The following is a 70429-nucleotide window of genomic DNA, read 5'->3' on the forward strand; positions in this document are numbered from 1 at the left end:
CGCCCTTCAGGACAACTTAACACCCACTAACAGCGATTTACAAAGTATGTTATTATTATCCCCACAACAATCACCCTGTGAGGTGGGTGGGGCTGAGAGAGCTCTGAGAGAGCTGTGACTGACCCAAGGTCACCCAGCTGGCTTCAAGCAGAGGAGTGAGGAATCAAACCCGGTTCTTCAGATTAAAGTCCTGCTGCTCTTAGTCGCTACACCAAACTGGCTCTCAGTGATAATATGTTATCACTGTTTAAAAGAGATCTCAGCAATTGATATGTCAGGCTGAACACTGCACAGGGCCTTAGATAGAGGCCATGCACTGGCATTTATATGCATGCACCCTGGGGGACAAGATTTACCCAGCACATTTCTATCCCGCCATTCTGCTAAGGAACAAATAGTTCCTCGCAGGCTGCGAGGTAGGGTTAGGCTGAGAGAAAGGCAATGGCCTGAAGTTTCTCAGTAAGCGTCATGGCTCTCCCAGAATTTAGTCTGACACCACTACACCAGAATGGGTCTCAGTGTGGTAGAAGCGTCTTACTTCCCAATGCGAAAATGCAGCTTCTAAAGACAGGTTATCTGCGAACATGGTGGTAGACAGTACCGTTGAGCCATAGCTGATTTATGGCAACCCCTAGTGGGGTTTTCAAGGCAGGAGATTAACAGAGGTGGTTTGCCATTGCCTCTGCAACCCTGATATTCATTGGAGGTCTCCCATCCAATTACTAACCAAGGCCAACCCTGCTTAGCTTCCGAGTTCTGATGAGATTGGGCTTGCCTGGGCTATCCAGATCAGGGCAGCTGGGGACATATGAGAGGGTTATTATGAAACGGAAACCAGTGAAGAATGCTGGAACTCTGCACATTTCACACATGCCATGAAAATGAGGCATAATATTTATTTAGTTCTTCATGACGTCCATCGCCCACCTTTCTTCCACAGAACTCCAAATTATGTAACAAAGGGCTCTTGGGAACTAAACTGGCCTGGATTTGCTTATCTGCTTCAGTTCAGTTGCTGAAGCAGAACCACAAAAGCTGAGACACAAACACACTCCAAAGGAAGTTGAGTTCTCCTTGGATCATTCAACAGGAATTTAAGTTGCCAACTAGCCAGGGGAGAAATGGCCAGGCTCCGCCCTGAGTCTTTCATGTTGTGTTTTGCTGGGATTAGGATCACTGGACCAGAATCTCCCTGCTTAAACAAGCAAGGGGGCAAAAAGCTTCCTTTGGTCCCCCTGCCCTTTCCAGAGACAGGCCACTGGATACAACCAACAAGCTCAAGTAAGAAAGCTATTTCTAAAGTCTGTCAATCTAGGCTCGGAGAAGACAGTCTACATGTCTGGTTCCCTGTCTATAACTTTTTAAAAAAATCTAGCATACCATTCCCCTGCCATGCTAGCTTTCTACCAGCAACAGAGAGAAACACGGTAATACAAGGCTACGAACAAAATGTTACCCGCGTAAACTTACTAACATATTCAAAATTTTATTAACAATAATGTATAGGCACGTAACAGTATATTGAAATTGGTTATTGAACCGTATAACTACTTGACATCAACCCTGTTCACAGTCAGAAACTGTGAACTTCACTTGCTGGTTCTACGAGGTCAGTTGAGGCCGGTTCCTGACGGATTGTTTTCCTCTTTGGATACAGAGAATCGTTTTCGCAAGAGGACGTTTGCCAATTTCTCCAGCGTCTCAGTGAAATTCATTCAGAACTTAGAGACTCTGTTCTTGAGGACGCTGTAGAACGAACTGTATGTCTTTCAGTAAGGTGTATTGAAAACCGAGATATTGTAAATTGAGATGTTTATATGCTCGCATTTGTTTATTATTCACATCAGATAAATATTTTTGCATTAATTTATGTATTGATACATTCTGAAGGTAATTGACTTTCTTTCCCTTGTGTATTTTGTGGTTGTTTTGTCATTGATACTGGGGATAGCCTCTGTCTTGTACTACCCAGTTCTTTGGCATCCTTCCATCTCCAACAATCCCAGCCTACATTAAACTCTTAACAGGTCTTCGCTACAGCAGAGCATTTATGCTTGCACGTCTGAATGCCACCCCTTTAGCAGTTTTATATGGGAGATACCATAATATACCTTACTCGGATAGACTTTGTCAATGGGACTTGGAAAAGGTTGACACTTTGTCCCATATGATATTGGAATGCTGTCATTACAATTCTTATCATAACCTGTGAATTGTTCCTATTTTAACTGAACTATCTCCTACTGTATCAAAAGACAATATAGTTCCTTATTTGCTGGTGGATAGAAACTAGAGGTGGCCACGAACCAAAATATGAACCAAAATTTGTCAGGAACCTGGCCAGTTTGTGGTTCACAAATGGGCACTTTGTCAGAGCCCATTTCTGACGAACCGCTATGAACTTTAGGCTGGTTCGTTTGGTTCGTTTTTTGGTTTGTCACTGCAGACAGCCTAACACGAATCAGTTTCCTAGGCAATGGCGGGGGGGGGCTTTCTGCAGCCCCGGAAGTGACCTTCTGCTGCCCCGGAAGTGACGTTTTCACAAACCGAACGAACTGGTTTGTGGACCGGGGCAAGTTCGTGAATGTTTGTGGTTCATGAAACATGACGAACCACGAACTGCACGGTTCGATATTTTCCCGGTTCATGCCCTAATAGAGACCCGACTCAATAAAAGAAGCCTTGTCCTCCAGTTTGCGGGATCTGAGCAAGTCTGATAATGATATGAGATTTTGGAGGTCTTCCATTCAAAGGGTCGCCATAGGCTGGAGGCAACTTGACAGCCCGTAACACACAGAGAGACCCAAGGATCACGTTGGCTTTGGCCAAGCATCACTCCATCATATTTTCCTTAAAGAAATAAAGACTCCTTATCCACTGCTCAAGATCATTGGATCAAAGGTGCTTGAAAGAAAGGAAAGGAATATATAGCAAGCATGCTATTTACCCACAGACATTCTGCCATCTGCCTTTGCATTCAGACCTACAAGAAACAATACCGGGAATATACAGTCAAAATTTTTATAACAATATATTGGATTTTTATAACAATATATTGGTGCAAAAATTCTTTGCATTCAGACCAGCAGGAGAACAGCTGGGGAGGGGGGGGGGGCGGAAATGATATCACACAACATGTTGATGTCACGTCTGGGCAAAAACCTGGACATGATGTGAGCACATCAGCAGATGCTCCGTGGGGGTCTCTCCCAATACCTGCCACCCTTCAACTGGGATCTTGTGGGTTCACCTGCTTCATTTTGGCTCGCCATGCCACAACTAAAGGCACAGGAGCAGAGCCAGTCAGAACGCAGGGAGCTCTATAAGTCAGGATACCTGGGTTAAACTGGGGCTCTGGGTTCGATTCCTGGTTCCGTTGCCAATTTGCCGGATGAGCCGTCAGTGAATCACTCCGTGGGTTTCCGCAGTCGCGCTGCAGAGAGATACGAGTCCCTGAGTCATCCGTGGCTCCTGTTTGCATGCACAGCATCTCCATAGGAACTATGTGGGCAAAGCCCGATGGAACTGGACTTCAGACACAAACCCACTCCAAAGGAAGAAGAGAATTGCCGCGTGTATCAGTGACCAGGTGTCAGAATTACATTTATCTCTATTATTGTAATCTTCTAATTATGAATTGTATATTAACACCAAATGGTTGCTGTATATTGAAGATTTTTTTTCTTTTATAACAGTTGTTTCATATGTTTATTGTTGTAAAATTAAATAATAATAATAATGATTTTAAAAGTTTAAAAAGAGAGAGAACTGCAGCCTGGGCAAGAGCCATCTTTCTTCAGAGTGCAAACAGCCGTTACAAGGGCAACTGGACTTCTTCATCCATAGCAAACGGAGAATGACCAGATGGTAATGAAGGCGTGGCAGCACCAAGGAAACACCGGGTGGTTTGTGGGAGGAACCTAGCAGAATCTGGTGGCGCCTGATTTTGCAGTTACAGCCATAGTAGGCACAACCTTTGGTCCAAGCCTCACATCTCCGCCCACTTTGGGAGGCTGTGAACTGACATCCAGCACAATGCCTTTGAAGGCAGTTAAAGACCTAGACGCGCCGGTGGATCATCGCCAGACCCCGGGGCTCTTTGGGGGAAAGACGGAACACAAATTTTTAAGTAATGAAATCAATCTCCTGGCTAGAAGGGTAAAAGAATGGAGTTCTCCAGATATTTCACTGCAATCTGTCCCGTATGGTATGGTTTAGAGAATGTCCCAGCCATTGACAGTATTTGACTTACAGTATGTAAACCTCCTTGAATCTCAGTAAGGGAGGCAGCCTATAGAGAACACCAGGGCTTTTTTTCTGGGAAAAGAGGTGGTGGAACTCAAGACCACACAATGACATCACTTTGGGTCAGCTGGAACAAAGGGGCAGTTTTTCAAAGTTTAAATTGCCCTCAGGGAAAATGGTCACCTGGCTGGTAGCCCCACCCCCTCTTCTTCAGACAGAGGGGAGTTGAGATTGCCGCTCCAGTGCGGAGGGCAATCTAAACTCCCCTCTGTCCGGAGATCAGGGGGCGGGGCCACCAGCCATGTGACCATTTTTAAGAGGTGCCGGAACTCCGTTCCACCGCTTTCCCGCTGAAAAAAAGCCCTGGAGAACACAAATAAAAATTAAAAAAAAATAACTGGATGGTATGCAATTCTGCACAAGAGTGCTGTTTCTTTATCAGAAACTGATAGTCATCCCAGATGAATCATTCTGCCAACGTGATTCAGCACATCCGCCTAAGAGTTGTATAGCAGCAGTCTCCAGCACCCCAAGTACTGCTAGCAAAATAAATACAAATGACAACAAAAGGATCCTGTGAACCTGAAGCTCCCATCGACAGGGAGTCTCTCTGCCATGTCTCTGCACGAATACATGTTCTGTTGTTGCTCTCCCTGCCCACAATACACCTTGGCCAGAGCAGATTAATTGCTTTTCGGTGGGACCAGAGGAGACTGAACCATGCTTGCTACTGATGCAAAGAAGGCACAGGCCTGCTTGCTGTTAACAGAGGTTGCCTTTTGAGTCTGTGGCCACACTAGATCAGGAGGTGTGTGCAGATTGGTGAGCCAGACAGAAGGAGGGTGGGTTGAACCTGCAATCCTTATTTCCCTCAACACTCAGGTTTCCATGATGCAAAAACCTATGAGAAGCTTGGAAACACTGGGGAAGAAGAAGGGCTCCCAATCTTGTTGAGAATGTGGGAACTTTGAGAAAAGAACAGCAGGCACCATAACAAAATGGCTGCCATGGGAGGCAGGACCAATCACAAAATGGCCATCACGGGAGGGGGGGGGGGTTGCCAGCTCTGAGTTGGGAAATTCCTGGAGATCTGGGAGGTGAAACCTGGAGAAAGTGGGGTTTGGGGAAGGAACAGACCTTGGCATGGCATAATTTCATAGAGTCCACCCCCAAAAGTAGCCATTTTCTCCAGGTGAACTGACCTTTGTGGCCTGGAGACCAGTTGTAATTCCAGGAGATCTCCAGCCACTATCTGGAGGCTGGCAACCCTAGAGGGAGGAGACATTTACACAACGTTGAGCCGTTCCCGAATTATTCAAAAAGGCTTTTTACTCAGAAAGGAGAGCTCTACTATAGGGTAGGGGGTCTCAGATGCTTCGCTTATGAATTAGGAACCACAGACTTCACCACTATGTTGTATTGGATTCCTAGTAATGCTATGGCCGAATCCACACTCACTCACCATCCGCTTATCTTGCGCAGTCGTGGCAATCGGGTTCATTCCGCTACCATGCTGTGCATCATCACATTCACCCTTCCAGTGCGTCTTAATGGTGCAATCATTTCTCCACACGCCACTGAGTAAAGCGTTACAGTAAAGCGTTGTTTTTTTTTAAGGTAAATTTTCCGGTATACCGATATTCCAACTTTTAAGAAATGGCAATGTATCCTCCCCCTCATCTTTGATTGGCTCATTTTTTGCTCGTCACAGACCACTTTCTAACAATTGGCTGGTTGGTATGGCGGGCAAATTTGAAATTAGATTGTCACATTAAAGGCATTGTCCAGAAATTCTGCTGCTCAGAGTGGTTTTCTGCTTTTAGTAATTAACAACATGGATGCTCAGAGTGTGATATTTGTGATGATGGCTCAGATTGTGGTTGGCATGCTTCGCAGCACAGCCACGCGACACCACGAGATGATGCATTCTGTCTTTCGCACATGGCAGAATCTCCCACCTGCGTCCTACGCTTTCAGGAATATATTTGTTTTCCACACCTGCCGTTTACTGGAGACGATCGTTGTGGGAAATACAGGATTGCTCGTCTTCTTGACTCCTTGTGCTCTTAAAAATGGCGAGACACAGTAGGGAAACGGTCCCCGTGTAACATGCGCATGCTCCGGTGACCGTTTCTTTTCCCACGCAAACCACTGCTCACTACAGTTGGTTTACCGATATACTGACCTTTCTGGCTGCGCAAAAAAAAAAAAGGCGGGGAGAAAACGGATTTCCGCCACTATCAGGTGGTTTGGAAGGAAGGCGCAATTGTGGCGTGGTGATGGCGGGGAACAAGCAGAATGGGAAAGCGTGTGAGTATCTGCATGAACAGCGCACCGCTTGCGAAAAAGGCACGGAAACAAAAGGAAGTGTGGATTCGGCCTATGTCTTTGTAAATTTGTATCTATGTACCCTATGGCGTTGCTTATGGAAATGTTCCTAATATTGGCTGTACTAATCTCACACTGTGTAATCTGCCTTGAGTCTCAGTGAGAAAGGCGGACTATAAATGACATAAAAAAAAAATTCTAAGCCAAACAGCCTTCTACGACAGTAGCAGCTGTATCTAAATAGGCAAATGCGGCCTTCTGAAAGATTTCCTGCTTCAGCGATGTGAGGGACAACCAGGACTGGCTCTTTGCTTCGGACAAGAAACAAGCCAGCAGGAGTCAACGCATCAGTGGGCCTCGGGGTGCCCAGCTAGAATTTGGGGGACCCTTTCGGAGGCTACTTGAACCTCAGTTATGCACATGTGTGCACACCCCACGCTGAGCTCCCGAGAAGACCTGCCTTCTCCGGCACCGCCTCTTCCAAGATGGATTCCAAAAGGGCCCCTGTGCCTCATTCGGCACACATCCTTCTGAGCAATCCGGCCAGCCCCCCCCCAGCCCCAGACATGTCCGCAAGGGACTTGGCTCAGGGGCAGAGCATCACCCTGGCGTGCAGAAGGTCCTGGTTTTTGAAAAAGAAGGAAAAGGATCCAGTCGTGGGCAGGTGGGGGAAACACCCTGGAGAGCCGCTGCCAGCCAGAGCAGGCAATGCAGGCCTTGAGAGTCCCTTGAGATAAGGCAGCCGCTGCTCTTCGCTTAGCCATGCCTCCTCTGACCGGCAGGGGGCCCCGTTGCGCACCGCCGCTATTCCCAGCCTGCTCTTTAGTCCACTTACGGGGAATCCCGTTTTGTTCCCCCCGCGCGTAAAGCAAACGTCACCATGCTGGTCCCTTCACGCAGCCCGGAGGCACCCGGTGCCCCCCCGCCTTCGCCACCGCTAGAGGAGAACAGGCTAGTCTGGCTTTGTTTCTGCCGCTCAAGGCGCTTCCGATCTAAAGATCCGGTCCACGCAACTTGTTTTTTGCAGAGTCTAGACTTCTAGAGAAAAGTTGTCCTCCGTCCTCCTCGGGTGACTCGAATAGCAACCTGACAGGCTGGGGTCTAACAGGTGAAGCTTCTGTTAGAAAACTAGCAGAGGAAAACTTCCGTTAGAGATGGGAGCGTAACCTCTTGGGCTGTTCTGGCCCAAGAGGAGGGGTTGCCAGCTCCAGGTTAGGAAATTCCTGGAAATTTCGGGGGTGGAGCCCGGAGCGGGCTGGCTTTGTGGAGGGGGACTTCAGCAGGGTCTAATGCAATAGAGTCCACCATTTTCTCCAGTGGAACTGATCCCTGTGGCCTGGAGATCAGTTGTAATTCCGGGAGATCTCCAGCCGCCACCTGGAGGCTGGCAAACAATAAAAAACAACGGACCTCTTTGCTCATCTGCAATCGTCTTACTTACTGCAATCGCCTTATCAAACACAGTTCGGCTGACTTCGGATGAAACAAGCATAGGGCCGCGCTAGCAAGCCACCGTCCAAACTCGTTTCCCCGGGAACAACTGGACACTGTGGCCCACACGCCCAAGCAAGCTCCAGCCTCACTTTATCCAGCGGGGCTACAATACCTTTAATAGTTTGTTGACAGGCAGAATTCCAACTGGTATAGCTGGCTCCGCTCTAGGAAAGGAGCTTGCTTGCGGCGGAGGCGCAGAGATTTGCGGTGGAAAATCTCCACGCCGGAGCGTTTCTGGATTTCTCCAAGATTCGAGCCTGGTTGCACCTTAGAGACCAACTAGATTTCCAGGGATCAGTCTCTAAGGTGCACCTGGACTCGAATCTGGCTCTTCTCCTGCAGACCAACCCAGCTACCCACCTGAAAGGATCTTCACGGATTTCTCCAGGCGCCCCGTCGACCGCCACTGACAGCGGGGAAAGAGTTAATCGCCTCCAGGCTGCGCCCTGTGGCCTCGGCCCGGGGAGGGGCCGTCGCACTCCGTGCCCTTCCCCTGCGGGGCGTTTTCCGCCTGGGAGGGGAGAATCCGGGAAAAGGGCAGCGCAAGCCAAGCGCCTCCCTCCCCCTGGCTGGAAGTTGGCCGTGCGCCCAGGGCGCACCCGGCGCGCCTGGCGATGCGCCCAGGGCGCACGGAACGGGGCTCCCCTGCTGCTTGCGGTTGCCGCGGCCGGGAGGAGGCGGAGCAGGAGGCGGAACTCCCCCGGGGAGGGGAGGCGAGGCGAGGCCGGTAAGAGGCGTCTGAGAAAGTCCCTAGCGTTCAGCTGAGAGCACGGGGAAGTCCCGGCTTCCTTCCTCTCCCGGGGAGGGTGGGCGAGAGGGTGCCACCGCTGCCGCGCGGGGTTCACTCCTGGGCGCCCACGGGCCGCTGAGGGCGCAGCCGACCCAGCCGGGGGGTGTTACCTGCGCTTGGCAAGGGAGAGGATGACTTGGCACGGGCAGGAGCTTGGCGATCGGGTGGGGTTGGGCTGGTGACCGCTCCCGAGCCGTAAAGGGACTTTGGAGGCCCTTCCTGCCCACCGCCGCCTGCAAATCCCAGGAAAGACGGGCTCTTGGCTTCCGTGGAAGAGGATGCCACCCCACCCACTGGCCACACCCTGTGAAGAAAGAAGCTAGGTGCGATTGCATGGCGTTCATAGGGTGACAACCGGAAGATCTGGAGCCTTTAGAAGGGCTTGGGACAGGAGCCAGCTAAAGATCCCTGGGGGGGACTGGACGGCGACACCTGTCCCCTTGTTCCCAGCGGCTGAAGTGTGTGTGCGCAGGGGTCTTTGGTGACCTACCTGACCGGAAGGGAAATAAGGAGATCGAACCTGCGAAGATGATAGACTGGTGACCTTCCGACCTTGGAGACCTGATACAGTTGGGCAAGCCGGTTCTGGAAGGGCGCTGGAGACGTTCTTCCTGGTGGCCTGCCAGATCGGGCAACACCTAGGATTCGGCACCCATGGCAGGGGAATTACCTGTGGACCTGAGAACCTGGCGGAAGGGAGATGGCCGAGGCAGTGGGGCCCCCTCGGACAGAGCCGCTTCACCTGATAGCAGCAGAAAGCCACCGGAGGCAGAGATCTCTTTGAGCAGCGGGGCCCCACGGACTCCGGGGTGTAAGCCTTCTGGGGAGCCCGAGGGAGCACAGACTTCCCCTTGTCCCTTTACTTCTGGATCTGTCCTGTCAGGAGTGCGAAGTGCGGCTTCCCCCCAGGCAGGGCTCGAAGGGGAGAAGAAGGCAGAGACCTGTCTGCCCCTGCGGAAGCGCCGCTATGCCGTGCAGGGGGGCAATGGGGAGACTCAGGGGCCGCTGGCTGGCAAGGTGCCCAAGACTGAGAACAGTGAGGGGGAGTTGGAAGCCTGGGGGCCTCCCTGCAATGGCTATTGTCCCCCTTACATCTCCATTGGCTATCCCAGATTGCCAGCTGCATATTACTCAGGTAAGAACCCCATGGCTGGTATCTTTCCCTACACGGCACCCATCCTTGCCCGAAAGGAGGGAGAAACCCCTTCGATTTTACTGCCAGCTTCCTGCTCTGCAAATGCCTGGCAGGTCCCCAGCACCCCTGCCCAAAGACAGAGTATCGCTTCGGAAGACAGGGGGCCCTGCTTACCATCTAAGGTGACGAGGAGACCTTTGGCTTCCTAAGGGTGCTCTTTGTGCCCAGCTGCAGGAGATAAGAAGGGGGAATGGTTTGGCCCATGGAATATTACAGTAAGGTTGAGAAGATGCCTGTAAAATGGGTAGCTCCGAGTATTGGACCCACAAAAAGAGAGAAAAGCACAATGTCAGTGGCTAAGAGCATGAGCTGTGAGCCAGTGGCTAAGAGCATGAGCTGTGAGCCAGTGGCTAAGAGCATGAGCTGTGAGCTAGGAAGTCCCCCTTTTTTAGTCTAGAAATGTTCAAGGTCGACTTGGATGAGCTGTGGTTTTCTGCAGTGGGGGTGTAACATGGGCCTACCTACCAAGGCTGTTGCAAGCAGGACTAAAAGTAGTGACTGTGGCCACTCAAAATATACTCACCTGTTATTCTTTTTATGGACCAACCGGTAGTTCGAAAGATGATGCAGAACTCCTGAGCCCTACAGAACTCTTTGTCAGACCTGAGGCCAGTTTGTTCATCTGGCCTTGGGGTGGAGGAATTGGACTGCCCTATAGGAAAAGGTCAGCCTTGGACAAATATCGTCAAAATTTGACACCCAGGCTGCTATAATTCTCTGGACATGCCACTTTTAGAAGGGTGTACATAATCCCTGCTTCTCCGCTACCATTGGAAGAAACTAGCACATATTGGGGGGGGGGGCTCTTGTAATCCTTTCATCTGAGCCAAGCAGTTGGGTAAGGCCACCCTGATCCTCTGACGGAGTGGCCTGGACTCCAGCCAAAGTCCGAGGCACCAGTTTTCGAACATTCTGTGAGCATTTTTACCACCGCCATCACAGCCACTTTAGCCAATATGAGCAATATGAGCTTAATAAAAGATTTCATCGGGGGGGGGGGGGATATCAAGGAAAAACAGTTGCACCCCCCTTCCCCTGTTTTTCAGGCTCTGTGGCTATGCCATGAGACAGAACCTGTATCTTAAGGCTTATTAGGAGCCATTTGAAATAACCACTGCAAATGTTCATAAAATATGCCGTTTTTCCGGTAGTTTCATCTTGCTGTATCCAGGAGCCAGCCTTGGAAACTTCCCCATATCTCTCTACCCCCTAAACCCAGAACTGGACTTTTTAGATCACCGAGAGAGGGGCAGGTGCATTCGAAGGGTCTCTCTGAGGCCTCTCTTCTGGGTAGTGTTGCCAGCTCCAAGTTGGGAAATTCCTGGAGATTTGGGGGGTGAAGCCTGGAGAAAGCAGGTTTTGGGGAGGGGAAAGATCTTAGCATGGTGTAATTCCATAGAGTCCCCCCTCTATGGCATTTTCTCCAGGTGAACTGATCTCTGTAGCCCGGAGATCAGTTTTAATTCTGGAAGATCTCCAGTTACCACCTGGAGGCTGGCAACCCGACTTTTGGGGGAAGTCCCCTCTAAGCACTTGGAATCTCCTTATTGCTGGCACCCTTAACTCCTACGCTGCAGTTGGGAGGGTATGGGAGGCTGGACCTCTTTGCATTGCCTTAACAAATCCACTTTTTTTCTCCCCTTCAGGTCTTTCTGCCCCTTTCCTCAGCCCCGAACTGACACCTGTCTTGCACCCCATGGCTCCACACCATGTACTGGGGGTCCCCAGTCCCTACTCACTGCTGTGCCCACAACAGACCCAGCTTGCGCTGGACATTGCCATGGCAACGAAGCAAGATGAAGATGGAGACACGTAAGGGGGGGCTTCTTTGGGTGGGTGTCATTGAGAGAGGGGTGGGCTAGCATCTCGAGTCTGTGGTCCTGAAAAAGTGTGATTTGACCAGAACAGGGAATGTGTTAGGGAGAGTACATTGTCCTTTCTGGTCAAAAGGCTATCTTTGCAAGCTCCAAGGTGCTCATTCTTATATTCTAGGGCCACATCCCTTGACATTATTGTTTTTGTTGTTGTTATTTATTAATAGTCTGCCTTTCTCACTGAGATCCAAAGAGGATTACATACTGCAAGTGAATACAATAAAATCATTAGCTAGGACATTCACAGCAAAAATACAATATGATCGACAGTTGGGACATTCAGTGAAAACAGATACAAGAGGGTATGGCAGATTTGAAAAATAGCATAAAGCTGAACACATAGAGTCTCTCTACACAAGACATCTTACACAGTGACACTCAAGTGTAGGGAGATGCAATGTTAGTCAGGAAGTGTAGTTTAAAAAGACAGAGCCAGCGGAAATTGCTCCTCGGAAGGTTTGTTAATTTCATCGTCTCCTCTGGGAAAGAGGTGAAATTGACAGAGCCTTCCAGGAGGCAATGATGAAATTAACAAACCCTCAGAGGAGCGCTCTCCGCTGGCTCTGTCTTTTTCAATTACACTTCCTGGCTAACATTGCATCTCCCTACACTTGAGCGTCCCCATGTAAGATGTCTTGTGTAGAAAGCGTCGTAGATGAAACCTTTCTGAATCAAAGCGTAAGTAATTAACACGACATCTTTAGCAACATCAAACTACCTAGTAGGAACATATCTACATCAGTAGACAGTACCCAATAGCCTACACTCCCTGTCCCTTACCAAGGTATCTCTTTGAGCTATTTCTTATGGCACAGCGTTAAAATCTGAGTAGAAAAATTTAGTCTTGCATAGTTTGCCAAAAGGCAGGATTGTGGGAGCTTTCCTGGCCTTCTCATGCAAGCCATTCCGCAATGTGGGGGCTACCACAGAGATAACACATGTACAAGCAGTTTTTGATTTAGCCCAACTAGAATGTGGTATCCTGGGGTTGTCTGGAGATTGTATCTTAGGCTAGATTGTACTTGGCACAATGTTGTGGGTAGAAGAAGATGTTTCAGGGGCAGAAAATATTCTATTGTTTGTCAAATAGTAAAGAGTCCAGTAGCACCTTTAAAACAAACCAACTTTATAGTAGCTTAAGCTTTCAAGAACCACAGCTCTCTTCATCAGATGCATCATCAGCTTTTGAGGACCACAGCTCTCTTCGTCAGATGACAATGCATCTGATGAAGAGAGCTGTGGTTCTCAAAAGCTGATGATGCATCTGACGAAGAGAGCCGTGGTTCTCAAAAGCTGACAATGCATCTGACAAAGAGAGCCGTGGTTCTCAAAAGCTGACAATGCATCTGACAAAGAGAGCTGTGGTTCTCGAAAGCTTATACTACTATAAAGTTAGTCTTAAAGGTGCTACTGGACTCTTTACTATTTTGCAACTATAGACTAACATGGCTAACTGCTCTGGATCTATTGTTTGTCTAGTAAGCTTGAGATTGACTTACAGTGCAATCCTAAGGAGAGTTCAATGGGCTTACTCTGGAGTAACTCTCCTTAGGATTGCACTGTTAGTTATTTACTCCATTACCTTTCGCCCCAATGGGGATCCAAAACAGCTTGCATCTTCCTCCATTTTATCCTCCCAACAAGCCACTTAGATAGATTAGGCTGAAAGTGTGTGCCTGGCCCAAGCTCTCCTAGCAAGCTTCCATGGCGCAGTGGGGATTCGAACCTGGGTAACCCTGATCCTAATCCAGCACTGTAACCACTACACCATACTGGTTCCAGAACATATAGACTTACTTTATACCATGCCAGACTATGGGTCTATCTGTTTTGTTTAGTACATTTTGATCTTCCAAGAAGTTCAGGGCTGTGTACATAGTTCAATTTATCCTCACAACAGCACTGTGAGGGTAGGATTAGGCTAAGAGGCTAGCCCAAGGCGCACAGACATGCACCCCGTGACTTTCATGGCAAGTGGGGATTCAAACCTGGGTCTCTGCAGGACCTCTGCAACACACTGGCTCTCAGGGCCAAACTACAAGTGACGAATGACACTTGAACGGCAAGTGGATTGAGTGGAGAGCAAGTGGAGGGCAAGTGAACAGGGCGGAATACACTTGCTGTTTGAGTCATGTGTAGTTTGGCCCTCTTGTAGCTCAATAAGGCATACTCTTACTGGCTCGCTGGAGTCCCAAGCAGATATAGGTCTCTCTCAACACCCCTTTTTCAGAGAGTCTTTTAGTTGGAGATGTCAGGAATTGAACTTGGGACCTTATAAGTGATCTCCCACTGAGCCATGGCCTCTTCCCAGTGAGCCATGGACCTTGAGGTCTCTGTGAGTCAAATCACACGAGACAAAATCCACTTGAATTTCACTCGAATTACACTCAAATACACTCGAATTACACTTTAATTCGAGTGTATTTTGTCTCATGGGGTGAGGCTCTTTGTTCCCTGGATTCGAACCTAGGTCCTCCCATATTTGGGCAAAGTACTGCATCTGACCCCTGTACGGTTTTCTTCTTAGTATTGCCAGAAAGGGAGTGAGAATTTGGGGTTTTCCAATGAAATGGATTGCTACTACATCAAGACCAGAGGAAGTGCTTCCTTGGAGAAAATTCACACCTGGAATTAATTCTGTGATTGTCGCTAAGATAAGGCTGTTCCCCCCCCCCCTTAACTGTGGAAGATCAATGGGAGCTGCATGTGCAGAAGCAATATACCTTTGCCTATCAAACGCTCGGGGCAAATGAGGGAAAGACATTGCTTTTGTGTCCAGTTTCTCAATTTCCAGAGGCCTGGTAGCAAGGAAGTACGTTGGGCTCAATAAATCTTTGGACCCACGCGATCCAGTTTTTATTACCTGGGGGGAAATAAATCAGTGTATATTTTCTGGTGCACTTCTAAAACTGAAAAGAGCTTGCTTTCTCCGCTGTTTTTGCCCTGAGAGCACTTCCTGCTGCTCTTTCAGCTGAGCCAATTGAGGCTATGGGGGGAATCCCCTGTCCACTGGCTGCCCCCTCCAACACCCCCCCCACTGCTCCTCCCCATCTGCTGACGTTTCCCCCAGACGTAATTGTTAGCAGCTCTTCCCTGTTTACTGGAATGGAGTACAGGGAAGAGGTGAGCAATTGCTAGTCTTTTGGGGGGGGCACAGACTTCCTGGCCTCCCTCTTTCCACTTCCTCCTGTACTACAGGGTCCCAATTTGGGAACTTCTCTTCGAGCATGCAGCCTGCAGAGAAAGAAGCTACAGGGGAGAATGAACTGGCCTTTGGGAAGCTGTGTCTCCCGGGGCCCTGGTTGCAATGCTGCTGTGAGGACGTTTGCAGCGCCGAGAGCTCCTGCCGTGAGAGTGCTGCCCGGTTAGAGAGACAGGAAGCGACACTCACGGCGGAGCAGTGTGTGAGCTTACTGGAAGCTTGTGCCTTGGGACTCCTTCCTTTGGGCTGTGGGTTTGGCCCAGAGACGATAAGGCAGTTTCGTTTTATTGTAAACGAAGAAATTGTTTCTGTGAAATCACAGGGAGCTGTATAGCTTCTTTCGAACAGGGTGGGGGGAGAAGGAGACAGGTGTGTGAGGTGCTGGAGGTAGGCAGAGGTGAGACTAGAAAAGAAACGAAGTGGCATGCCCAAGACTGAATTAGCTGACCTCTTAACATACTTCAGTCCTTTTCCTTAACACACAATGCACCTACAGTATGGGCCGGAAATAGTTGTGACCTACTTTACAAGGCTGTTGTAAGGATCGCTGGAATATTATGAAGCTTATTTCAGGTGGGTAGCCATGTTGGTCTGCAGTAGAAGAGCAAGATATGAGTCCAGTAGTACCTCAAAGATTTTCAAGGAACAGCTTTCAAGAGGCAAAACTCTCTTCTGGGAATCTAAAACACCAACTAGATTTCCAGGATAAGAGCTTTCGAGAGTCAGAGCTTCCTTCATCAGATGACAAAGCTCTGACTCTTGAAACCTCATACCCTGGAAATCTAGTTGGTCTTTAAAGTCAGGGCTTTTTTTCTGGGAAAAGAGGTGGTGGAACTCAGGACCGCACAATGACGTCACTTTGGGTCAGCTGGAACAAGGCAGGAGTTTTTTAAAGTTTAAATCACCCTCGGCGAAAATGGTCGCATGGCTGGTGGCCCTGCCCCCTGATCTCCAGAGGGGAGTTTAGATTGCCCTCCGTGCCACTGGCGCAGAGGGCGATCTCAACTCCCCTCTGTCTGGAGATCAGGGGGCGGGGCCACCAGCCATGTGACCATTTTCAAGAGGTTCCGGAACTCCATTCCACCGCATTCTAGCTGAAAAAAAGCCCTGTTTAAGGTACTGCTGGACCCAAAACTTGCTCTCCTACTACAGACCAGCACAGCTACTCTGCTCAACAAGAGCCACACTAGAGAGATTACACTGTAACAGAAAAAGGAAGTTCTCCCTATAAACTATCAGTCTTGAACCCAATGATTGTAAACCATTTTAATAATTTTAATAAAGTGCTAACTGTGAGTAAAGTGCAAAGTGCTACTAATAAATATATTCAATACAATCAATACAGAATATACAAATGATTCAAATCAATATATACAATTCAATCCGTCAATAAATATTCATCAATAAATAACAGCCGAAATACCAGTCATCAACATTCTGAGACCCCAGGCGTGACCACTCTGAAAATCCCAGAGAACTGGGCAAAGACATCATTTACCGATTACAAATCCCTTTATTTGTGGGATAAGGACTGATTTCTGTTGTCATCTTACACGGAATGCACGTTTGATTATGTATGGACCATCGATACGTTAAAGATTTGTATTCTGGCTTTGTTCTATTTATGATGATATTTATTGAATGATGATGATTGTTGATTATTGGTATTTCGGCTGTTATTTACTGATGAATATTTATTGACGGATTGAATTGTATATATTGATTTGAATCATTTGTACGTTCTGTATTGATTGTATTGAATATATTTATAAGTAGCACTTTGCACTTTACTCACGGTTAGCACTTTATTAAAATTGTTTACAATCGTTGGGTTCAAGATTGATAGTTTATAGGGAGAACTTCCTTTTTCTTCTCCAACACTGCTACTCACTTGAAACTGCTTGGAAATCTAGTTGTTCTTTAAGGTGCAACTGGACTTGAGTCTTGCTCTAGAATATTATTATTTCTGCAGTATGGTCAATGCACGTGATATTTTTCAGCACCCTGAATATAAATTTTGGCAAGGGGGGAAGATGGAGGGAGCACTAAGCACCCTGTGGGTAGGACAGAATGAGACATGTTGCCTGCATGACCTCCCCTTATTCTCCTCTAGCAACCAGACTTATCTTGGTGTGCCCAGCCCCAAAGGATCCTTATCTTTCTGCCAGTCCGTCATCAGCAGCAAAGATTTCAGTGCAAGAGTAGGCCTCCATGTCAGATCTTTGCAGCCCGCCCGGACCATTATTCTTCCTTCTTTAAAAGCCCAAAGCAGAGAACGCACCTCTTGGTTTGTCCCTCCCAGTCCTCTGCATGTGCCATTGGGCGCAGGGTGACAGCGGGTGGCAAATATAGAAGAACAGATGGCTATAAATCCTAGCCAAAATGTAAACCTCTGGGGAGGGGCTGGGGCAGCGAGGTGCAAATTGCAGTTGGCACCACAACTGATGGGGAATGCGGAGGGCAGTTGCCTTGCTGTGGAGGCTTTAGCTTATACATTTGAGATTTGGAGGAGGCGCATGCGACGTGCAAAAGGATTTTGTTTTTCCTACCCCTGACGGCCCCTTTCTCTGTCCCCCTCTAGGCCCCTCCACATTGCTGTGGTGAAGGAGAACTTGCTGATGGCCCGGCGTCTGGTGGGTCTCTTTCGCCAGGGACATCAGGACTTGGACGCCTTCAATAACCTGCGGCAGGTCAGCGTGGGGGCGCTCGTGGTGGGCTGTTGCTGGATCTTCCTAGCAGGGTGTGAGTTGGGCTGCTAGAGGTAGCAGAGGGGTTCTCAGTGCCCCCTCTGCAGGAGGCGGCAATGGGTTCTTCTAACTCAGCACCCTGCTTCCGACAGGGGTCAGCCCTGATGCCACAGGGAAGCTCCTAAACAGGGCAGAGAAAGCAAAGACAGTTTGTCCCCAGCAACTGGTATTTGGAGGTACACTCCCTCCGAGCATGGAAGTTCCATTTCACTGTCATGGTTAACAGCCCTTGCATGGCCTGTCCTGGAAAATGGGTATTCCTCCATCTGAATAATCTGAATAATGGAAGTGGTCATTTCTCTTGTGCTGCAGCGACAGTCTCCCAAGAAATGTGCCCTTTTCTTTCTGAATTCTAAGAGTTGTGAGGTGATAATTATTGGAAGGCAGGCCTTAGCCCGGAGAGAAGGAAGGAACGAGAAAGCTAGATAGACAGAGGAGGAGATGGGTTTAAGATGCATAGTTTTAAAACACCCTGGAAAATGGAGAGATCTAGAAAAGTTGGTTGAGGAGGGTCCCAGAAAGATTGAGAGCTCTAGGTCACTGGTTTGCAAAACCAGTTTAGGGGATATTTGAGGCTCTGGGAAACTTACTAGGAATTCCCAGCTAAGATGATCTGGAATAGGAATCCGGCTGATCACCCCTTCTGACCTGCAGTCACTAGGGAGCATTGTTAAGGTTGCCAAACTCCAGGTGGGCCCGGGAGATTTCCCAGAATTACAACAGATCTCCAGGTGACGGAGATAAGTCTCCCTGGAGAAAATGGCTGCTTAGGAGGGTGGACTCTATGGAATTTTATCTGGCTGAGTTCCCTTCTTAAACTCCACCCTCCCCAAGGCTTCACCCCCAAATTTCTGGGTATTTCCCAAATAGGAGTTGGCAATCATATTGTCTCGAGCAGTCGGTTCACATGAGGCAATTTCCAGACTCCCTTGTGACGCAAATGTTCTTGGACACGCCAGGCGATTTGCAAAGAGGTTCTGTGAAGGGCAAAAGTTTGCAAACTGCCACTCCTCGCTGACACCTGCCAGGTCCCACTTGCTCACTCTAGTAACTGAGTATTCTACACCTTGATGCAAGGATAGGATTTAGAGCCGGCTGCAGCACGCAGCATTTGAAGAACCCTGGCTTTGCATTTTCACTTTCACACGGTTGGGGAAAGAAATGCTTGAAAGTGTGTGCATAATGCAATCTCTGATGCACGGAGGATGGCTAAAAAGATCTCGGGGGTCAGGGAGAAGGGAAAGATTTCAGAGGAGGATTGCTTTGCCCACAGCTGAAGTCAAATAAAACCTGGTGGGTAAGCAAACATGCTTTGTTCTGTAGTTTGGAGGTTCCAGGATTCAGCTTCCTTTGCCACATTTCAATTTAAAAGAAAGACCGAACAGCGGTGGGACTTGGAAAGTGCGGTGAATTCAAGAACACTTCCTTGTCTTGTGAAGAAGCAGGTTCTTGCAGACGCAGTGGCAGGACTGCCGCGGCAGTGTGTTCTCCTGACGCTGCAAGGGGCTGGGATCGTAAGAACGGAGCACCACTACAGAGTAAAAGAAGATCTCGCATCCAGATAGCAGAATCCACATACTTGCCAGGGAATGAGGTTGCTGCCTTTGGCAGGCAGGCAGCAGCAAACAGACAAAGCCGGATTCCTGGCAGCCGTTTTGTACCTCGCCCGCCCAGGGATTTTCCCTACCCCCAGCTGGCTCTCAGCCTCGGGCAACTTCCTCAAAGTCTTGCTGAAGCAAGATTGCTCTCTATGGTCAACGGGGACTGAGTCAGAACAGCAGGGACAACTGGAGGGAGGAGCAGCGAGGAGGCAGAGCTGCACCTTGGCCTGGAGAGCGTCGGGCTTGGTAGCCGGCGAGGTGCAGTTGGACCAGAGAGCCAGGTTCCAACCCCCACTGAGCCATGACGTGTGTCGGGTGACTTTGTCCAGGCATGACTTCACAGGGTCGTTGGGAGGATAAAATGGAGCAAAGGAGTACAATTTGTTCCTTGGAGGAAGGGTGGGGAAATGATACGATAGGCCAGCAAGGCAAGGAGGGAGATGCTACCCGTTTGCTGTGATTGTGTGTGTGTGTGTGTGTGTGTGTGTAAGTAAGAGAGAGAGAAAGAATGTGATGCTTGGGTCTCTTGCTGGCAGGGAGGAGAGGTATCAAAATGATTCAGGTGTTTGCATAGAGAGAGGCAGCTGGCATTGGGCACTGAAGAGGCAGCGCAGGAAACTGATCTCACACCCCTTGCCCCGAACTTACCCTTTGAGAGTCTTACTTTCTACTGCTACAGACAGACGACCCATCTTGATCGATCCTCCCGCTTCCAGTCTTAGGAAAATAAGTCCGAACAGCTGCCTCGCCAAACCCCCAATCTGTCCCGATCCTTCACATTTATCTAGCACATTTTTTTATCCCGCTGATTCCTCCGAGGAGCTCAGAGCAGGATACTTGGGTCGCTCTTCTTCACAACAACCCTGCGGGGTAGATTAGGCTGAGTGTGTGTGTGTTGCCCAGTCTTTTATTATTATTATTATTATTATTATTTATTACATGACATTTCTAGACTGCCCTCCCCGTCAGACAGGCTCAGGGCAGTGTAACAACATACAATTTATAACATGCAGTTTAAAACAATAAAAACATTATAAATAAACATTTAAAACATTATTCCATGTGCAATAACATTTCTGAAAAGGTGGGTATAAATATTAAAATTCAGCATTTTAGACGCAGGGCTTGGCTCTTGCATCATGCCCTGCGTCACACTTATGAGCTCCTGCATGGGTGGTGGACGGTCTTCAGCGGTATGGCCAACGAGAGGACAGCCTAGCCCCCACCAAATGCCCGGCAGAAGATCTCCGTCTTGCAGGCCCAGCAGAAAGATAACAAATCCCGCCAGGCCCTTCTTTCTTTTGGAAAGAAAATAGATTGATTTAAGTCATGTAGAGACATTTACAGAAAAGAAATCATATTCATAGAAGAGTCAATGCAGGAGAATGCGGTGGACGGGTCTCCCTCTGGCACAATATCTCTGTCCCCGACTCACTCTCTGAGAGCCAAGCTACAAGTCGCCTGGCACAGGTTGGACACTTGTCAGCTTCCCTCAAGTTTTGATGGGAAATGTAGGCACCCTGGTCTTGCAGCTGTAATGGAGAGCCAAGGTGTAAAACCAGGATGCCTACATTTCCCATCAAAACTTGAGGTAAGCTGACAAGTGTCCAACCTGTGTCAGGCGTCACTTGTAGCTTGGCTCTGAGAGGCTCATGTCTCCACTCTTAGGACAGCACAGCACTGCGCTCCAGCAGCAGTTTGGGCTGAGATTCAGCAACTGGGGCGGTCCACCCGCTGCCATTCTTCAAGCAGCTGAAGGGACGTGTGAGCGTGTATTATCTTCCTGTAGCAACTCTTCTGTGAATATGATTTTCTGTAAGCTTCTCTGTATTACTTAAATCTATTTCCTTTCCAAAAGCGTGTTCATGGTTCTCCATATCATAGAGAACCATTGCCCCTTGGTAATACAAGGTGACCGGCTCGAGGTCGCCCAACACGCTTGAGCTTGGGTCTCCTTGGCTGCAGGCCAGAACTTTAATCACCACAGTTCACTGGCTTCGCCTAGGATTTTGCCCTCTTCTGTGTTTGATCAAGCACAAACGAATGTGCCTGGGTTTTAGCATTGGCCTGAATATTTAATGTTTTTAAAAATGTATTGACTGATTTTCTTTAGCCCAACTGGGACAGAGGGATGCTTTAAGATGAAAACTTTCCAAAGACTTCTAACCAAATCTCCCAGTTGCTTTTGGTACCAACCCAGTTTGCCTCTTCCCATCAGCCCAAGAGCCACCCCCAACTTTCCAAAGATCGCTCTTAGTGAGTTGTTATCCTATGCAGGGCTTTTTTTCAGCTGGAGCGCAGTGGACCGGAGTTCTGGCACCTCTTGAAAATGGTCACATGGCTGGTGGCCCCGCCCCCTGATCTCCAGACAGAGGGGAGTTTACATTGCCCTCCGCGCTGCAGCTGCAGCGTGGAGGGCAATCTAAACTCCCCTCTGTCTGGAGATCAGGGGGCGGGGCCCCAGGCCATGTGACCATTTTCGCCGAGGGCAATTTAAACTTTAAAAAACTTCCCCCTTGATCCAGCTGACCCAAAGAGATGTCATTGTGCGGTCTTGAGTTCTACCACTGAGTTCCACCACCTCTTTTCCCAGAAAAAGACGCCCTGATCCTATGCATCTTTCTCCAAGAAGTTGAGGGCCGCATGCATAATTCCTTCTTCCCCGTTTTATCCTTACAACAATCCTGTGAGGTAGGTTAGGCTTAGTGTGTGCGACTGACCCAAAGCCATTCAGCAGGCTTCCGTGGCAAAGTGGAAATTTGAATCTGGAGCCTCCGAGATTCTAGTCTGACACTCTAACCACTATGCCACACTGGTTCCAGTAAAACGTTTGTGCTGTGACTATGGACAGCCTTCTGACTTTGGAGAAACAATCTCTCCTCTTACACCTCTGCTCTGGTGGCCTTCTAGGGACAAAGCCTCCTTCTCGCGGCCTTTTGCTAATTCGCCTGCCTATACGGCACTTCTGAAGCGTGTGTGCATAAGTTCAGCCGGGAGAGGAGCGTAGAGCCCCTGCTTCCCCCTTTGCTGGTTTGCAACCTGTCTGTGACCCGGCGTCATTTCCCTATCTGTTTCTCATAAACCCTCCTCTGGCACCAGACCCATCCCTTTCTGAGAAGCGTCGGGTTGCGTCACTACAGGCAGGTGCTGGGGGGATGCGGTTAGTTCTGTGGGAACCAGATGGCTTTCCTCTGGTTAGCTGGGTGCGTAAGAGAGGCTTTCAAAGCCTGGCGCTCGTGAGCTTCTCTGCAGTTTTCCGGTGAGATGGGGGGTGGGGGGCTAAATTTTCCCTGCAGCTGTTTGCCTGCCGGTACCCAGAAATGACCTGCTGTGTTGCAGGAGATCTCCCTCCCCAAGCAGAACCCGTGTGCGATGATGCTTTCTGCCATCCCCCTTCACTAATAGTCTCTGAATATTGATTTAAGCACTATGGGGAACAAGGTGTTTGAATGGGCTGCGCTGCTTTGGTCTGCAGGTGAAGGGCTACATTTTTGGAACTCACTGCAAGTAGAAAGTGAGCACAACAGACAGAAGCGACGCCTTTCCTGCCGAGCTAGCTGTCTGTGTGCAAAGAGCATCAACCAGGCCTGAGTGTGCCAGATTAGAAGATCTAGTATAGGCAGCTGTGTGTGAGTGACAAACAAATACACATGGTCAGTGGGGTGTTTGTACAGAGTCACTGCGTGTCCTGAAAGGAGAGAAAGATCGCCTTGTATAAAATCCCTTTCACGCCACCCTCTGGGAAGTGGGGCAGTTTTTCCCCCTCCGTCCTTGGTGTGACAGTCCCTGTTATTTTAAGACAAAGAGGGAGAAAATGTTGGTTCTCTCTGTACGTAACAAAGCTCTTTTTCCCTTCTTCTGAGCATTCAACATCTTTTGCTATAATCTCTCTGCATATCCTTACTGCAACCCTTGTAAGGTAGGCCAGTTTATCACGTTTAGATTAAGATATTTACACCAAGCCTTTCCAAATGCAAGGCTCAGTATGGCTCATAATATACAATTAAAAACTATATGTCATAAAGTCACCTATTAAAAAAATAATTGCAAGAAGCAAAAACACAGCAACACATGAACCCAATTTTATCCGTGTTTCTGAGGACAGGCGGAATATGGCCTGGTGAATTCAGATCTCCTAAACTTCTGCCAACCAGCTACAGATTAACAAGGAAATCCAAAACAGAGTTACGCCAATCTAAGCCCATTGATTTCAGTGCGCTTTGACTGGAGGAACTCTGTTTAGGATTTCACTGTAAATTACAGAAATAAAGCGTAACATAACAATTATTTAACTGTGGAAATAGACTTTAGAGGTTGGAAGGAGGTGCGGGGTACTAGTTTCAGATTAGAATCCGGGAGACCCGGTTTCAAACCCTGGTTAGGCGATAAAAGTTGGAGGGTGACCCTGGGCCATTTGAAGAGACTTGGCCTAACTTCCCTCACAGGGTTGTTGTAAGTATAAAATGGGGGAAGGGGAAAAGAGGTATACCACCCCGAGCTCTTTGAAGGAAAGGCAAGATCAAAATGTACAAAAGAGGCAGACATGGAGTGATTCCGCACACGTTGGATAATGCACTTCCAATCCTCTTTATAGATCATTTGGAACGGATTTTTTCTTGTGCGGAACAAAAAATCCACCTCAAACGATTGATAAAGTGCATTGAAAGTGCATTATCCAACGTGTGCGGAATCAGCCATTATTCAGCACTGACAAATGGAATTGTGACTCTATCCACATTGGGTTAGATCCTCCGTTGTTGTGGCAGGAACTTGGCTGAATACGTAATGCCTTTTGTAAAAACAAGAGAACATAAATCAGTTTGTTATGCCAACTAAAAGCTAGATTCAATGACAGGACAGCTGAAACAGTTTAATGCTCATCTTTGTTTCCGTTGCATAATTTTTCTAGCTAATTGAGGGTGTGTAGGGGGGAAACTGGGGAGAGAGCAGTGCTGGGCTTTGGCTGCTGAGGTGTCACCAGGCATACACCTTTCCAAACCTTTCTTAAAAAATTACTTGTGATTGGATTGGAAGAAGGCAGTAGGTCTTCTCAGAATGCCACCTAGTTTTGTGTAGTGGTTAAGTGCACCAGGATTCTAATTTGGAGAGCCAGGTTTGATTCCCCACTCCTCCACTTGAAGCCAGCTGGGTGACCTTGGGTCAGTCACGTAAGAGCGGCAGGACTCTAATCTGGAGAGCTGGGTTTGATTCACCACTCCTCCACTTGAAGCCAGCTGGGTGACCTTGAGTCAGTCACGTAAGAGCAGCAGGACTCTAATCTGGAGAGCCAGGTTTGATTCCCCACTCCTCCACTTGAAGCCAGCTGGGTGACCTTGGGTCAGTCACTTAAGAGCGGCAGGACTCTAATCTGGAGAGCCGGGTTTGATTCCCCACTTTTCCACTAGAAGCCAGCTGGGTGACCTTGCCTCAGTCACAGCTCTTTCAACGCTCTCAGCCGCACCCACCTCACAGGGTGATTGCCATGAGGATAATAACAATGCACTTTGTAAACTGCTCTGAGTGGGTGTTAAGTTGTCCTGAAGGGCGGTATATAAATCGAATGTTGTTATTTTTATTAATTGTTTCTACTTGTGCAGCTAACACAATTGTGAAATGGGAGATTCCACACAGTGCTGTGGAAAGAATAAAAGTTAGAGAGACAACAAGGAACCAGTCTTGGGGGAATGTATTGATGGGGTTGAGTGATACGGGTTGCCACCTGAATTATATGTTGTTTGAATTTTATGTTGTTAATTTTATTGTTGAATATATTTATTTGATCTGCTCTGAGCCTGCATGCGGGGAGAGTGGACTATAAATCAAAGAAAGGAAGAGGGAAGGGAAGGGAAAGAAAAAGAGAGAGAGAGAGAGAAACTAGGGCCTCTGAGCAAGAGTAGAGGGGATTCCAGAATGAAGCTTTTCTTCCTCCTGTAACTCCTTATCCTCGCAGCCACTAAGCTCCTCTCTCCCAGCCATGAGATCTAGACACTTAAAAACAAAAACTATTATTTGAACGGAAAGCAATAATACTGATTAGTGTGGTATCGACTATAACAAAAACGCAGGCAAACCCATCAAGGATACTGAGACTGGTCCAACCCCTATGTCACCATATCACTGAGCAATGTTTGCTTATGTACTTATTTATTAAAATATTTATAGCTTACCTTTCCTTTGACTCAAGTTTGAAGCCTTCCTCCAGTGTAAGTGGCTCTTCCATGAGCAGAAGAGACACATCAGTTGGAGGAAGGTTACTTGGAGGAGCAAGGTTGGATCCAACCCGGTACTTGATAATGTATCGGGTTGGATGTATACTGCCTTGGTCAGGCTACACCTGGAGTACTGTATGTGTAGTTCTGAAGGCCTCACTTCAAAAAGGATGTGGACAAAGTCAAGAGAGTGCAGAGGAGAGCGACGAGGATGACCAGGGGTCTGGAGACTGAGCCCTACGAGGAAAGGCTGAGGGCCTTGGGAATGTTTAGTTTGGAGAAGAGGAGGTTGAGGGGGGACATGATTGCTCTCTTTAAATATTTGAAAGGCTGTCATTTGGAGGAGGGCAGGGAACTGTTCCAGTTGGCAGCAGAGGATAGGACTCGAAGCAACGGGCTTAAATTACATGCAGAAAGGTACTGGCTGGATATGAGGAAAAACTTTTTCATGGTCAGAGTATTTCAAGGGTGGAATCAGCTGCCTAGGGAGGTGGTGGTGAGCTCCCCTTCACTGGCAGTTTTCAAGAAGAGGCTGGATGAATCTTTGTCAGGGATGCTTTAGGCTCATCCTGCATTGGGCAGGGGGTTGGACTAGAAGGTCTATATGGCCCTTTCCAACTCTGTGATTCTGTGATAATGTAAATGGTTCTTCGGTGTTTATTCTAAACAGAAATTGCCTCTTAAAAATGGAAAGCAGATGACATTGCTAAAAAAGAGATCCTTTTTTAGGGTGAAAGGACTCCACGGGGTATGCTGAATTTAATGCTGAAAGTGCAGGAATAATATCCTTGAAATGTTTGTTTGAGTTCTAAGGAATTTATTCGGTGTGTGGGGAGTTGTAGCCTGTCGTAGAGTAACCACGATCTTTGGCTGTGACTTCTGCTAGGCCTCAGCCCTGCATGGTCAATATTCACACTTTCTTCCCTCCATTTTCCCAGACTCCCTTGCACTTGGCAGTCATCACAGCCCAGCCAGCCCTAGTGAAACTGCTGCTATCTCACGGGGCATCGCCGATGGTCCTTGACCGCAATGGGCAGACCGCGTTGCATCTCGCCTGCGAGCACGGCAGCCTCCAATGCCTGCAGGAGATGCTAGAAGGACATCCCTCCCCACTGGATCTGGAGGCGCGGAATTTCGAGGGTGAGCATGCATGGCGCATGAGGAAAAATGGACTAGCATCTTTCTCTCCCTGCGTGAGATTTTCTTCAATTTTGAATATTGTGCTTCTCTGCTTGATCAAGATAGGCAGAGGGACAGGTCTCTGCCCACAAGGAGCTTGCAGTATAAAGCTTGATGGTTGTAGTGGTTAGAGTGTCAGGCTTGAATCTGGGAGACCCAGGTTCGAATCCCCACTTGCCATGAAAACTTGCTAGCTGACCTTGAGCCAGTCATATTTGCAGCCTAACCTATCTCATAGGGTGGTTTTACAAGGATAAAATGGAGGAGGGTAGACAATGTTGTAGGATGCTGTGGGTCCCTGCTGGAGAGAAAAGCGGGATATAAATATATAAATAAGGAATAGGTGCAGGTAAATAGGAGTCTGGAACCCATCCTAGGATCCAGATCTAAGGCAATAGAATGAATCTTATAACCTCAGGGCTTTACCATTTGATTCTATTGTCTGTAAAGATCCAACCAATAGGGCTTTGGGAGAGGTCCAGATTCACACATGCCACTGAACAAGTTCTGACCAATAAAAATAAATCTCCCTGCAAGTAAAAAACTAACCCATCAGGATGAAAAGTTCTAGTCCAACCATCCCTGCTGTCCTGGGACTTTTTCATAGAGGTGAACCTTCAAAATTTGGAACTATACCTTTAACTATGCATTGGGTGGCGTTTTCTGTGTGCTTCATAATCAACTTCTGCAAGTCAGTTCCATCGGGTGGCCTGCAGCTCTCCTATTACGGGAGAGGAACAAAAATTATTTTCCATGTCATTCCTAATTGTATTCCTTCCCATCATGTTTCTCCTTGCCCTTCGACTTTTCACCCCTAAATTCCCAAAAAAGTCTTTCCACCCAAGAAATGTGCACCAGTTCCCTTTTCAGCTCGGCTTCCAACTCTGTGGCATCCTTTGCCAGACAGGGCGCCCAGAAAGGCATGCAGCATTCCAAAAGCCACTACACTGTGGACATGGAGAAAAACGTTATCCCTTTCGGCTCTTTTGGTTTTCTACCCAGAGAGCCAGTTTGGTGTAGTGGTTAAGAGTGCGGGACTCTAATCTGGAGAACTAGGTTTGATTCCCCACTCCTCCACTTGCAGCCAGCTGGGTGGTCTTGGGTGAGTCACCGCTTCTAGGAGCTCTCTCAGCCCCACCCATCTCACAGGATGTTTGTTGTTGTGGGGATAATAATAACATAATTTGTAAACTGCTCTGAGTGGGTGTTAAGTTGTCCTAAAGGGCGGTATATAAATCTATCATCATCATCATCATCATCATCATCATCAATGCTTTTTTCTGGGGGGACGCAGGGGTATGCGTACCCCTAAACATTTTGTGAATCTAACGGGAAAAAGTAAAAATTTTAAAAGGTTGGAATTCTCGCTAAACCAACTCCAAACGTATTATGGATATTTATGTGATTTGTTAAGTTTTATGTAGCATATGTTGGCAACAAAGATGTTTAGTTATATTTAAACTCACTACAAACGCTGCATGTTCTTGGTAATTTTGTCCATTGATTGCATTTTTTTCTAATTTGAACTATAAAATAGTGATTTTCTTGAGTCAAACTGAGAGTACCCCTAAACATTTTTTTTAGAAAAAAACACTTATCATCATCATCATCATCATCAACATCCTGTTGCTCATAGCTTGTGTTGGGATGGGGAGGAAAGGGCTGGAGCCATGACTTCCCTCATTCCAAATATTATTTCCCCATTCTCTTTCTATCCAGGATTTACCCCCCTCCATGTAGCTGTGGCCGCCTCTAACCACGATATGATTCTCACTCTGTTGGAGCATGGAGCAGATGTGGATGCTGTGGTACGTGCCGGATTCGATCGATCGATCGAGAGAGCTGACTTTAAAAGTTCTGGGTTATTTTCTGTTGTGATGCAGGGAGGAGGGGATAGTCAGAATCCTGCACCCAATGGAATTCTCTTACTTGTTCACTTAGAGCGGAACTACAAGTGACAAAAGGCACAGGTTGGACACTTGCCAGCTTCCCTCAAGTTTTGATGGGAAATGTAGGCGTCCTGGTCTTGCAGCTTGGCTCTCTGACTGCTGTCCAATGGACTTTTCAACTGTCACTTGTCCAACATTCCGCCAAGCTGCCTACATTTCCCATCAGAACTTGAGGGAAGCTGACAAGTGTCCAACCTGTGCCTTTTGTCACTTGTGGTTCCGCTCTTAGAGCCAAGCTACAAGAGACGGATTACACGAGGAGGAGCACGTGAAGGGAGTCGCAGTGTTAGCCGGGAAGCTGAGTTTTAAAAGAGATCGGAAGGCTTTGTTAATTTCCCCTCTCTATAGAGCCCAGGAGATCTCAGCTCAGAGGCTTTGTTAATTTCTCCCGAAGGTGCCCTCAGTTTCACCTCCCCTTCTAGGAGGCAAAGAGGAAATTAACAAACCCTCTGAGCAGCCATCTCCCCAGCTCTGTAGAGAGGGGAAATTGACAAAGCCTTCCGATCTCTTTTAAAACCCAGCTTCCCGTCTAACATTGTAACTCCCTTCACGTGCTCCTCCTCGTGTATTTCGTCTCTTGTTGCTTAGCTCTTAATTTGCACAACGTTTAACTTGTTTTTGCCTCTGCTGGCTGTGGAGAGAGGTAATTAGCTGTGTAGGGCCCTGAAGCCACGTTTGCCATTCGCTGAAAATTGGGGACCTTGCTTGGCTTATGAGATTTTTCCCGTTGTTTAAATCCTTGCAGGCAAGTGAAAGAAGAAATAGGGCTGGATCCCCTAACAAAAAGCCGTAAGAAGAAGGGAGATAAAAACACCCCAGGAGAGTAAAAAGCCACATTTATTCCATTTCTTTCAAAACCCAACTTATGAGTGTTTCAGTTATAAGCTTTTCCTGGCAGGCTTTAACAAATCAATATCTAGATAGCAGGCAATGATATCTTCAGATCTGATCTTCTAATAGGGTCAAACTAAGATGCCATTTTAAAAAAATATTCTCATTCTCCTCTGTTTGCCTGATAGTAGTTCATGGAGTTTGGGTGGGGGTGGGGCATGATATTTCAAGCAGAGAGGAGTTCTAATTATTATCATTAGGTTTACCCAGGGCTTTTTTTTCTGGAAAAAGAGGGTGGAACTCAGTGGGTTGCCCTCGGAGAAAATGGTCACATGGCTGGTGGCCCCACCCCCTGATCTCCAGACAGAGGGGAGTTTAGATTGCCGTCCGCGCCACAGCGGAGGGCAATCTCAACTCCCCTCTGTCTGGAGATCAGGGGGCGGGGCCACCAGCCATGTGACCATTTAAAAGAGGTTCTGGAACTCCGTTCCACCGCGTTCCAGCTGAAAAAAAGCCCTGGGTTTACCATTAGCAATAATATTGCCTTATTTAAGAAACAATTTCATAGACAAAGCTTAAGCCTGAAATGTGTGTTGATTGGATTTTTTTCTTTTAATTTTGGCTTTCCCGTACTCTCAGATTATATCGTTCCACATTCTTTGAGGAGGGGTCTTTTCCTGTATTCAGCTGCCAGGCCTTATAAAGGCTTGAATATTCAAATAAAACCCCAAATCAGCCCTTTCCTTAAATGTTGGAGATAATAGTTTTGCACTTGAAAAACTACCACTTGTGGTGGCTTGTAAGCAAATAAGAAAGGTACAGATCAGTCGATCCTCAGGACTTAGTGCCAGATTTCTCCTTTAAAACAAAAACAAAAAACTGAACGTTCTCAGGATTCTTAATTCTGCGTCCATTTCTACGTTCTAATTCTTGCAGGATTACAGAATTCCCAGGCTTGCTAAAATAGCAGACATTTTCTCAGGCTGTTGATGGTCTCTTCTGGAGCCAATGGCATGAGCACCTTTTCTTTACACTTCACGGCACACTTTCTTTAAATACCTTCCCCACTCTTATGTACAGGCAGGCAGTATATAACTGGTGAATTTGTGCAAGCTGTAAAGCAGTATTGGTTGAGAGGTACCCAAATGAGTGTTTTCCCTCCCCTCTAGAAACTAAAGGTGTTCCTTCATCGGGGAATCTAATTTCTGAGCCATCGGTCTACAGACCAGGGCCCAGTTCTGGCAGAAAGAGGCAGGAATTGTCTCTGCGTTATCAGATCAAGCCTCAATGGTATCTTCTCATTTCAGGATATTAAGAGTGGACGGTCCCCCCTTTTGCACGCTGTGGAGAACAATAATTTGGAGATGGTGGAGCTGTTGTTACAGGTAAAGTTTGCTCTTCCTCTCTGTTTCCAGCTTGAACTGCTAGCTAGGGCCGTTTTCACACTGCTTGCGGGCCACGGAACATCGCGCCAAGCTCCCGGAACGACAGCGTCTTCCTGGCATGATTTTGCGCGAGAATGTTCTTGTGCGAAATCACACCAGGAAGATGCTGTCATTCCGGGAGCTTGGCATGATGTTCCGTGGCCCGCAAGCAGTGTGAAAACAGCCCAGGTCTTAGAAGGGGGTTGTTCTCTCTCCAGAAAACCCAAATTCTGGACAGAGGAGATACAAGGCCAACCTCCATCATACAAACTATGAGGGATAGAAACTTTTCTTTGAAAAATGAAAAACTGTATTTTTGGGGTATCTGCATTCTGCACCAGAAGACTAAATTCTGCACAAACAATGAATAACAAACCGGTCTTTCTTCAAATAGGATCCTTTGCAAGTTCCCCAGTCCAGTTTTCCCTTCTTTAATTTATACAGGGTGCCTGTGATTCTTAAGATTAAGAACATGCGTTTATAAATGTGGGTTTGTGTTCCCCACTTCACAGCACGGGGCGAACGTGAATGCTCAGTCGTACGGGGGGAACACAGCCCTCCACGCAGCCAGCGGGCGGGGCTTCCTGGATGTACTGCGGCTTCTGGTGCGCAACGGGGCAGACAGCAGCCTCAAAAACTACCACAACGACACCCCATTGATGGTGGCCAAGAACAAGAAGGTAAGAGCATAGGATGGGAAGAGGGGATTGCCAAGCGAGAATAAGCTTTGCAAGACCTCATGTGTTCACTTCAGAGTGCCGAAGGCCAAGAATATATTTGGTTTAGGGCTTTTCTCTGGGAAAAGAGGTGGTGGAACTCTCAAGAGGAAAATCAGAGAGAAACACATGGGCCCCGTTACAAAACGGCCCCTTTACAAATCTCTCTGTCTGGAGATCAGGAGGGCAGGGCCATCGGTCACGAGAGGTGCCGGAACTCCGTTCCACTGTGTGCCGGCTGAAAAAAAGCCCTGCCTTTCAGCTTTGGAAAATTTGCTTTTCATATGTTCAAATGTGACAACTGCAAAATGATGGGGGGTGGGGGGTGGGGAATGAAGCATTTAGATTGCTGAGCTCCAGCAGCAAAGGAATCCAGATGCCTGTTAGAAAAGGATAAATGATACATCCTTCTCGTAGCCGTAATAAAGATATATATTTTCCTGACATCTTCAGACAGATGGTTCCAATGCAAAGGAGAAAGGACTCTTATCTGTGACATTTTGATGCTGCCTTTTCTTTAAGTAGGAAATCCCGCCGGACACACAAGTACTCACTTTCCCAATTTATATATTAAAGTGCAAGTGCTCATTAATTTATCAATACATGAAACATCAAATTTGGAAAGTTCATAATAAACATTTCATATTAACATTGCACAATATCTCCTAAACAGTGAAAGCAATCCAATAAATTGCATGGAGCAAGATACAATTGATACACATCTTATAGACACCCGGATATGATAAAGAGTCCTTTCTGTTCACTCTTAATGGTCATAGTTTCTTTCTTTAAGCCGTGCTTCCTCGGTCCCCTTGAAGTGTGGATGAGCCGTAGAGACGAGGCTGGTGGAAAAACCTCATCCCGCTCAGTCTGGGGCTGGCTATAGTCCACAGATTTCGTTGTTTCTTCCTCAGGAGTGAGCTCTAAATCACACACGAGGAAAAATCACAGATGTAACATCCCGGTGCAGGCGGCGGTATTTTCTAACGCGAGGAGGTTTTTCCACCAGCCTCATCTCTACGGCTCATCCACACTTCAAGGGGACCGAGGAAGCACGGCTTAAAGAAAGAAACTATGACCATTAAGAGTGAACAGAAAGGACTTTTTATCATATCCGGGTGTCTATAAGATGTGTATCAATTGTATCTTGCTCCGTGCAATTTATTGGATTGCTTTCACCGTTTAGGAGATATTGTGCAATGTTAATATGAAATGTTTATTATGAACTTTCCAAATTTGATGTTTCATGTATTGATAAATCAATGAGCACTTGCACTTTAATATATAAATTGGGAAAGTGAGTACTTGTGTGTCCGGCGGGATTTCCCTCTTTTTCTTACCATTACTTGCAGGAACAGCCATTGTCTTATTGCTTTTCTTTTCTTTAAGTAGGGCATGTTTTGTTCTTCCCGTCCTCTATTTAATCCTCAAAACAACCCTGTGGGGTAGGTTAGGCTAAGAGGGAACAACTGTTTTCAAGGTTGCCCAGCAAAGTACGGGGTCATGTTGGGACCTGAGCGCAGGTCTTCTTTGTCCTAAACCACTACTGTAACCCCTACACATGCTGGTTTGAAGGCCTGCTTTTTAGATGCCATAGACTGCCCCTGTGATGGGACCAGGGTTTTTTTTTCTGGGAAAAGAGGTGGTGGAACTCAGTGGTGGAACTCAGGACCGCACAATGATGTCACTTTGGGTCAGCTGGAACAAGGGGGCAGTTTTCAAAAGTTTAAATCGCCCTCGGTGAAAATGGTCACATGGCTGGTGGCCCCACCCCCTGATCTCCAGACAGAGGGGAGTTTAGATTGCCCTTGGTGAAAATGGTCACATTTTCACCAAGGACAAAAACTCCCCTCTGTCTGGAGATCAGGGGGCAATCTAAACTCCCCTCTGTCTGGAGATCAGGGGGTGGGGCCACCGGCCATGTGACCATTTTCAAGAGGTGCCAGAACTCCATTCCACTGTGTTCCAGCTGAAAAAAAGCCCTGGATGGGACAATAAGTTCATGAGCCATGCCAGGGCTATTGTAGGGAGAGGCAACCTGTCCACTTAAAAGAATTTTGATAAGGATGCTAGGAAGGGGAAGCTTTTGTTTTTTCTGTTCTCCGAGGAGAGGAAGAGAAACCAGGGCTTCAAAATCACAGGGTTCTCGTTTCAGGTTGAACAGGTCGACCTGTTTCCTTAATGTTAACAGTAACACATAGGAATGGTAATATTCCTGCTCAGCTCCCAGTAATTGGGCAGAAGAGCTTTCTGGTGGATCCTGCCCCTTTACTGTTTGTGATTTCCTGCCTTGCTCCTCAGTCAAAAAAACAGGCAAACAAGAGTCAAAATCTAATACCAATGGCTGATGCAAATGTTCCTTGGGGAAGAAATTCTCAGCAGGAGTTGGGATTTAAGAAGAGATTTATTTTATTTTTATTTCAATTATACCCCACCTTTCTTTCTCCCCAATGAACTGACAGCGATCTCCCGTCTTCCATCTTCAGGATAAGGGATTGATCTATGCGATCCTTTGCATTCTCTTTTATTTTCTGAGGGGTGGGTTTAGGACTGCCAGCTCCAAGTTGGGAAATTCCTGGAGATCTGGGGGGTGAAACCTGGAAAAAGTGGGGTTTGGAGAGGGAAAGGAAGTTGGCATGGCATAATTCCATAGAGTCCACTGCCCAAAGTAGCCATTTTCTCCAGGTGAACTGATCTCTGTGGCCTGGAGACCAATTGTAATTGCTGGAGATCTCCAGCCACTACCTGGAGGCTGGCAACCCTAGGTGGGTTAGAGCTTACCAGGGCTTTTTTCTGGGGAAAGAGATGGTGGAACTAAGTGGTGGAACTCAAAACTGCACAATGATGTCACTTTGGGTCAGCTGGAACAAAGGGGGAGTTTTTTAAAGTTTAAATTGCCCTCAGCAAAAATAGTCACATGGCCTGCGGCCCCGCCCCCTGATCTCCAGACAGAGGGGAGTTTAGATTGCCCTCTGGGGCCACTGGCCATGTGACCAATTTTAAGAGGCGCCAGAACTCCATTCCACTGTGTTCTCACTGAAAAAAAGCCCTGCAGCTTACCCAAGAGGAGCTTTTTTTTAGAGCCGGCTGGGTTTTAAGGAAAGATTGCAGGCAGAGAGAATTTGCAAACTTCACCTGTCCCCTGCTCCCCAGGTGACTGACATCCTGAGAGGAAAAGCCGCCCGGCCTGGCCTGCCACCTGACCACATCCGCGAGGGGTCCTCCCCAGCAACCAGCAACGCCAGCTCTCCTGGCATCCGGCCTACCCACCCCAGTGAGTTATCATGCCAATGAGAATATGGGTATTCCCCCCACCCGGCAGCTGGCTTTGTTGGGGATTAAAAGAGGTGTGTGATCTTGTGTATGTAGTAACAGGTCCACGCCCAAATTCCAGGAAATACGTTGGGGGAAAGAGTCAGTTTGAGGAGTCTTTAATAGGCAGGTTAATCAGTTGTCAACAGTGAAGGCCATTTGTAATGTTGAGGGTAAATTTTAATCAGTGGAGCTGTGAGAGAAAGAGAGGCTTGCCGGACTGGGGGGCTTTTTCAGTTCTGTTGTGGAATGTTTGTGAATGAAAAAAGAGGTATTTTTCTACCGTACCTGCTGTGGGGGTTTTTTTGGGGTGGTGGATAAAGTTGCAGAGTTTAATATTAGCACAGTGGAAATAAGTTGACAGACTCCTGTATTGTTCAGCTCTAGCAAAATGCTTTTATTACATATCAAGGAAAAGAGTACATTGGTTAGAAAATAAAGAATAGCTAACTCCTACATCTCTACATCTTGGTGATCAGAGTAGACGAGCGAAGAGACTGGACAAAGACTGAGAGAATGAACAAAGAGCAATAAAACCTTTGTAGATGTTGTGGAAAAGAGCAAGAGTCCAGTAGCACCTAAAAGACTAACAAAATTCGTGGTAGGGTATGAGCTTTCATGAGCCAGAGCTCACTTCTTCAGATACCAGTGGCTCACGAGAGCTCATACCCTACCACACATTTTGTTAGTCTTATAGGTGCTACTGGACTCTTGCTCTTTTCCACTGCTACTGACAGACTAACACGGCTACCAATTTTAATATATGTTGCTAGTTAACTGGCTCCCAATAAACTGGTTCTTCCAATAGGCTATCCTAGATCCCTTCCTTAAGACTAAAGACTCCCCTTTCTATGGTGGGAACTTTATGCGAACTTGCTTTCTGACTAAGCAAACATAACAACAATTTAACTCTTTCATGACTGAACTGAGGACACTTGCTAAAATCCCAACAGTTTTTTTTGTTGGCAGTCAATTTATCATGCGCTTCCTTCAGCGTCTCAGAATAATGAGGCTTTGGCGGTATGCAAATTTAGTTACATCAGATGGATGAATCGATTTTGATTATCAGCCTTCTAGAAGTGCTTCGGTCCTCTGACGCCCTGCTGCCCTTTCTCTCCAGGCCTTCTGCGTGCCTCTCCAGATTCCTGCCCGACCACTCCGAGCCCTGCCCGGACCCCGAAGCCCCCGAGGCCAGTGCCCTCCCCTACATCAACCAACCAGAAACCAGACAGCCTGACTTTGCCAGACAGGACCTCAGCCCCTGGCCCCTTATGTGGCGTGAAACTGGAGAGGAACCCAACCCCGCCCACACCCGAGCAGCCGACAGGTTTCACGGGCACCCCAAAATTCTTCCTGCCCGTGCCGGAGACCAGGATGGATTCTGCATTCCACAGCGCGCTGTACCCATTCCCATCTTCCAACCATAACCCCACAGCCCATCATGTCCAACTGCTTCCTGTTGGCTTAAACCCCTCTGTTATATCGTTGCCGCCCGGCCAAATGCATCCAACGGGCACAGGGCTGAATCAGTCACTGATGCTACTGGCTGCTGAGAACCCTCCAGATGCGGATCCCGCAGGGCGGTGGCTCCACGGCAGGGACAGCGGGCCTGGCGACAGCTGACGAAAAAAGATTAAGGAACTCCCATCGGCTTCCCATCACCGGGTGATTTTGCAAGGGGCGGCACGCTTTAGGAGGCAGCCGCACAAGAGGCTGTGCCAAGGATTTTTGTCTCTGCTGCTACAGGTTCCTAGTGCAAAACTGGCACATATTTGCTGCTTTGGAAATCAGAAATCCACTTAACCCTGTTGGGGGTTGAAGGCCGACGTCTCTTCTTCCATTTGTTTGTAGCAACGCACGACTGAAAATGAACTGCTGCCTCCAGTATCACCTCTGGCCCAAACCACACATCCAGTGGTTCGCCTTCAGTTCACTCTTGCCTCTTTGGGGACAGATGTTCTGCTAGTCTGAAGAGTTTGAGCAGTGCTGGAATTGGAGTCCGCTCTCTTTCTCTCCCCCCCCTTCCCATTGAAATGGGTTGCCAACTACAGCTTGGGAAGTTCCTGGAGTTTGGGGGGGTGGAGCCTGGGGAAGGCAGAATTGGGGGAGGGGAGGGCCCTCAGCAGGGTATAATCCCATAGAGTCCACCCTCCAAAGTAGCCATTTCCTCCAGGGGAACTAATCTCTGCGTTCTGAAGATCAGTTGTAATTCTAGGAGATCTCCAGGTCTCGCCTGGAGGTTGGCAGCTGTGCCCCTGAAAGAGCTGCACCGAGATGGCAGCACTAGGAAGGGTTCCAAGGGCAACAAACCTGCCATTGTGTGTCTCCCTCTAGTGGAGGAGTATTTAATTGCACAGTTTCTGGCAAGTAGCATATGAGAGAACGTTATAAGCACCCTGATTCATCAGGCCAAATATTCATCTAGTACAGGGTTGTTTCCCCCAGCCACCAGCTAGCTGTTCCCCCCTACCCAGAAGTGCCCAATCAGGTAGGAAGGCAATAGTCCCCCTGCGCCTCTTTTCTCCCAGCCTCTATTATTCAGAGATACACTGCCTCTGCACATGGAGGTTCTTTTTCACCCTCAAGACTAATAGTTGTTTCCTCCAGAATCTTGGCCACCCCCATCTCCTTTTATAGTCATCTGCAAGCACTTTGGAGCAAGAATTCTAGGCGAAGATCCCACCAACTGGTTCATCCCCCTAACATGCAGGATTTCCTAATGATTACGAAACAGTCAGTTTCAAGAACGACAATCAAAGAGCTGTACAGGATGTCGGGGGGGGGGGAGAGTTTGGGGTTTTTTTTCTGAAAGCTTTAGAAGAGACAGAGAAATGCTGGGTACATTTTCAAGGCTGAAATTTCAGAAATTCCCAGAGAACAGCTTGGCTGTTAGAGGAAGTTGTATGGCTGAAGATTATTAGTCAGTAAAATGAGATGGGGGGATGGGTTGTGGCCTCTGTTGAATAGTCCTTGCAAACAGCTTCGGTCTGTGCATGCATCTTACACACTTTCTGGCCCATTTGAGGGCTGGGCTCCCAGGTGGAAAACCAGGGATGCCAGAGAAGAGTTAACTTTGCTCCATCGAGCAATCCAGAGGAGTCAGCCATGTTAGTCCGTAGTTGCAAAACAGTAAAGAGTCCAGTAGCACCTTTAAGACTAACCAACTTTATTGTAGCATAAGCTTTCAAGAACCACAGCTCTCTCCATCAGACGTGTCTGACGAAGAGAGCTGTGGTTCTCGGAAAGCTTATGCTACAATAAAGTTGGTTAGTCTTAAAGGTGCTACTGGACTCTTTGCAGTATTAAGTAAGGGATGGTTGCTATTCCTTCTCTCCCTCCCTACAACTCGCCCATCATTAGCGCTGGTATTAACCCTTCCGCTTCCAAATGGTAGCTGGGTCTTTGAGGCCGGACGTTTCCTCCCCTCTCCCCACTTTTCTTCCCAGATGTTCTTTCACTGCATTTATATCAATACTTGAAAAGTAGCACCTGCCACCCCTCCTGTGCTACAGAAGAGGGGTGGAGGGGTTCCCTTTAAACTTGTCAATAAAGTATTTTTTTTCTACTTTCCAATCCTTCCTAATATGTATGTTGCGTGCATGTGTGTGTGTGATAGGTACAGAATTAAACAGCATTAGGAAAACTTTTCCAAAGGTTGCTTGTACTTCCTGTGGTTTTCAGTGGAATGGCAAGATGCTACTACTTCCTTCCCCCGCCCCTTAAATCGGCCAGCTGTGCTTGAAAGCAACATAAATAACCATGGATTTGTGTTGTACCAGTATAACTTTAAAGTTGCAAACTCCAGATTAGGAAATTCCTGGAGATTTGGGGGCAGTGCTGAGGGTGGGTGGAGTTTATGGAGGGGAGGAAGCTCGCTTTCTGGAGCTGCTGTTTCCTCTGGGTGCAGTGATCTCAGTTTTAATTACAGGAGAACTCCAGGGGGCCCCTGGAGGTTGGCAACCCCATTAACCTGTACAATGATACAGAATATATAGATTGCTCTGCGATCCCCACCTTCTGTTCAGTGTAACACTAGGCCTTGAGTTGGTGGGTTTAACATCATTACTGCACATGACATGTGGTAAGTCATTTTTAAAAAAATATTTTTATTAACAATGAGTGAAGTGTTTAAAAAACCAACAACACACACATAAAATACAAGCAAAAAAGTCAGAATAATAAAACGACATAATATTTCCCTCTCTGCCCTTTTATATTCAACATTCCATTCAATCTTATTATGCGTAGCATGTTAGCATGCAATTTAACTATTTAGCTTAGCAATTAGTCTATTTTAATATTACGTTATTTTTAAATTCTCCTTAGCTTGCAGCTACACAGTAAAAAAAAGAAAAAAACCCTTTCCATTTTTCCTGAGTGCGTAGGTTGCTCAGCGGTCCCCCGCCCTCCCGCTCCAATTTTCTCAATCTGAAATGGTCCCGAGAGGGGCTCTATTTGACCTGTAGGGGACATCCAGAAGTGAACACATGGTCTACTCGTGTGTTTCTCTCCAGGAGGGGTTTTCATCCACAGCTAGTACCAAAAAAAAAAAAATAACCCACCCCAACCCCTTAATTTTTATAATCTACCCCAAATATAAAGGTATGTTTATTCTATTGGTGCAGAATTTTTCCCTTTTTTTCTTTACTTTCCAAAATATTTGTGTCCCGCCTTTCTCCCACCAAGGGGATTCAGGGGGGCTTACCGAAAAAAATCTGGGCAGAGCCTACCGATTCTATTTAAAACCAACATCATCATAGCTTCTGTACAAGGAAAAGTTTAATCTCTCATAAATGCCCTGAATAATTCTTTGCAGAAGCACAGCTTTCTCAGAAAGGCCATTCCAAGTAAGCAGCGTCATGGCTAAAAAAGGCCACTATCCCTTGGGGAGACAACAGAAAGAACTGTGAAAACGATACCGGTTAAATGCAAATGAGGATCTCAACATGGTGTGTGGTGGGCTTCCATCGGGAAAGAATTCCGAAGAAACTGTGACTGCAGTACCAAGAAGGCCCAATCCCTATTTTCCACAAAGGTATAAAGTAAGTAACCTTGTCTTCTGAGCAGAATGGTCTTATTTTGGGACAGAGGACAGGTCGTGAAGTATTGAAAATTAAAAGTGGTTACTATACTTTGTGCTGAGTCACTGGTAAAGAGGCTATGAACATGATCACATGAATTCTACCTAAGATGAAGCCAGTCAAATGTGTACGGTTTATACCAAAGGTCAACACAGAAAAACCGAGTAATAAAATATAATGGGTGTAAACAGGCCCCTGATATTCAAAGGAGTTAAATGTAAGTGAAATCCAATTCACTGCATGACCTTCGTGGAAGAGGACATGTTGATATTGGATTTATTGGGTAGTGTGAGCCCAGATCTCAGAGACCAACCTTATCAGTATCTTCCTGTGAATCTGGGCCCTTTCAAAATGAGATCTTTCAAAAACATCACCTGGAAGTATTATATAGGATACAATGTAAAATATAATGCACAAGTACTGGACCCAACTGCTTGTCTGCCGGTAAAAGAAGGGAGGAGGGGTCCCCTTTGTTCAACTAAAAAGGCTATTCCGGGAATCATGGAACCTTTTTGAACAAAAGCCGGACAAGACGCAGATAGAGATGGGTACGAACTGAAATACGAACCAAAATTAAGCACAAACCAGGCCGGTTCGTGGTTTGCGAACTGTGGTTTGTCAGATCCCATTTCTGACAAACCGCCATGAACTTTAGGCTAGTTCGTTTGGTTCGTTTTCTGGTTCGTAACTGCAGAGAGCCTGGTGCCAATCAATCAATTTCCTAGGCAACAGGGGATGGACTTCCTGCAGACCCTCTGCTGGCCTGGAAGTGACCTTCTGCTGACCCAGAAGTGACGATTTTCTGACCTGGATGTGATGTTTTCACAAACCAAAGGAACCTGTTCCAAAACCAGGGACAGGTTCGTGAAAGTTCGTGGTTCGTGAAATTTGATGATGAACCACAAACTGCATGATTCATTTTTTTCCCGGTTTGTGCCCATCTCTAGACACAAACACTAGCAAGAAAGGGTATTGGGCAAGACTGAGTGAAACAGCTGGCTGGATCCCATATCTTCATCGAAGGGGTACAAGACTGCATTTCCCAAAATGCCCGCTGATTCTTGTGTCGTGATTTTGAATCAAAAACAGAGGCATACATCAGTCTTACCCACCCTCAATTTGTTTTTAGAGTCTGTAGGAAGAATTAAGAATCACTCACCATCCCACCCGCATTTCTGCAAATTAAAATGTGATGTGCATTCTTTCAGGTTGGACGGAAGCAAGCCCAAGACAGTGACCCATGCAAAATGGTGGCAAGCAACCTTGGCAAAGATAGCTAATACTGATGCATCTTTGCACCAGGTGGCACAAGGCCATTTAATTTCACTTGGTGCAGAGATGCAGCAGTTGCCGTTGGCAAGGAGGAAAGGCCAAGGCAGAGACACAACAGGCCGCCTCTTGGACTCCCAGAAGCCTTGAGAGAATTCATTTCTCATTGCACATGTTGGCAATTAGTGGAACAAGGCTATTGAGTGGATTACCTTTGCCTTCCTTATAAATCCATGCAAATTCTTCAAAGAGCTTCCTCCTGTGGTACATGCTAAACAAAGAAGCTGAGGAGAGCTCCTAACAGGTTCATTTTCTCCAACTGACTCATTTCGGCTAATACAAATATTGAGTCTGGCTGTAAAGTACAGTGGTTAAGAAAATACGGGCGTGTGTGTGTGTGCAAGCCTGTTTTGAATCTCCTCTTGGTCACAATTTACTGGTAGCCTAAGACAAGCTTCTATTCTCCTGAATTTATAATACAGATGGGGGGGGGGATAATGTCACTGGTCTACCTCGTAGGGCTGTTGTAAGGTTTACAGAAAAAATGCCAGTGAGATGGTGCTCTAGAAATGTAGGTGGCAATGTTGTAGGTGTAGAAATGACAAGGGCCGTTTCCACACGGCTCCCCGTGGAAACGGCCAAGGTGGGCTGGGATTGGTAGGTGGTAGAAAGTGCAGTGAGGTCATAGCTGACTTATGGTGAGCCTTTTCTGAATACTACGGCAGGATTCCCAAAAGTTGGAAAAAAATATGAAGAGGCAGCAACTTTACATTAATCCAGAATAAAATACTCTGACCTTGTGAACAGGGAGATTTCACTCACAGTGAAAACAGATTTACAGTTAACCATGATTATTATTTTTATTTTTTTACCCAGAGTTAACGTCTGGTTGGGGTTCGTTTGGGAAATCATTTACATTTTTTTAAAAAAAATTCAGAGTAAACAAGAAGAAATTCTGTGGAAGCTGCTGGCCGGACTCCAGAGACAAAGAGTTTCAGGATGACTAGACGTCAAACAAGAACGTTCAACCGCAGCCCATACAAATAGTGACATTTCCCCAGCTAGAGCAAGAGGAGGAAATTGCTGGGAGAAAACAAAAATGATTGATGAAGTAATACCTAGAATAGAAATGCACTACAGATGTGGCTATATGGAAGAATGGAATGGCTCCTGTGGCGCATTTGTTATAGTGAAATGTGCAAAACTATTTCAGACTCTCAAGCCACCAACAACTGGTTTTTTTTGTCACATTCCAGAAAAGTGTTTCCAATGCATAGTCCTTCCAGGGTTTAAAGCACTTCACATGCATTATTTTAGAAATCCTTACAACAGGCTGACAAGGTGGGCTGGGATTGGTGGGTGGTAGAAAGTGCAGTGAGGTCATAGCTGACTTATGGTGAGCCTTGCTGGGGTTTTCAAGGCAAGAGACTAACAGAGGTGGTTAGCTACTGCCTGCCTCTGCAACCCTGGTCTTCATTGGAGGTTTCCCATCCAATTACTAACCCAAGCCAACCCTGCTTAGCTTCTGATGCCCCGTACAATGGCGCGGGCAGCCTCCCAGCCACCCGTGCTGCTGCCACCAGCTCCGCAGGACAAGGGGCATGTGGCAAGCGTGCCCCCTGTCTTGCTGCCCACGCGCTCCCGGGGCTGGCAGCTGCGTCCGGCGCCCCCTCTTTGGCGGCACTGGGGGCAGACTACCCCCCTGCCCCCCCCCATCGATCCAGCCCTGCAGGGCACATGTGACTCCAGTTCTGCAGCAGCTTCACTGGCTTCCCGTGGAGTTCCGGATGAGGATCAAGGTTTTGGTTTTAACCTATAAAGCCCTAAACGGACTGGGACCAGAATACCTGAGGGATCGCCTCTCTCCGTATGTACCCTGGAGAGCGCTTAGATCAACAGGAAAACACCTACAGGTGGTCTCCGGCCCCAGGGAGGCCTGGTGGAACTCTCTGTCGGAAGACACTCAGGCCCGCCAAGATCTTGTATCTTTTCGGCGGGCCTGCAAGACAGAGATGTTCCACCAGGCATATGGTTGAGGTCAGCATTTAGATCCACTAAATCAGCCTCCCTGCTGGTGTCCTACCAGTGTGTGTGTGTGGGGGGGGCGTAATATGACCATCTGCCCCCACGTATGAGTAGTGACCCACTGAGCATCGACTCGGGTCTCCACCCCCTCTCTTCTCCTTATATGGGTTGCAAGGAAGGGTGAAAGGAATCTTGTCCCGGAACACCGGGAATTTATGTTGTGGAGCTAAGTTTTATGCCGTTGGATCTTGTGATTCTATGATTTTACTGTTTCATTTATTGTATTCATTTGTCTGTTGAAATTTGCGCTGAGCCCACTTTGGGGAGTGCAGACTATAAATTTAATAAATAATAATAATAATCGTAATAATAATCGTAATAATAATAGTAATAATAGTGGTGGTGATGAGGAGGAGGAGGAGATTGGGCTTGCCTGGGCTATTCCGGTCAGAGGCTGTGATTACGATTTCATTATTGCAGATAAGGGCAGATATGTCCACATTCATGGTTACCAACTTTCAGGTAGGGCCTGGAGATCCCCTGAAATTACAACCGATCTCTAGACTATGAGATCATTTCCCCTGCAGAAAATGGCAGCTTTGAAAGGCAGAATCTATGCCATTATACCTCACCGAGGTCCCTCCCTTCCCCAAGTTTTACTCTCCTTCCCACCGTCCCACCCCAAATTTCCAGGAAATTCCTCACCCATAGTTTGCATCCCTAGCTATGCTTTAGTGAGTTTGTGGCAGAAGAAAGATCTGAACTTCCCGACCCATAGTTCAGCCTCTGAAAGTAAAAAAAAATCAGCCCGCTCCCGTTTCCATTTTGGATTTCCAAGCCCTTGCCATTACAAATAATAGGATAATCCATAGGGTTGCCAGGTCCAGGTTGGGAAATTCCTGGAGATTTTGGAGGTGGAGCCTGGAGAGGGCAGAGTTTGGGGAGGGGACTCAGTGGGATATAATGCCATAGAGTCCACCCTCCAAAGAAGCCATTTTTTTCTGGAGGAACTGATCTCTGTTGCCTGGAGATCAGTTGTAATTCTGGGAGATCTCCAGCCACCACCTGGAGGCTGGCAACCCTAAGCCCGGGCTTCAAGGCCATGTGGAACATCCGTCCTTCCAAAAATCTGGTTTCTAATAAGGTGGTAACTTAGAAACACAAAGCCAGCGGTTTTGTGGTCTCTAGATCAAGTTCAACATGCACATTCTAGACAGGACAAAATGCGCAAAAACACCTTGCAAAGGCCATTTGGGGGGGAACGTGGCTGCGCTACCAGGCAAAAGCTGTAGGACAACATCCCCCTCTGGCGGCCACTGCTGTACAGAACGAGTTTTCAGGGGTTCTCCCCTCTCTCCTCCCCTTGCAAGGAGTTCTTGGGCTGGCCTCCAGGGAAAGCAGAGCTGGGTGGGGCTCCCAGGTGAGCCGGTGGCAGCCGGATAGACAGGTACAGCCAGTCACGTCCTACGCCGCCCATCTGCTCCTGGCCAGCTGGCAGCTGCCCCACCCCTTCCAGCTCCTGAACGTTTAACCAAAAATGTCAGCCAAAATCGGGGGAAGCACCGGAGAAATGGCTGCTTGCACAACGACCATCCAGCCCTGCTGATCCAAGACGGGGAGGGGCAACCCTGTGACTCAAGCCCAGGCTGTCCCCCTCTTTGATTGGAAACTCTGGAACTCTCAATCCTCACCCCCCCCCCCATCCTGTGCAAACATACTGGCCACCTGCGTTCCCCTCTTCCTGGCTCCAACAATGAGACCACCATCATTTGCTGCAAAGCTGATCTGCACAAGAAAAATTCATACTTAGCCCCAGCCATGTGCTTACGAAGCCCACACTCTGTCCTGGGATATGCAAAAAGACGTCTTTAAGCATGCGCAGAGTGCCTGCCCTATCCCACTCACTAATGCCTTCCCTGATGGAATAAGGGGGACAATTTTATCCCATGTTGCCTACAAAGAGCTCAGAGCAGCATATGTGGCTCCCCTCTCCTCCATTTTATCCTCAAGTCACACAACCACCCTGTGAGGTAGGTTAGGCAGAGACAGAGAGACAGAGACTGGACCAAGGTCACCCAGTTAGTTTCACAGCGGGATTTGAACCGCAAAATGCCACGCATGAGCTCAGAAGTAATCTGCCAGAAATGTCTGCATTTTGGAAAACAAAAGATGGCGAACATGTTCTGTTTGTTTATTTACTTCATTTCTACCCTGCCTTTCTCCCCAATAGAGACCCAAAGTGGCTTACTTCGTCCTCCTCTCCTCTATTTTATCCTCACAACAACCCTGCGAGGTAGGTTAAGCTGAGTGTGGCCTAAGGTCACCCAATTAGTTTTTAACAGCAGCGTTCGAAGCCATGTCTCCCAAGTCCCAGGGCAACACTCTAACCACTATCCAACATTTCCTCCCATGGAAGAAGGGATGACTCTTGCCGGGCAAACTGTAGCCTGAGGGTTGTTTTTCTAAAAAGAGAGGTGAAAAAGCTCAGCTTGGCCTGAGAAATATTTTCTCTGCTCCGCTCCCCTTCCCAGATGTTACGGGTGGAGCTGGTTGTGGTTGTTCCGAGGTGGGGAAAGATTCTACACGTGACCTGGAATTGCTTTTCTGTTCGGAGAGGCTGCCTTTGTTCCTGGACTGAATCGCACCACCGAAAGCAAGTTGTAGAACATTCCGCACTCCTTGCCCCCAGTTTCCTCCCTCGAACGCTTTTTCCTGTTGCTAAGGAGGGCTCCTGATTTCTCTCCTCTCTCTGTGCTGTGAGGCTCTCCAGACCACCAAAGAAAACTCTGCACTGCAAGATCTACAAGGAGTCCCCAGTTCTTTCCTTTCCCCCTTATGCCTGGAGCCCCAAAACACCACCTCCATCCCTCTCTGGGTCTGGGGGATGAAATGGACAGCACAGCTTCAGACTACAGGTGGACGATTGCAGTTTGGAATACTCCACCAGAATGCAAAATTCCCTGCAAGTAGAAAACCAGGACAGCAAGCAAAGAGAAGGGGTTAGAAGCTCTCTTTCTCTCCAGTGCTCATTTTCTGTGGGGTTGGAGTTTGGCAGAACGATCAAAGCTGGAATCTAGCATTTCCGCTAGTGCAGTCCCTCCTAGCCTGTCAGGGCTCTGCCACTTCATTGCCACCTGCATGTGTGGCCTAAGTTTTAATATCCCTACAGGAAACGTCAGAAGAATGCAGCAGCCGCTTCAGAAGGGATGCCCTGTCCATTCCCCCTTAAGTTCTGCCCCTTCACTCTGTTCCTCAAAGCCCTCCTTAAAACTCAGGTGAATCTTGTCACCTAACCTTTGAACAGCACGGCTCTCGACTCTTTTTGCCAGCCCCCTTCAATTTCTGTTTTGCTGAGGTTCTTCCCTCTGCCACTTGCTTCCTTTCCTCTCTTTGTCCTCTCCCCTTTCCTCCTGACAGTCAGTTCCTTTGTTCAGGGACTTGCTCTATGCTGACATTCCCCAGGAAGCGTAAACCAATTATTGACAATACAGCAGCAGGAGTCAAATAAATCACTCTGGGAAGAAAGTTTCTGCTGTGAATCCGTTGCCCTATGGACACCAGGTCTTGTTATGTCCCCTGCAGGGTGTTGCGTTCTGCAGACAAGCAACTCCTGGTGGTCCCCAGCCCAAAGGACATCCGTCTGACCTCAACCAGGGCCAGGGCTTTTTCTGCCTTGGCCCCGGCCTGGTGGAACACTCTCCCGCTGGAGATCCGGGCCCTGCAGTACCTGTTACAGTTCCACAGGGCCTGTAAAACGGGGATGTTCCGCCGGGCCTTCGGCTAAGTGCCAGCGGGTGTCCTCTTTCTTCCATCTAAGACCACCACTTCTTCTGGGGCTGCCCTCGGCGATCTGCTATGCCCGTATACGGACGTCCAATGTTTGTTTAAATAGCCAGCTCCTGGACTATTTTAATGATTGATTTTATGTTTTTGTGATTTTTTAATGTATTTTTAGTGTTGTTAGCTGCCCTGAGCCCATCTGTGGGCAGGGCGGGGTATAAATCGAATAAAATAAATAAATAAGAATAAATGATGCTGTAAATCCTTTGCACTCAGAGTCTCTCTGCATGAGACACCTCGGCACGTGTTCGTCAAGTCTAGGAATAAACAATGTTAGCCAGGAAGTGTAATTAAAAAGAACAGAGCCGGCAGAGATCGTTCCTCAGAGGGTTTGTTAATTTCATCCTCACCTCCCCAAGGTTCTGTCAATTTTACCTCTTCAGTCTAAAACCATGTGGGATCACAACAACCAGAGGGCAGTGAGGAATGGAAATGGGCTGGAGCTGCCTTCCAGAGCCGGGCTTGGACCTGGAGAGGTTATAATGGGCTGAAGTTTCCCTTCTGGCATTTCACAGCCCCTTCACACATCTCTGGTGTATATCAAAGCCTTTGCCCTGCCGCCGGCTCTGTCTTTTTAAACTACCCTTCCCGGCTACCATTGCATCTCCCGACATGTATTTTTCACGTGTCAGATGTCTCCTGTAGAGAGACTCTCAGCTTTTCTACTGTTCGGGTGGCTGACTTTTTTGGTTCTGCTCGGGCTCACCGTGCCTTGAACAGCCCTGAAGCTTTGTTGCAAAAGCATTCCCTGACACGGAGAGGAAGAGACAGAGAAGAGCGTCCTGCGAAATTTCTGCACGCGAAAGGCAGAGGAATCCTGCCTGGGGTGGAGAGTTGGCTGCCTGTACAGCACCTGGCACATGGTGGCAGCAAATAAATGTGAAACGGTGGCGGCAGGAGGAGAATCAGGGCATGGGGAGGTGTGATGCCCAGAGGCAAGCAAACAAGCCCGGCTTCTGCACACTGCACACTGTCCACGGCTGTTGCTGATGCTCTTTCCCTGGCTGCTGTGGCTACTGTGTGGTCTGGGCCCGCTGCAGGGGAAGGCGTGTGCCTGTGAGTGGGCTGTCGAGGCCTTGAGCTTGGAGGCTGTTTACTGATTGTTTCCTTTGCAGGGTGGTTTTCTGTCTCTTTCTGCTCTTTGCCTTTTGGTTTTACCTTCCCTTCTTCCGTCCCCTCCCCGGTTTCTGGCTTTGCTACTCCCTGACGCATGCAAACAGTGCCCTCGCCCTAGCTGGCACTCTTGCTGGGCTCGGCCTCACCTGAGCCTCGCCCTTTTCTGCCATGGCTGCTCCACTACTAGGGCCTACCCGCATTCCCCGGTGGATCTCGGCTCACCGCTCCCTGGATAAGGCCTTGCAAGGACTGGCGAAGCTGCAGCAGCTGGTGAGCCAGCCTCAGCTGGGACTCCGAAACAGCCCTCCTTACCTGCCCCACATTTTGCCTCAGACACACCAGCATCTGCGGCTCATTCGGGAACAATCCTGGACTTGTGGGGCCCAGCTCTGGGAGGGAGGATATTTCCATGTCTTCCTCAGCAACCTGCTGGAAAAGATTAAGCAAGCCACGCGGCTTTTCAAGAGAGACAAAGACGAGATCTTCCAAGAGGGTTCAGCTTCCAGGTAAACAAATGAAAGAGGATTTGAGGTTTTTTGTTCACTGCACGGCTCCTGCTACATTGCCCTGACGTGTGTAAGAAGTGTGTTCTATTCAACACCCCAGGGGAAGCTGTTCCAATTGGATTTCAACTTTGCAAAAAGTAACCTGCCCGAATTTTTTTTTTAAAAAAAGGAGCATCCCAGAAATTGCCCTTCCTTAACAAAAAACCTTGAAAAGGCTTGTTCCCCGCACTGTGTGCCCATAATAAGCTGCTGCACCTCTAGTATTTCTGCCTGCCAAGTAGCTCTTAAGATAAAAGATATTCTTTCCAGAAGATTTAAGGTGGAGCTCCTAAAAATACCCATTAGGCTGGTAGTGTCCTGTCGCCAGCACCTACCCTGTCAAAGAGGGGAGATGAGCAGGGCTTTTTCAACAGTGGCCCCCAAATTGTGGGTTCCCTAACCTTTGAAAGTACATTGATCCCTTTGTCTTTTGCATGGATCCCTTTTGTCTTTTTCTGACATTATTTTATTGTAAAAACAGTCATTTCCAGAGGGCCTTGAAACAGGTTCATGTCCCACAGGTCTCTAAAAAGTTCTTTCTCGTGGCTTTTTAAAGGCAATACTCATGCTGTTTTTAACCAGATTTTAGATTTTGAAAATAATTGCTTTTAAAAAAATTATGTTTTCAGTATGCTGCTTCTGAGGTTTTGCTGTATTTCCACTGATTTTTGCATCAACGTATTTTAGTTTAGTTTTAATTTTAGCTGACTGTATTTTCTACTTGCATGTTTATCATAAACAGGCCCTAACTCTCAAGTACTCCTTGAAGAAGAAGGAGAATTTATACATTATATCTCAACAAGTAAATAGATAAGAGGGAATCCTTTAAAATCAAGGGTAGGGGTTTTTTTAACCTTATGCACCCTAAGGGGACCCATACACCAGGACAGTTGACCAAAAAAATGTTAAGATCTATCACAAAATCTGATAGTAGGCGATTTTCAAAGCATATATAAATCATTCAGCAATGCAGAATAATATCATAGACTATTCCTACTACCCTGAGAGACAGCAGAGTTCATTTTATGGTCTCTGTTTTTCATTATTATTAACGACATTTCTTTCCTGCGCTCTCAGTTACTGCTCCAGAGGCAGCTTCCACCAGCAGTCAAAATATAAGATACTAGTTGAAAACTACAGGAGGAGAAAGCTAGAGAATGCATCAGAGCACCAGACTAAGGGGCAGAGATTAGGCAGACCAGGTGGGGAGAGAGCAGCAGAAATCCTGCAGCGAATAAAAATATTTTCAAGTTGGTACTTAAAACTCGTCAGGTTCTGTGTTAAGGGTCTTCAGCACTCCCTGTTGCAGCTGAAAAGGGCTTTTCAGGCAGCTTTTGCCTGCCTCACTTCTGCCAATAACAGCATGTCGGGCCTCCAATGCAAACCTTAGCCCTATTTTTTAAAACTTTCAGAGAGGATAGCCCTATTTTTTAAAACTTTCAATAAGTTTAAGGAGATATCCTTTGACTTCTTTTAGTACATATGTTCTAGAATTGCTGTTCCCTCTAGCAATTAATTTTTCTAAATACAGTACATCTTGTCTCTACGGTACCTGCACGTGAAACACTTAACGGCACTGTGCAGCTAGGGTTGCCAGCTCCAAGTTGGGAAATTCCTGGAGATCTGGGGAGGTGAAATCTTCAGAAACCTGGAGGAAGTGGGGGTTTGGCGAGGGAAAGGACCTTGACATGGCATAATTCCATAAAGTCCACCCCCCAAAGTAGCCATTTTCTCCAGGTGAACTGATCTCTGTGGCCTGGAGACCAGTTGTAATTCCGGGAGATCTCCAGCCACTACCATGGGGGAAGACCCAGGTTCGAATCCCTGCTGTGCCACACAACTGAGCAACACATTGGACCAACCCCTGTCTCTTGGCCCAACTCCCCTCACTGAAGATAAAATGGAGGTGGTAGAGCCACACATGCTAGCTGGCTGTTCTCTGTGGTGCAGCTGGTGTGCCTCATTTAGGACTAGCAAGGAACCAAACACTTTCTTTGCAGGACAAAGATAAATAAACAGAAGAAGAGTTGGCTTCGGCTATCAATCCTTGTGTGTCTGTGGTCTCAGGTGTGAGCTACTGCAAGAACAAGACAGTGTTCCTGTTTGCATCTCTGAAAGAGGGCAAAAGCCTGCTACGTTCAGGGCAGTCACAGAACTTGGGGTGAAGAGGACCCCTAGGTAACAAGAGATTGTGGGATAGGGCCGACGGGTCCACGGACAAGGGAATTTCCCAGAGCAGAGTGTTCCCGGTGCTTTATCGCACTTTATTTAGCTCGGCAGGCAATCATTCTTATCTTCCAGCCGTTAAAAGCTTTCCTTGCTGATTTCTGTAGGACAAGGACAAGAAAGCTTGGTGCCCTCCGGTCAGTTGGCAACCCTGTCAGGGACAAGGCCTCATTCTGCTGGTCTCCAAGTCCCCTCTTGCTGTCCAAAAGTTCCTGTTATTCAAGGCCCAGGTTGGAGCGAGCAGCGGGCAACTCTCCCCACACACCCAGTTGGTTTCTTTGGACTGGGCCGCTTTTCTTTATCAGGGGCGATGGGGCTGGTTGCTTGGCAACCGGAGCCTTGTGCCAGTACCAGGCCTCCGACTAAGGCCTTTTGCTTAAAGGCCTCAGTGAGGCCCTTGACACCCAAAGGAAGGCTGTGTTTCAAACTGGGCTCGCCAGCTTTTGAAGTGGCAGCCTCAGGGGTGCCTGCCTCCAGGTGGAGCCTGGAGATCTCCTGGAATTACAACTGATCTCCAGATGATGGAAAAAATGGCTGCTTTGGAGGGTGGATGCCATGCCATTACACCTCACTAAAGTCCTCAAACCCTGCCTTGCCTGGACTCCAAATTTCCCAACACAGAGTTGGCACCCCTACTCAGTTGTGCCTTTTAGGGTTCCCAACTCCAGGGAACCCAACTCCAGACATTTTCACCAGGGGAACTGATCGCTGACATCTGGATCTCAGTTATAATTCCAGGAGATCTCCACGCCCCACCTGGAACTTGGCAACTCTAAATTTGATCTGCCAGACTCAGCAGATGTCAACATTTCTCTCTAGCCCCTTAGCCATGGTAGGGAAGGAGCCGGGGCTCAGTGGCAGAGCATCTGTTTGGCACGCAGAAAGGCCACAGGTTCAATCCTCAGCATCTCCAGATAAAAGGATTAGGTACCAGGTGATGGGAAAGATTTTTACCTGAGACCCTGAAGAGCTACTGCCAATCTAATTGGACAATACTGACTTTGAAGGACACTTCATGTACGTCCATGTGGTGTAGCATCCCACCAAAAGCATAGGTTTTCCCCAACTAAAGCTTTGTTTGGATTCGTGACATGACTTTTTCCACTTGAAAGATGGGAGTTGTTTCCTTTTTTTTTCAAGAATCACATTTCTGCTTGAAAACAGTTAATGGCTATGGACCGCCATCTTGGGAATTGTAAACTGTAAATTTTAAACTGTATTTATGATTGTCATGATTTGAATGTGGTTTTAAATTGTATTTATGTTTGATGTAACCCGCCTTGAGCCCGTTTGTAGGGAAGGAGGTGTAGAAATTGAATGAATAGAATAGAAATAGAATTAATGACAGCTCGCACCTCCCAAGTTGTAGGAAACCGAAATGTTACATGGCAGCTTGACTGGGGCAGCTCCTTTTGCCTGAGGTTCCCCGACTCTGAGAATTTTTCCAAATTCCGTGCATTGTGGGCAAATCCGTTCAAACTGACATGTTATGACCCACGATATTTGACAGGTGGACTGAGCCCGTGTCCTCTTTCTTCTCTCCTCAAGGCGAAACCTGACGAAACTTTCCTTGATCTTCAGTCACATGTTAGCTGAACTGCAAGCACTGTTCCCGGAAGGGAGAGACCACGGCTGCACATACAAGCTCAACAAGCCAGAGGCACAGATTTTCTGGAGAGAGACGTGGGAAGGCAGGTGAGACACTGACAAACTTTCCTTCTCAATGCTGTGGGAATTCCCTGCAGCTTCCTCTTCCTCTTCCGTTCACTGCAATAGAACCCTGCTCCATTTGGGGTGGGCGGTAGAAGCTGGTACCCCTTGGGGGGCTGGAACGGAGGGCAGGGCAATCAATGGTAGGCAGCGCCAACTAGTTCTGGTTTTGCTCCCATCTTCTTCCCTTGCAATAATAAGACTTATTATTATTTTCATTCATAGTCCGCCTTTCTCGCTGGGACTCAAGATGGATTACAATATAACAACTTTCAGTCCATTAATAAGCAGATTACAAAATACGTAACATCAGATAAGGTTGTCATAGGGTTGGGAAATCCCTGGAGATTTGGGGGGAGGAACCTGTAAAAGGCAGGACTTGGGGAGGGGAGGGACCTCAGTGGGCTATAATGCCATACAATTCTCCCTCCCAAGCAGCCATTTTTCCCAAGGGAACTGATCACTGTGGTGCTGCAATTCCAGGAGATCCTCAGGGAGATTGGCAACCCTAGGCAATCAGTAAGCTGATTAGAAGATATGATGACATTTGAATCTACAGTCCCTTAATTCATAACTGATTCCTGAACAGGTGCCAATTTACTGCAACAACTTTTGGTTTTGCGCTTGCAATAACAGGATAATGCAGGAGACAAATCCTGCTACATGCCCAATCCCAGGTCCAAAAACCCACCACTCACCACTCTAATCCAGTTTATGAGACAAAGACATTGAGGATCTTGATTTGGTCTAGTAGTCTCCATACCAAGATGGGTAGCCGTGTTAATCTGTCTGTAGCAGTGGAAAAGAGCAAGAGTCCAGTAGCACCTATAAGAGTAACAAAATTAGTGGTAGGGCAGGAGCTTTCGTGAGCCACAGCTCACTTCAGTCTGAAGAAGTGAGCTGTGGCTCACGAAAGCTCCTACCTTACCACTAATTTTGTTAGTCTTATAGGTGCTACTGGACTTTTGTTCTTTTCCACTCTCCAAACCGAGAACCCATTTTCCATACTGTGAAGTGACACTCAGGAAAACAACCTGTAGAACTCAAAGGCATTCCCTCCCTCTTGTGTAATACAATCAACCCCAACTAGATTTCACAAGCTGCTGGTTCTACAAAAAAAGACTTTCAATAGGTCCAACACCTTTGTTTTCAGGAGGAAACTATTTTCAGGAGTCTTTGTAACAAAATATGCAAAGTGCCTTTCATTTATTACAAACGGTGCAATACTTTGCATGTTTTACCAGAAGCAAGTCCTTCTGTATGCAACAGGATTCATTCTCACGTGTGTATAGGATGGCAGATTGGACTGAAAGCAATTTGGTTTGAGAGAGGGCAAGAAACTGTATACGTGGAACAGGGTGGGGTAGGAAAAGGAAACGGCAGCTTTCTATTCAACAATTACTAAGCAGCAGGATTTGAGTCCACCTGCACCTTAGAAATCAACGAGATTTTCAGGGTGTAAGTTTTCAAGAGGTTTCTGTCTGAAGAAGAGAGCTCTGACTCTCAAAAGCTTACACCTTGAAAATTTTGTTGGTCTCTAAGGTGCCACTGGACTCAAATCCTGCTGTTCTACTGCAGACAGACACAGCTACCCACCTACATTTCTTTCCATCGCCTTTCTCAGAGCCAGGGATGAGATTAAATAGGGGATTTTTGTTGTCACAAAAGAATGTTTCTGCTACATCAAAATGTCATTGTGAAATGCACATATCTGGATGAATCTTCCGCCTGTCCTGGGTTTCCCCTCTCTTATGAAAGAGAGCGTCCTTCTTCTATAAACGGGAAGAGCGAAATGTCCTAAGTCAAATGGGCATATATTTATTTATTTATTTTAAAGCTTGGATTAATTCTGTTATATAGGCCTGATTCTGAGAAAATGGAAGCTTTAAAGAGACCATTGGGAGTTTGGAAGCCAGGAGTTTACTACATCTGAGAGAATCCCTGATTGAACTATGTTCTTTCCCTTCCCCTCCCGGGGAAGAGTGGGCCTGGACCAAAGGAAAAAAACTCCCTCTGCCGGAAGTGGGTGGGGCAGCCTCAATTAGTAGGACGCTGCCCCATTTGCCCCAAGAGACCCTCCCCTTGATGTTTGGTCCTGCACTTCCCTCCAGCTTTCTAACTCTCCTTCCCAGGTTGTTCTTCATGGTTAGTATTTATTTATTTACAATTATTATAGTCCGCCTTTCTCACTGAGACTCAAAGCGGGTTACACAAGGGTTGCCAACTCGGGTCTCCAGCTTAGAACAACTCTAGGAACTTCTAGGGACTGGGGTTTTGAGTGGTGTATGGCGTCTCTTCCAGTAGCTTAATCAGAAGTGACATCATACATCGCAAGATCCAGAGGAGTTAGCCGTGTTAGTCTGTAGTAGCAAAATCAAAAAGAGTCCAGTAGCACCTTTAAGACTAACCAATTTTATTGTAGCATAAGCTTTCGAGAATCAAGTTCTCTTCATCAGATGCATCTGATCATGCATCTGATGAAGAGAACTTGATTCTCGAAAGCTTATGCTACAATAAAATTGGTTAGTCTTAAAGGTGCTACTGGACTCTTTTTGATTTTTCATACATCGCAAGGATGCTCTAGTAATGCTCCCAGACTCCATGCCTATAGCAGAAGACCTGGTCCCTCTTTTGCCTACAGATCACTAAAAAACCAAACAGCACAGCCTTCTCTTGTCCCTGTAACAGCTGTGTGGCCGGCTGAAATGTCTAGCGTGGAGATGAGCCATCTCTCTTGCCTGCTGTCTGTCCATCTAGCCAGGCACAGCTACGTGGGCTGGCTTCCGCACACACCCATTCTGCCACATCCAATATATATTGTATTAGAACACCAGCAGAGGATCAGGGGCCATCTAGTCCAATCTTCTTTCTTCAGCAGCAACAGAAGTCTTTGGAAAGCATCTACCCTCCAGCATCTAAAGCTCAACAGATTGCAGACACAATGGTTCCATTTGGCTATCGCATCTTAGATCTGTTGATGAACCTACCCTTTGGGAATTTATCTCATTCCGTTTTTTAAAAAAGCTGTCTCCGCTGCTAGCCATGACATCTCCTGGTGGTGAATATCATAAATCAACAATCTTTTTCTTACTTGGGGCCCTTCAGAAATGTCCTGTCCCTCCCAGGGCGTACCTGCACCACAAACCGAACTGGTTTTATAGTCATTTCGTGTCTCCAGAGAATCCTGGTAGTTCTACAAAAAGTAGTCTAAGAGAAATCACCAAACTACAGTTCCCAGGATACTTCGGAAGAAGCCCTGCTGGTTACACTGATACATACCCACTAGGTTTGATGCGCAGGTATTCCTTGTATCAATATCCTCAGGTCCATTCTCTGTTTAAAATACAGTCCTGTCAACCTCTGTTCTCCAGGAGCCTGGTTTCCTGGTCCGAGTTTCAAGAAGGACTCCATCGGGTGCACCCCATAGACCCTGGGCCAATGGCCATCGCCTTGAGGTCCACCATAGACCTCACATGCAACGGGCACATCTCCGTATTTGAATTTGACATTTTCACTCGCCTCTTCCAGGTACATCCAGGGAAAGCTTGGAAATGTGGATGTCTGAATTATTCCCAAGGTTGAAAATTTTTCAGGACTTCTGAGCTCTCAGGTTTAAAAGAACCCGAATGTTTGGAACATTTTGGCATTTTAAGAAAATCCGGGGGGGTTGTGTGCGCACGCACCTGGACGCATGCGCGTGTGCGGATGTGAACTTGGAAGCCAAGTTTTGTTTTGAATATGGTGTTCTATGTTTTTGTTAACCCCGGTTCAGGATCTATCAGTTCCAAATCTGCAGGCAGGGTTCACTATTTAAGCTGTTTCTCTGTACTGCCTGCTGATACTGATTTCAGCTTGCTTTAACTGCTGAGCCTTTGATTTATTGATTTTGCTGACCTGAAAAACAAAACATAGCAGCTGAAAGGGTTCCCATTTTTATCTTCAGGAAGCACTTGGGGTTGGATTCAGCCAGTTTTTCTGCTCAGTTTCACCGTATTCCCCTCCTTACTGTGGCCTCCATCCCACATGGATTTTGTCCATGCAAGTTCCATGATCCCCAGCGTAGCCTTTTTGGATGGTCAAAGAGTACCCCCTTGTTGGGGTGTGAGAGATTAAAAAGGTATAAGTAAGTGAGGCAGCAGAGTTTGGTAATAGCGCATTGGAAATAAGTAGACAGACTTCTGTGGTTTTAGCTCTATAAAAATACTTTTACTACATAACAAAGAAAAAGGGTACATTTGGTAAGAAAATAAAGAACAGGCTAAATAACTACATCTTGATGGCTAGACTAGGAGCTTAGAGAGAGAAACTTAGTCTTAGAGACTAGGGCCAAACTACAAGGGACGAATGACACAGGTTGGACACTTGTCAGCTTCCCTCAAGTTTTGATGGGAAATGTAGGCAGCTTGGCAGAATGAGTGACAGTTGAGAAGTCCCATTGGACAGCAGCTGGAGAGCCAAGCCGTAAAACCAGGATGCCTACATTTCCCATCAAACCTTGAGGGAAGCTGACAAGTGTCCAACCTGTGTCATTTGTCACTTGTAGCTTGGCCCTAAGACTGAGTACAGAGAGGACTGAAACAAAGAGCAATAAAAATAAATGTTGCTACTAGCTAAATGCCGCCCAATAAACTGGCTCCTCCGACAGACAATCCTAGATTCCTTCATTAAGACTAAAGACTCCTCTTTCTATAGCGGGAACCTTTACTGAAGCTTAAGTGGTCCTATGCTAACTAGCTATCTGACTAAACAAACAGAATAACAATTTAACTCTTTCATGACTGAACATAGGACACTTGCAAAAATCCCAACACCCCTCCTCCCTTTTACACTAGCGGAGAAACGGCTTGGATCCTTCCCTTTGCCTGCTAAATTCCATGGAGTCTCTCTGCACGAGACATCTTACACAAGGACACTCAAGAGTAGGGGGATGCAGTGTTAGCCGGGAAGCAGAGTTTAATTTCACTTTCACCCCTCTGCACAGCAGAGATCGCTTCTCAGAGGGTTTGTTAATTTTATCTTCCTCTTGGAAGCGGAGGTGAAATTGACAGAGCCTTAGAGGAGGAGGAGATGAAATTAACAAAACCTCTCAGGAGCCTCTTTGTAGAGAGGTGAAATTGACAGAGCATTTGGCTCTGTCTTTTTAAACTACGCTTCCCGGCGAACATTGCGTCTCACTACTCTTGAGCGTCCTCGTGTAAGATACTTCATGTATAGAGACTCATTGTGTGTCGGGCAAAAGAAGCGCGGGCAGGCTTTTTTTTTTTTTAAAGAAGGCAATCCTTTCTAGTAATTTCTAGAGTTACCTCTTAGTATTTTGAAAACAGCCTTTCAACTAGTTTGGGATCTGCGGGTTTCACAGACGGGACTGACTCAGTGGGCTGCTTCTGGAACGGAGTAGGTTGTTGCCCCTGCTTCATGGACAGCTTTTGTACAGAGATGCTCGTGCATTTATTGCTGGAGAGATGCTGACCACGGGACAGGATGTGGCTTATTTAGGTCAGTAGCTCAAGGCAGCCAAACGTGGGCGGCAGGAGGCAGGGCGTTGGGGGGTGGGGGTCAGCAGCTAAAAGTGGAGGAGCAAAGTTTCCGTTGATGACGAACAGCAAGGAAGGCCTTGCTTTGATTGCAATGCTTTGCTTTCTTGTACCAAGGGTTGTTTTTAACCGAAAGGTACATGAAAAAAATAAAGGAACTGTCTATACAAAAAAAAAAAGTGAGGTGTCTGACAATGGCCAAAAGCTGATTGATCTGCTGTCAGCGAGTTGGGAATGAAGTGGCGTTCCCCCCTCCCGAGAAGTCTCCGGTTCCTGACCAAATTCTCCTAACTCATCTGCTAGTTTGGCTAAAACCTCCATGAATTCTTGATCTCTTGGTCCTTTACTTTCAGAGTTTTTATGCTTTTATTTGTTATATGATAGACAGAAGTCCACCAGGTGAGGCTTTTTCCTATTCTTGTGCCTGCATGAAGGGGAAAGCCGCACCAGTTGGATTGTTGCCCCTCACATAGCAGATAAAGGTACAGCAGCAGTGCCACAAAAGAGAAACCCCCCCAGTGACAGGTGTCAAGCACAATTAGAGAGAGATCTTGCTGGGAACCAGGACTGGTTTTACCTCTTGTTGGTAGGTTACAATTTGTGCAATCTCCGATTTGGACATAACCTGAAGCATTTTCAAAGACAGGTCTCTGAACTTCTTTTTAAAGCTGCTTTTTGTGGCATTAGTTCATTGCCGCCAGCATGTGAAAATAGCTCTCAAACACTTCCTGATCTGCTTTTCCTTGTAGCCGTGGTCAACACTACTGAAGAACTGGACGTACCTCGCAGTGACGCACCCCGGGTATATGGCCTTCCTCACTTACGATGAAGTGAAGGAGCGACTGCAAGCATACGCCAGCAAGCCCGGCAGGTGAAGCAAAGCCTCTTGCTCTGCTCTTCAATAACAGTATCCCCTTAGCATTTGTAGAGAGAGCTTTCAATATTCAGAGCACTTCATATCTGGTGGTGGAGAATGCCTTCAAGTCATAGCTGACGTACGGCAACCCCTGGTGGAGTTTTCATGGCAAGAAATTAACAGAGGTGGTTTGCCATGGCCTGCCTCTGCAGCCCTGGTCTTCGTTGGAGGTCTCCCATCCAATTACTAACCAAGGCTGACCCCGCTTAACTTTATTATCATCATCATCATCATTATCATTATTATCACTATTATCATCATTATCATTAACACTAACAACGATGATAACGATAACGATAACGATAACGATAACGATAACGATAACGATAACGATAACGATAACGATAACGATAACGATAACGATAACGATAACAATAACAATAACAATAACAATAACAATAACAATAACAATAACAATAACAATAACAATAACAATAACAATAACAATAACAATAACAATAACAATAACAATAACAATAACATCCTGCCCTCCCCGCAAGCGGCTTCAGGGCGGGTTACAACAGTAGATATAATACACAGAGATAAAATCACAATAATTTAACACAGCTGTCTAATAAAACACCTGCTCACCATATAAAAAACCATATAGCATCTGACAGAGGTGGAGGTTCAGCTTGACCACTCATGGTCGCTCATATATGGGGGGTAGATGGTCAAATACCGCCCCTACAGACATAGGGGAGACCGGGAGAGAGGCTCATTTGAGATCTGAGATGTGACGAGATCAGGCTCACTTGGGCTATCCAGGGCCGTTTCCAGACGGCCCCCCGCCTCGCGACGTCGCGCAAAACTCGCGCGAGAAAACGCGATATTTCGCGTTTTCTGCGCAACGACGCGCGACGACGCGCGACGTTTCGCGAGGCGGGGGGCCGTCTGGAAACGGCCATCGTTAGGGTTTATTGATACTTATACATCTCAATATACATCTCTCCTATGGCAGGGATCTTTATATATCAATATTGCTATATCTATTGCTGCAGTAATCCTTGCTGCAGCCCTGTAAGCTAGGTTGGTATTTTAAGCCCATTTTGTAGAAAGAAAGCTGCAAGAATGGTTTGCCTGAGGCTACTTAAAGATGAGATTGGAAGCAACAAGTTGCTCTGCCGCATCACCTCTGCCTTCTGTGGCACCATTCCAACACCATAAACACACAAGGAAGTATTTTTCTTCGCAGCCTGGCACACCTACTGCCCCTTCCTGGCTTCTTGAAATGCTGCCATGGTCTTCTGAACCAAATCTGACCACATATCTTAGCACCCGTTATTAGGTTCAGAGTACAGCAAACCGGGTCGGGTCAGAACCCAGCAGGATCTTTTTAAAGCAGCCTTGAAGATAAGATAAAATGACTAGCCCAGTGAACTGTTTCTCAAGCCCGGAGGCTCATATATGATTGTGCTAGCCATGTGGGACACAGGGCAGGGGAGGAGGGAGGGAGAGAAATACCAAGTTACAATTCCTCCTGTTCGTGGTCGTCTGTGGGGGATTCTCACTCGGCGCAGGGGACCAGGCCATGTAGCAAACCAGAGTTATAAGGCCTGGCTCTGTAGGGAGGAAGCGCAGGGACAAACTTGGGAAGGTGGGGGGGGGTCACACAAGAAGTAATTTAGCTACAAAAATCAACCAGTGGAAAAGGTGAGTGGTACATATTGGAGAGACTGATCTCGTCAGATTTTAGCGGGGTGGGCCTTGGTTAGTAATTGAATGGGAGACTTCCAACAAAGACCAGATTTACAGAGGCAGGCAATGGCAAACCACCTCTGTTAGTCTCTTGCCATGAAAACCCCACCAGGGGTCGCCATAAGTCAGCTATGACTTGAGGACAGGATTTCATTTCATATATTGGTACTGTGAAGCTGAGAAAGAGTTTTTTAAATTCTTCCTCTGCAACTGGCCCCATATTGTGCCTATCTTCTTTTCCCCCACTGGTGATTCAACACAGCTAAGGGGGGTAAGTTTCATTCAGGGAAAGACATGGGGGAAAGAGGTGGTCCTTTCCAAACAGCCCCGATCCATAACCTCCCCCCAATTCCACACGCATTATGGGCAATCTAATCACCGATCTCCAGTGTCCCCTCCTAAAACCAGCCAACTCAAGATTGAGGGAAGTCCAACAAGGAATTGCTTCGTCCTGAAGCACGCCTCAGCTCCCTAACTCTGTACAGATTCTATGACGGGCGAGTATTTTGAATAGCTGTGATGTTTGATTTTTAAAGTACGGTGAGCACATTTAGTAATTAAGAGTCCTTTCCCTTTCAAGAATTTCCTTCCTTGCACAGCACACAAGCTTTGAAAATCAGGGGTTTAAAGGGCACAAATAGTGTCACCTCCTGTGGTATAGCGCCCCCTGCAGTATCTCCATAAGACTGACTAACCTGCTTTTTTTCAGCTACATTTTCCGGCTCAGCTGCACCCGGCTGGGCGAGTGGGCCATCGGCTACGTGACAGATAAGGGGAACATCTTGCAAACCATCCCACAAAACAAACCACTCTTCCAGGCGTTGATTGACGGGCACAAGGAGGGCTTGTAAGTGATGGGGCGCAGCAGGATGCAGGGTTGCCAACCTCCAGGTGGGGCATGGAGCCTTCCCAGAATTACAGCTGATCTCCAGACTCGAGAGATCAGTTCCCCTGGCAGCTTTGGATGGCAGACTTTAAGACATTATGTCCTGCTGAAGTCCCTTACAAATTCTGCCCTCTCCAAGCTTGGAGTTGGGAACCCTAGCAAGATGGGGAATAGAAGACACGGCTGGAGGCATCAGTTTTATTTATTTGTTTGTTTTGCAACAGTTGATTTTTTTTTCATGAACTCATACTATAACCCACTTTTGGAACTGATATGTTTTAATTTCCAACAGTTCTAAAACTTCTATTGAAACATTTTTTTGTTATAAGACATACCATGTCAAACAACTTTTTGTCAAGCATTACATGCAATAGAAGAATAACTTGGCAAGCAAGACAAAATCAGGTGTTATGTAACTATAAATAGAAAAGATTTTTTAAAAAAAATTTAAAAACTGCTTTGAAAATAAACTCCAAGGGATAGTGTGTGTTTTAAACACGCTAAATCGTTCAACGAAATGGTTTGTGGCATCTGAAATATTAATGCAGTTCTTGTGGCGATACAAGGAATAAAATGTGGTAGCCTTTAGGGTGTCGCAAGTCTCTTTGTCATTTTGGTTGCGACAGACTAACGCAGCTGCTCCTGTGGAGTTTGACCCCAAACTTGTTTTAAATCTTCTTGATAATATGTAAGGCAGCAAAGTGTCACCTTCCCTAATTTATTTTTATACCTTCAACATATGCATACCCCGGAAGTACGCTTGCAGGGCTAAGAAGAATTACTCCAGTCTAAGCTCCTTGGAATCAATGGGCTTAGAATGGAGTAACTCTGCTCAGCTTTGCACTGTTATTGTCTTTAGATTATAGTAAAGAGTCCAGTAGCACCTTTAAGACTAACCAACTTTATTGCAGCATAAGCTTTTGAGAGCCACAGCTCTCTTCATCACATGCAATGAAGAGAGCTGTGGCTCTCGAAAGCTTATGCTACAATAAAGTTGGTTAGTCTTAAAGGTGCTACTGGGCTCTTTACTATTTTGCTAGTACAGATTAACACGGCTAACTCCTCTGGATCTACATCTTTAGATGAACAGGAACCAGTGCCTTTCCCCCATCATGAAACATCTCACTCCACTGAACACCGACTGATCCAGAAGTCAATTCTAACATGGTCCTTCTCTCTTCTTGCAGCTACCTCTATCCAGATGGGAAGAATATCAATCCAGACCTGACTGAATTAATGGAGGCTTCATCCCAAAGCAGGATTCAAATCTCACAAGTAAGTCCTTCCTCTGTTTTTACACTCACTCAGCCCTAGGCCAAGTTCCCAAACTAGGGCGGGTGGAGATGCCGCTGATGTCGGGAACACCCAAGCCATTCCCCTTTCCCAAGCCAGGCTCATGCCGTTTTGGGGAACTTAACTGGGGGGAAACTGGATTTTATATTGCTGTGTGTGTGTAGGGATAAATCAACAGTTGGGAGGGGAAGGAGGTAATCCTCATATGCCCATGTGCTGAGTCTGCAGTGCAGATGCTCTCTGAAAGTGAAACTCGGCTAGAAAATGGTGTGCTTCCCAAGTTCCCTTCAGGTGCGCATTTATAATAACATAATAATGACATTCGACTTGTATACCGCCCTTAAGGACAACTTAATGCCACACTTACAGCAGTTTACAAAGTATGTTGTTATTATCCTCCTGACAATCACCCTGTGAGGTAAGTGGGGCTGAGAGAGCTCCGAGAAGCTGTGACTGACCCAAGGTCACCCAGCTGGCTTCAAGCGGAGGAGTGGGCAATCAAACCCGGCTCTCCAGATTAGAGTCCTGCCGCTCTTAACCACTACTCCAAACTGGCTCTCCTCTCAGTGCATTTGAAAGTCCTCTTCCCATTTCCTCTTCCTCTCCGTCTCTTCTAGGAACAGTTTGAGCTGTATTGCCAGGTGGGCTCCACTTTCCAGCTCTGCAAGATCTGTGCCGAGAATGACAAAGATGTTCGGATCCAGCCGTGCGGGCACTTGCTGTGCCACAGCTGCCTCAGCACATGGCAGGTGAGCTCCTGGCCTAGGGGCGGGACTGGCCCTTTGAGTCCCCTGGTGAGTGCTGAGGGCCGCTGGCAGCCAGAAGCTAGCTAGGGTGTGTAGCAGCCCTGCTGGGTTCTCTTGGCGTAGGCCCCATGGCTGAGCTGACTCCCAATCCAGCCCTGTTCTGGCCACTCCTGGCATTGCTATTTAGATCGCTCCTTCACTGATTAAGTACCATCACACATCAGTTCTCTTTGCACCTTTGAAAATATCAGTTAATTCTACATTCAGTGTCAGTGGGATGACATGGTATCGATCAATGCCTGATCTCATCAGATCTCAAAAGCTAAGCAGGTTAGGTACTTGGATAGGAGCTTACCAAGGAAGATGGGAGTTGCTGTGTGGTGGAAGGCAACGACAAACCACCTCTGCTCCTCACTGGTTTGGAATGCCCCTTGCTGGGTTTGCCGTAAGTTGGTTGCGACATATGCTGTAGCATAGTGGTTAAGTGGTTGGGCTGTGAATCAGCACTCTGCTGGTTCAACTCCCACTTCTGCCATGAGCTCAGCAGGCGACCTTGGGTAAGCCCCTCCTCTCAGCCCAGCTCCCCAGCTGTATGGTGGGGATAATGACAACACTGACTTTCCAGGCATATGCTGCTGCTGCATAGTGGTTAAGTGGTTGGGCTGTGAATCAGCACTCTGCTGGTTCAACTCCCACTTCTGCCATGAGCTCAGCAGGCGACCTTGGGTAAGCCCCTCCTCTCAGCCCAGCTCCCCAGCTGTATTGTGAGGATAATGACAACACTGAGTTTGTTCATCTCTCTGAGTGGGGCACTAATCTGTCTAGAAGGGTAGTATATAAGTGCAGTCATTATTGTTGTTGTTGTTCCACATTCTCCCTTAACTCTTGCCCTATTTTCCTTTTCTGTCTATAGCCAAAAAAAAAGTGTAGAGACTGCAGCGTGTTGACTGTTTCCTTTTAATATTCCTACTAAAATATGCTCATGCAGACCACAAAAAACGGTGCATTTGCAACTGTGCACCAAGGTTCTGTGCGCTTGTCAGGCTGAAAAAAGAGTTGCAGGACAGAGAAGGAAGATAAAGTATAGAAGGGAATCCGAGTTCAAAAGCTAGAGAGAGACCAGCTCTCTCTCCCCTTTGCCTTGTGCCGGGTGGGAGGAGGCCGGATCCTAACAGAGCCCTCTGTGTCCCACCCCCCAGCTTTCTGAAGCTCACACCTGCCCGTTTTGCCGTTGCAAGATCTGGGGTCACGAGGACATCCTCATTGACCCCTACAAGGAGGAGAACCCTGGCCTAGAGGAAGAGGATGATGAAGGAGATCTGGAGGATGTGGAGTCTGTGCTGCAGCAGCTGGCGCTCATGCGGAAAGGAAGTGGGGTCAGTATCTATGGTAGGAAGATTCTCTGGGAAAGTCAGTAACGCTAGGAAAAGTGGAAGGCAGGAGGAAAAGAGGAAGACCTAAAATGAGATGGCTGGACTCAATAAAAGAAGCCACGTCCTCCAGTTTGCAGGATCTGAGCAAGTCTGTTAATGATAGGACGTTTTGGAGAACTTTCCTTCATGTGTGATGGCACATAAGACACACATACGGTATGATGGAGAATGGGGAGGGAGGCGAGGTTAGGGGAAGAGAGGTGGCCATGACTGGAGAAAGTGTGCTTGGAGTGGGGTGGGGGAGATTTGGACTGATTCTGTCGTTTCCCTCCAGGTGCAGAGTCCCATTTCCTCTCCACACCTGGACGCTGAGTTGCAAACCCCTCCGGTACCCCCTCGGGTAAGCCGTCCGCAACAGCCGAATAATTCGCCCCTCCCTAATCCTGCCTATCAGGTGAGTCGCACCTGCAAGCTCAGGATGCAAGAGTGTCTTGAAATGCAGGTGTGCCAGGGAGGATGGGGGGGGGAGTCTTTCTGCAGAGCAAATTGGAGGGTGTGTCTTGCAAGATTGTTGAAATAAGACGGTTTGTGGAAGCCAAGTGCTTCAGTGGAAAATGTAGTATAGGCAGGACATGTGGCTGTAATGCCCAGAGTGCTGTATGGATGTCTCAGTGTCCCTGGGACTGATCCCTGCTGAAGAGAGCGGGTACAGAGCAGTGATGCAGAGGCTGTGCTATGAATGAGAAAGCTGCCAGTTCGAATCTCATTATGAACCTGTTAGGTGAACCTAAGCGAAAGAGTCTCCCATTCTTTGCCAGTGCACGGGCCTACCTTGCGTGGCTGTTGTAAAGACTGCTATATGGTGACGGATGTAGAGCGATAGAAATAGTACATTTATTCTCCTTCCTCTGCAGACTGCCTCCTCCACCCATCACTGGCTGCAGCAGCGCCCCTTGCCTAACCTCCCCCAGGAAAGCCCACATTCTTCAGTCCCGTGGGATGCCGCTGCTGCCCCTCTGTTCGCTGGGGGTCTGCCAGAGCCAGAGCAGCCGAGCTGATGGGGGCCAAGATAGCAGAGAGACAGGTGAGTAAAAAAGACGGTGACGTTATTTAGTTTGGTCACAGATCCAGAGGAGTTAGCCGTGTTAGTCTGTAGTAGCAAAATAGAAAAGAGTCCAGTAGCACCTTTAAGACGAACCAACTTTACTGTAGCATAAGCTTTCGAGAACCACAGCTCTCTTCGTCAGATGCATGGAGGGTAAGAAGAAATGCATGGAGGATAAGAAGTTTCTTCTTACCCTTCATGCATCTGATGAAGAGAACTGTGATTCTCGAAAGCTTATACTACAGTAAAGTTGGTTCGTCTTAAAGGTGCTACTGGACTCTCTTCTATTTTGTTATTTCGTTTGCTGATCGATCAGGCAAAGCTTTTAGCTGTGAGCTGAGGCACACTAGAGTGGTAAGCTGCGGTACTGCAGCCCAAGCTCTGCTCACGACCTGAGTTTGATCCTGGTGGATGCCGGGGTCAGACAGCCGGCTCAAGGTTGACTCAGCCTTCCATCCTTCCAAGGTCTGTAAAATGAGTACCCAGTTTCCGGGGGGTAAAGTGTAAAGATGACTGGGGAAGGCAATGGCAAACCTCCCCATAACAAAAAGTCTGCCAAGAAAACGTCGTGATGCGACGTCCCCCCCCCTCCCCCATTGGTCAGTAATGACTCAGTGCTTGCACAGGGGGCTACCTTTACCTTTACCTGGGGCTTATAATTCTGAGCAGAACTGCGTGGGATGGCTCCCAAAGTAGACAAAATACAATGCAGAGGTTGTGCCAAATGGCTTAATGAAGCGTGGAAGAGGGTTGCCAGACCAAGGTCCATCTAGCGGTTGAAGGAAAGAGTGCAGCGGGATGCAGAGGAGGAGGAGGATAAGGAGGACAGGAAGAAGAAGAAGAAGAAGAAGAAGAAGAAGAAGAAGAAGAAGAAGAAGAGGGTGCTGTCAAGTTGCAACTGACTCATGGCAAACCCTATCCATGGGCATTCTAGGCAAGAGATGAGCAGAGGTGATTTGCCAATGCCTTCGTTAGCATCCAAGTATGGACCATGGTTGACTCTGTTTAGCTCCCAAGTTGAAAGGAAATCTCTTGGATCGTCAGAGCCTCGGTTAGCCATGCAAGAATGTGCAAGCTTTCAGGTAATACATGATGCTTCGTCAAAACCCACTGTGATCCATGAGTGGCAAGTCTTGGGCAAACCACAGTCCCCTGGCGCTTCACTGATTATTAGATTGCCCTTGAAATGCTGCCCTAAACTCTTTGCAAGCCAGGGTAGGGGGGCAATTGTTATTCGATGTCATTTTTGTCCTACTCATTTTTTCTTTCTTCTTTATAAAACTTTGGAGGCTGTCCACAAAAGATGGAGCCAATTTATTGTTTAAAAGACTGTGGGGCCAGGGTAGCAAAACCCCCAGAGATACCCAGTTTATTAACTTTTGGGGGGGCTTCGGAACATCCTATGGCATGGTATTATTGATGAGAATGGTGTTGTGCTGGCTGTGGCCAGCAGGAGGCAGCAATGCTCTAGTGATTGAGTCTGCTGCAGATTTTAAATTTTCATTTGCAGGCAAACTGCATTTGGGTTCTTCTGGAATTTTAAAACATTCTCATGTATTGTGGGTGCGGGTGGGGTGTAAAAATTTTAGGAGGAGAAAACACAAGGTGTAAAAGCATTAAATGTGGTCCAACACATTTCCTCATGCCTAAAAAATCTGTGATAACATTATTAGGGTTTTGATGTACCCTTTTCTTTTGGAAGCAAAATGGGGACATGTTTAAGAGTTTGGGTTGCCACTTTTTATACAGGCTTTGCTCTTGTGCTCTTAACAGATGCTGGAGTAGAAATTATGTTATAATATTGTTTGAATCTTTTTTCCCCTAACAATTGCTGTTGGTCCCCCACCCCACCCACAAGATAGGGCTGAAAGGTGACATAGCAATGACCTAAATAAATAAATGAATTGGAAAGTTTTTCTCCTTCTCTCTGCCAAGAGAAGTGCTAAACATTTGCATAAGGTAAAGGTAAAGGTAGTTCCCTGTGCAAGCACTGAGTCATTACTGACCCATGGGGGGACGTCGCATCCTGACGTTTTCTTGGCAGACTTTTTATGGGGTGGTTTGCCATTGCCTTCCCCAGTCATCTACACTTTACGCCCAGGAAACTGAGTACTCATTTTACAGACCTCGGAAGGATGGAAGGCTGAGTCAACCTTGAGCCGGCTACTTGAACCCGGCTTCCGCCAGGATTGAACTCAGGTCGTGAGCAGAGCTTGGGCTGCAGTACTGCAGCTTACCACTCTGCGCCACGGGGCTCTTCTAAACATCTGCATAGGATGTTGTTAAAGTTGCAGGCTCAAGGCCTGTCTCAGCTATGACAATCCTCCTTGTAGAAGACGTGCAGGATAATCTCTAGTGAATCTTGGCTCTCTCTACACAAGACATCTTTCACGGGGGACACTCAAGTGACTCCCTTTCTGTGTACTCTTATATTCAAGTGTACTCTGTCTCCCTAGCGGAGCATGTGTAGCCACGATGGGAGAACAAGTGTAAGAGCTCTCATGTAAGATGTCTTCTGTAGAGAGGCTTTGTATCCCCACCCTTTCCTGCTGTCGGAGAGATTCCCCCCCCCCTCCTCATGCAAGCAACTATCGATCCATCTCCCCTGGGCGGAGGTGGCTGTTGGCTCCGGATGCTTTGCTGATCTCAGCTCCTATTCCAGGAACTGTCGAGAGCTCAGATCGATGCGCTGTGGCGGAATGCGGCATAAGGCACCAAGTTGTTCACTGGGGTCCTGGGGAAGAGAACAGAGAGCCCCCCCGCTGGGTCGAGGGGAGAGTCTTGTGCAACCACAAAGAAGGGCTCGGGGTCAAGCAGTTGCCTGAGGTCAAGGCAAAGTCAGGCATTGGATATGGGTCGAATTAAAGGGGGCACAGGCAGATCAGGTGTGGGGGGGGGGGGCGCGCAATCTATGAGAGAAAGACCTCTATAAGCCCCAAAGAAAATAACAGCGTAAAAGCTGTCTCTCCAGGACTGGAAGCAGCACTGCGGCACATAAGCATAATTGTGAACCGTTCAGGGTCTCTGCTGGCTGCAGGCCTAGATTGTTGTTTCTCACATTAATTTGCTCCTGCGCAGAAAATGGTTGTACAAGGAAGGGAAAGGTTATGTCCCAGTGACTCGTGGCCTCTGATTTTCCCCTCCCAGTCCCCCCCCAGCTCTGTTCAGCATCCAAACATGCTTTGTTATGATAGGCTGCCACACACAGCCAATGCAGAGCCATGATGGTGCTACTCTGCCTGGCCTGCTGCCCTCGCTAAGCCTCTGAGCAAGCCCAGATCTGGCTTTTTTCCTGGCACTCTTGAAAACATAACATCTTAATCGCTGCTGATTATGGCCTGATCTTTACCTGTTTCTCTCCTCAGTCCCAAAGCAGTTGTCATTCTCAGAGTACCCTAGATATACAATTCTTTGTGTGTATGCACGCACACCCTTGGGCAAACGTAGGCTGGCTTCGTCTCCAATTAATTCTTCTCAGCGTCCCATCTGTAGCCGAACCAGCATGTGTGAGTGTATTGGAGGGTGCCTACACAACATCCATCTCTCCTCCCCATTCTGGCATCTTAATTTTGTCCCCAGGGCACCAGCACCCTCCCCCGCCGCTACCCCCACCCCAGACCACACTGTGCCAGCTGCAAGCATGCTCCATTTACCACCCAATTTCCTCGTAGCTAGATCGGAGGGTGGAGAAATGGATTGGGAGAACCTGATCCATGGAAGAGATGAGGGGCGCTCCAAAATTCGCTTGCTCTTCAAATTAGGGAGTGCTTTTGCAGGGGTGTGGAGCTGAACCTCTAAGTGCAGCCTTGGGAACCTGTGTTGACATTTCTCCCCACGGCAAACCCACTCATACACATTATGGGGATAAGGTATGCAATGCTACTACACAGGGGAGAAGAGGACCTCAGAGGTCTACGGAAAACAGAAGAAAACAGAGAGGAGAATGAGGAAATGCTTGTTCTAGGAAGAG

At 47.3% G+C, this 70429-nt stretch overlaps 2 protein-coding genes and 1 long non-coding RNA gene across 7 annotated transcripts in view; 2 read left to right on the forward strand and 1 right to left on the reverse strand.

Annotated features, from left to right (window-relative positions):
* Positions 1-1517: 1517 nt before the first annotated feature.
* LOC129343542 (uncharacterized) lies at positions 1518-8492 on the reverse strand. Its single transcript, XR_008598303.1, has 3 exons — positions 8428-8492; positions 3337-3433; positions 1518-2983 (listed from the first exon to the last, which is right to left on the reverse strand). It is a non-coding gene; the product is annotated as an uncharacterized LOC129343542 (long non-coding RNA).
* A 484-nt stretch (positions 8493-8976) lies between these two features.
* BCL3 (BCL3 transcription coactivator) lies at positions 8977-38262 on the forward strand. 2 transcript variants are annotated; one of them, XM_054999800.1, is made up of 9 exons: positions 8977-9992; positions 11699-11864; positions 17710-17818; positions 26624-26825; positions 28584-28672; positions 30952-31029; positions 31581-31748; positions 34938-35058; positions 36217-38262. In XM_054999800.1, exons 1-9 carry the CDS (start codon positions 9512-9514, stop codon positions 36717-36719), a joined length of 1917 nt encoding a protein of 638 aa, XP_054855775.1. In that variant the 5' UTR covers positions 8977-9511; the 3' UTR covers positions 36720-38262. The 2 variants fall into 2 exon arrangements, with proteins under 2 accessions (XP_054855775.1, XP_054855776.1); XM_054999801.1 differs by lacking the exon at positions 34938-35058 and having other exon boundaries at positions 36217-36434.
* A 10258-nt stretch (positions 38263-48520) lies between these two features.
* The window catches only part of CBLC (Cbl proto-oncogene C), a 29361-nt gene continuing 7452 nt past the window's right edge, over positions 48521-70429 (forward strand). The window contains exons 1-10 of one of the 4 annotated variants that reach the window (XM_054999234.1): positions 48521-48933; positions 52747-52893; positions 56280-56436; positions 59192-59313; positions 61766-61903; positions 63130-63217; positions 63853-63984; positions 65220-65357; positions 65689-65808; positions 66269-66438. In XM_054999234.1, the coding sequence (XP_054855209.1) occupies positions 48596-48933; positions 52747-52893; positions 56280-56436; positions 59192-59313; positions 61766-61903; positions 63130-63217; positions 63853-63984; positions 65220-65357; positions 65689-65808; positions 66269-66412 (1524 nt within the window). In that variant the 5' untranslated portion in view covers positions 48521-48595 and the 3' untranslated portion in view covers positions 66413-66438. Of the gene's footprint in view, positions 48934-52746; positions 52894-56279; positions 56437-59191; positions 59314-61765; positions 61904-63129; positions 63218-63852; positions 63985-65180; positions 65358-65688; positions 65809-66268; positions 66439-70429 lie in introns of all 4 variants that reach the window. The other 3 variants (XM_054999235.1, XM_054999233.1, XM_054999232.1) reach the window with 3 other exon arrangements.

This window comes from Eublepharis macularius, chromosome 15 (assembly GCF_028583425.1).
Source record: "Eublepharis macularius isolate TG4126 chromosome 15, MPM_Emac_v1.0, whole genome shotgun sequence".
In the NCBI taxonomy this organism is placed as follows: domain Eukaryota; kingdom Metazoa; phylum Chordata; class Lepidosauria; order Squamata; family Eublepharidae; genus Eublepharis; species Eublepharis macularius.

What these genes read in the sequence shown, in the direction of transcription:
- BCL3 (XM_054999800.1), top strand. Translation starts at nt 9,512, where the DNA reads ATGGCAGGGGAATTACCTGTGGACCTGAGAACCTGGCGGAAGGGAGAT. An exon ending in GAGCAGATGTGGATGCTGTG is followed by an intron (nt 28,673 to 30,951) that starts GTACGTGCCGGA and finishes TTCTCATTTCAG; the next exon opens with GATATTAAGAGTGGACGGTC. An exon ending in TGGTGGCCAAGAACAAGAAG is followed by an intron (nt 31,749 to 34,937) that starts GTAAGAGCATAG and finishes CCTGCTCCCCAG; the next exon opens with GTGACTGACATCCTGAGAGG.